The 57,668-nt window shown below is 39.0% G+C and overlaps 2 protein-coding genes and 1 pseudogene across 6 annotated transcripts; all 3 read right to left on the bottom strand.

Moving 5' to 3' along the window:
* Positions 1 to 208: 208 nt before the first annotated feature.
* LOC122641742 lies at positions 209 to 1,246 on the bottom strand (annotated as a pseudogene).
* Positions 1,247 to 3,345: 2,099 nt separating this feature from the next.
* On the bottom strand, positions 3,346 to 43,000 carry LOC122638826 (exocyst complex component SEC5A-like). 4 transcript variants are annotated; one of them, XM_043831684.1, is made up of 22 exons: positions 42,760 to 43,000; positions 42,472 to 42,717; positions 37,886 to 38,037; positions 32,369 to 32,463; positions 29,574 to 29,768; positions 29,226 to 29,353; positions 28,954 to 29,112; positions 23,421 to 23,525; positions 22,761 to 22,835; positions 22,507 to 22,644; positions 22,189 to 22,383; positions 21,043 to 21,183; positions 16,432 to 16,558; positions 16,138 to 16,348; positions 11,599 to 11,714; positions 11,266 to 11,500; positions 8,085 to 8,178; positions 7,409 to 7,486; positions 7,230 to 7,286; positions 5,210 to 5,359; positions 4,424 to 4,639; positions 3,346 to 3,740 (listed from the first exon to the last, which is right to left on the bottom strand). In XM_043831684.1, exons 1-22 carry the CDS (start codon positions 42,898 to 42,900, stop codon positions 3,525 to 3,527), a joined length of 3,270 nt encoding a protein of 1,089 aa, XP_043687619.1. In that variant the 5' UTR covers positions 42,901 to 43,000; the 3' UTR covers positions 3,346 to 3,524. The 4 variants fall into 4 exon arrangements, with proteins under 4 accessions (XP_043687619.1, XP_043687610.1, XP_043687614.1 ...); XM_043831675.1 differs by having other exon boundaries at positions 42,472 to 43,000; XM_043831679.1 differs by having other exon boundaries at positions 22,189 to 22,377; positions 42,472 to 43,000.
* Positions 43,001 to 46,848: 3,848 nt separating this feature from the next.
* On the bottom strand, positions 46,849 to 53,287 carry LOC122638903 (fructose-1,6-bisphosphatase, cytosolic). 2 transcript variants are annotated; one of them, XM_043831760.1, is made up of 12 exons: positions 53,072 to 53,287; positions 52,463 to 52,510; positions 52,251 to 52,325; positions 52,092 to 52,153; positions 51,920 to 51,986; positions 51,684 to 51,797; positions 51,319 to 51,405; positions 51,023 to 51,093; positions 50,877 to 50,942; positions 47,823 to 47,909; positions 47,646 to 47,721; positions 46,849 to 47,117 (listed from the first exon to the last, which is right to left on the bottom strand). In XM_043831760.1, exons 1-12 carry the CDS (start codon positions 53,228 to 53,230, stop codon positions 47,004 to 47,006), a joined length of 1,026 nt encoding a protein of 341 aa, XP_043687695.1. In that variant the 5' UTR covers positions 53,231 to 53,287; the 3' UTR covers positions 46,849 to 47,003. The 2 variants fall into 2 exon arrangements, with proteins under 2 accessions (XP_043687695.1, XP_043687691.1); XM_043831756.1 differs by lacking the exon at positions 46,849 to 47,117 and adding an exon at positions 47,414 to 47,510 and having other exon boundaries at positions 47,584 to 47,721.
* Positions 53,288 to 57,668: the final 4,381 nt, after the last annotated feature.

Genomic DNA, 57,668 nt, shown 5'->3' with positions numbered 1-57,668 from the left:
AAGCAACCCAAGAAATAGTACCTCTCCAAATTTATTCGTTCTAAATCCATATGCAGGAAGAGGGGGGGAGGGGGGGGAAAGCATATTAGAGCGTATAATGCCACTAGATTAAAGAAAAACAAGTTGCAATGCCAGTTTCTTCTTGAAGCAACTCGACCATAAGAAGAAAATTAAAATTTAAGTACATTAGATGGTCAAGGTATGATTATCACATCATTACCAATTTTTCCCTCACTATGGCAGAACAAGCAATACCTGATTGGATGCAGAAAAGCTGAATCACTAATGGCTGAATATTAAGCATGTCCTTTGCTTCTCTCTGCTCTTCCAAGAGATCTTCGCTCATGTATTTACTTAACAATTCTATCTTCTTCTTCTCAACAACCATTCTCTCTATCTCCCTCTCATCAGGAAGAGGCACATGGACAATAAACTCTTGCTCTTTCTTGTGTTCCTTTTCCTTTTCTCTTCTCTCCTCCTCAACAATATCTTCCTCCTCCTCGAATAGAATAGGAGCTGCACTAGCAACTTCGCCACTCTTGACAGCCATCTTTGCTTCCTTCTTAATATTCTCCATCTTCAGCCAGTCCTCAAGAGCTGCAGATCGCATTTTTGTTTCTGCTGGACCTTCAAGCTTCTCAAGGATACCATCCTCATCATCCCGGTAACCATAGTAGCTTGCATCAATTCGTTTGAAGATGTCATACCAAGATCTTCTCTTCTTCAGCTCAGGTGGCTTCTCAAACAGCTCCCTAACACCAGGTAATTTCTTGGCTGCACCAAAATACCTATAGCCAGGACCTCTTCCTCCAGGGTTAGGCACGTCAACAATATCTCCTTCCAAATTTGTCATCTTGGCAGCATGTTTGGTGTAATTTGGACCACCTAACTCTACAATCCGGCGTTCCCAGTGCCATTTTTCCCTGATTAATTTGTTGATTTCATCATTCAAGTCACGAAGTCTGTGCTCACTTAGACCCTCATTCTGGATGTCAGCAACCTTTCGACCAATCTCTCTCATTATCTGTTGCCGCCATTTGTCAGCCTCAGCAAGATCACGACATTCAGAAGCAAGAAAAGGGCGACGTTCTTTTGGTTTCTTTTCTCTTCATTCTTCAATGCTATGAAACGGTTTAGCATTGACTGAGCTTTCTCCTCATTTCGAGCCATGCTTCAACCCTGATAATCCAAATTCTTAAGTTAACAAGAACCCTAAAGCATAAACGATAACCAAATACCCCCATCTAATTGCTTGGATGAATGTGGTACGAAAAATAAAATAAAACTTCTGGAGGGAGGGGATTAAACAACTAATGAAATCAATATTATCTTGACTAATTCAAAACAACTGGACAAGCAGGGCAGGACATATTCAAGCTAGTAGCAAGAAAGGAGTGATGGAACACGTGAAAAATTAATATCATCCTCACTGATTTACGCAATAGGACAAGAAAGCTATTAAGTCCACATCGTTGCAAGCACTGACTCGAGAACCCCATTATTACAAATAAAAAGCAGGACTGAACGACTACTATTTTCTGTTTAAAAGTAATACGCTGTGGCTCTTCCAGCCAGTCATTAGACATGAAAAATACTAAATTCAGTGAGAATTAAAAAAAAGGGGAGAGAGGGGATGAAAGTTACAAAGTAGCAAGGATGAAGCCCTCTTAGATTAGGAGAGTTTCTCTCTTGGTGTCTATCTCTGTCTGTGGGATGCAGCTTAGGCCTGCCCTAGTTCCTAAGAGGTTATGAAGCTTCCCAACTCTTAGTCGAAAGCACAAACCTCTCCTTAATCTAAAATCAAAATCGAAGTGAAATCCAAATAGCTTCAAAAAATCCTCTCTACTATGTAAACCAAAAAGAGAGACAGCTTACCAAGTGTTCGCCGGACAGGAAGAAGAAATGAAATGACGCCGGAGCCGATCTAACGCAGTGGTGAACAGAGGCTTGAGGGCTGTAGAGCCAACTAACGAGAGAGGAGAGAGGGCGAGACCCTTGAATGAGTATGCCGTATGGGTTTCTTTCCCCTGCTTCACTTAATGGTAGTCTGTGCGGTCTACGTATTTTTTTTAGGGAAAAAGTGATAAACCAAAACGATCGCCTCACCAGATGGTTTCAAAAATCGGAATCAGATCGGCAGATCGGCAGCTCGACCGGTTCTAGGGTTTTTGGGATTGAATCAAAATAGGCAAGTTCGATCCTAACCCCCATTTTGAATTTAAAATCCTTGTTCACACTCACGAACTGGGTAGGGGTGGAAAAGTGGAAGATGGGTCCGGCACCCTAGCCTGAATTGGAATTGTTTACCCGAAATTAGCCCGGCCCAGCCTGCCCAGATTGGCTTATTCTGGTCAAAGTTAAGCTTGAATTTTTGGCCCAACATGCATCCTTCTATAAGTAAACTAAGGCTGTGTTCGAAGCCCAGAAAAGAAAAAAACATGATGACACAATGAATGATTTATGTGTCTCTCTCTAATCAAATTTGGAAAAAAATTTAATCTCTTCTTTTATTGGTTTCCAAACATAGTCTAAATGGCGTCAATTGGTTCAGTTTCTGATTATTTGGTTCTATTTTAGTTCAAGATACAAAATGCAAAAACCAAAACTGAAACTAAGAAAACATTTTAAAACCAAAATCGAACTTACTTGGTTGCCAGGGTACAAACCGTATAACACGTACCAGGAATCGAACACCTCGCCTCTCTGCTCTAATAGCATGTTACAACCACTTATCCCACCATGAATTGGCTTAGAGTTGGATCGGGAAAGAGCTAATGTTGAAGAAACTGAACGAGATAATAGGAGTAGCTATACAGGCAATATAGAGTAAAGGGCATTAATAATGGTCTGTCTTGCTCTTGCATACTCAGACATTAATAACGTCTAACGTCCCAGACTAATGGACTGGACTAGAGAGTTACAAAGTTCGAAAAGTAGGAGTGGATTTGAAAATAGTGAGAGTTCAAGGGTACATTTGTACGTATCAGAAATTTGAGGGGAGGCATTTGGAAAAAAAATCCAATAAAGAATAATCCACTTTCGGCCAGATGTAAACAAATCCGAGCAGATAATTTTAATTGGCAACCTGTATTAGGGATGTCTTTATCCTTCATTCAACCATTCTCTTTTTGTTTTGAAACCATCAAAGAATATTGATACATGAGACAACCATCACACGATTACCTTAGAGGGGGCGAGGGATCTTTAAAGGAGAGGCTGCTCTAACAGGCTACTAAACATTAAGTCAAATTAGTTGCATCATTCTACTACTTGAAACAGTCAGAAAATGAGAAAATGAGAGACAGACCAATCACAAAATAAAGAGCTTTATATTAGGATACAACATGCTTGAAAATTTCTCTTCTACGCATCGACAACGCAGTTCCACTGGGAATAACAAGAGCACCGAAAGAATGAGCTAAACCAAAAAATAAAAAAAAATTTAAATAATAACATTAATTATTATTATTACAACATAAAATACATTGGCATAATGAGGAAAAAGATTACTAGAAAATTCCACATCATCTACGCTTATGCAGGGAGTAACTTGGGGATTCAACAGACTCTGCACTGAAACTTCTTGGTGAATCCATCGATCCCCTAAAGGAAGCATAAGCCGCTTTCGCTGGTTCAGGGACTGAGTCCAATGGAATTGACTCTGCAAAGCAGGCTGTGTTGATGCGAGTCCTCTCAAGTTCTGCTTGAAGCAACTCAGAGCTATACTGCTGGGCAAGAGCCTGTGGCAAACATGAATCACATAATTATACTCTGCACACTGCACCATATATATATATATATACCCTTTTAGTATAACACCTTTTTTTTTCCAATGAGAGTAAATCCTATTATTTCACATGCCTACTCAAAAGAAAAAAAATTTGCTGCTGACTTGAAGCAGCCAACCAAGGAAATGGAATAATTCACTTCCCCTTTGGGTTCATAAATACCCTCCTAGGTTTTTGTATTTTCTAAAATATCCTTTAAGATCTCATTTCCTTGGCTGCCAGCCTAGTAGCAGGAACATTCCTGCTACGAGTGTAGCAGCAAAATTTCGTCCTACTCAAAAACTCTGCAGTTTTTAATATTGACATAATGACAAGTCACTTCAAATTATTCTGAAAGCCTTTTTTACCCCTACATTAAATAGCTTTGGGGAATAAGACAAGGGGCAATCAAAAGAAGGTTTAACTTCTCACTTCACCAATTTGGTGACAACAAGATGGGTGTGTTTAAAGAAAACTGTTTGTGTTTATGGTTTGATTTATAACAAAAATAAGAATAATCCAGAGAACTCAGTGAGATGAGATTGATTTCATCTGCCCAGGTGGTTCCCATCTTCCCACCTTAACATTAATATTTCTTAATGTTGAAGTCTCCAGAATCTATAGTAAGGGAGTACAGAAAGGATGAAATTTCTCACTATTAGGTCATCTGGTGACACAGTCATTCCTTGCTGTCTTTCATCTAAAATTGCATCTTCACTCCCACGTGTTGGCCGACGATGATGTCCTGGATTCTCAGAAGACTCGGTCACACTCTCAGAGGCCTTCTCCAACAGAACTCCTTGTAGAGATTTTAGAGACTCACTTGCTTCAGGTGTAAAATAAGGATTCAATATGGTTTCAAAATATTCAAGCTGCAGGCACATTAAAATCACTCTCAGCATCACTTATTATTTAACTAAAAAAGGAAAGAGCAGGAGTAACTCTGTAAAGCACGTTGTCTTGACTATTTCTTTCAAGATTTCTTGGCTAGGGATAATCATACGAGATTCAAGCTTCCCAAGTTTTACCCAGGAATTATAAACATTTTGGAACAATCATACTTTTTCCCCAAATCAATTGGTTAGAGAAGTCCAAAATATTCTCCAGTCAACCAGAAAACAAACTTGCTATCATTAGTTATCTTCATAACAAGAAGTAATATCGCAAGTCAAGAAAAAATCAAAATGCTGGAAAAAGAGCATGTTTTGAACATTCATGGTTGCATTCCCTTTCATTTTCTGAGGCTGCATTACAGTGCTTTCCTCGTGAGGATAATGCAGATAATGCTTTTTGTGAATGGAAATGCACATCAAACTCTCTCTTTCTCTCTCTCTCTCTCTCAGTAGAAACAGACAAAAATCTGAACGATCAGCAGTTGAACTCTCTCTCTAAACATTTTGTTAAGGAAAATACACATCATGCTCATGTTATAGTTCATTCACCTCAAGCATAAGCTGACAGAAACCATTTGCATCTAGAGACTTCAGATCTTTGGATTTGTTTTCATGGAGAAGGCTGAGGAAAGTATCAATCAGACCCTCCACAAGAATACCCAGTGTCTTATCCAATAGGGGCTTAGCACCAGAAAAAACCTACAATGAAGAGATTGTTCCATTGTCAGAGAACCAAATATTAAATAGCTGATTATATGACCATGGCATGGTCACGAGTGTGCAAGCGAGAAAGATGGCAATTCTGTGCTCTATCACAAGTATGCTGAAACATGAGAAAAAAAAAAATAGTAAGTACCATAGCTGATGCAGGAGCAGTCCTCCAAGGTGCCAGTCGCCAAATAGACACCGTTGGGACTCTATCCAGCAAAGAAGGGTGAAAGGTGAAAATTATCACACAAAGTGTAATGTCATTTATTGGGTCTTTGATCCCAATTTTCATTATCAATTATAAGGGCTTCAGGGCCGGCTTAAGCTGGGCCTTTAGCTTATAATAGGAATTTATTACTTGGGCCCATTAGTTGGTTCTCCAGTCATACATGTCAATTTTGGATTGCTAAATTAGATTATGAATATAAGGGGCCATGCTGCTTGGTGCAATTGTAAAAAGTTTGGGCTTCCAGTGTGAAGACACGGGTTAGAGTCTGAAGATGGCCACTTTGCGCAAAACGAGACAAAAGTTGGACTGACTAGTGGACCCCGTGGAAGCAGGACTTGCACTGGTTCATGTGCCTCTAATTCAACTAGGAATTGTTCATTGTCTAATGGGTTTTCTAGGGATATAACGCACATAAAAATACACAAAACCCAACAAATAATAGAAAAAAGCAGAATCAACGTGCACATACAAACACACAAGCAAAACAGCAAAAAAAAAGAGTCAAGATTATTGATATATTAGTAGGAACTCAAAAGGGAAATAAAAAAATCTCCAAACAGATGTAAGGGATAGGTTTGAGTACTTGAAAACCTAGCGAAAGCTCCACAAAACAATAGAAAGATCCAAAAAACCTGAGTACTCATAGGTTCCCAAGGACCTGTTATAGTCTTTAGATCTAGAACAGCAAATAGAATTATAACATTTGGAAACATAATTATACCTCCAACATTCTTGGCTAAGTACAACATGCCCTCTGAATTATATCAAGTAAATACTAAATAAGAGCAATTTAATGAAGGTGTCAGCTAGCTCAAGCTGGTAATGTCATTCGGCTTGTTGTAGACCTGGGATCAAGTTCCGATTTCATCCTCCCCTCTTGTCCCCTCCACCCCCAAAACACCCAAAAGTATAGCTTCTGAGAATTGTTTCAAGTATCAACCAGTAAGTAAACCTTCCCTCTCTTGGCAGAACTTTCAAGCTATGCCAAACCATTTATTTTTTTTACCTGAGTTTTATCATGGTTAGAATCCCACCAACCACACACACACACACACACACACCCCTTCAAAAAAATAAAAACAACTGACTGTGGAAGTGTGAATCTCATTTTTGGATTGGTTATCCTTTGCTTGGTCTAAATTTTAAAACCCAGGCTGTCCTGCTACAGGACTTTCCAGGCAATTTTTCTATCTTTTTTCCTGAAGATCTTTTCAATCTTCTATGGTGTTTTAAGAGGGGGTTGAAAGTACTGTTCATCGGTCTAAGGGTTAATATTAACAATAAGTTAGTATCTCTATGTTTGGTTGGGACTCAGTGCATTTATCTATTTAAATAATAGGGTGCATCCATCTGCAGGCTAAATCGGCTTCTCAGACCATACCTGCATCAAAAGCACGGTGCACCACCCTAGTTTCTTTGTCCAAGCAAATATGTACTTTATAAACACAAAATGATATTGGGCATTGGTTGTGGCCTACATTCTTAGATGAAAACTCCCCGACTTAAGTAGCAGTATAAAGAAATTATAACCACGGTTTCATTTTCCATATAATAGAAAAATATAGAATCATTATGTACAAAAGGAACCAAGTAAACTGCTGAATGAGATTTCAAAGAGTATCTAGAAAGCACCTCTGCATGCACAGCTACAAGAGTGTGCAGTAAATCCACAGCTGCATCTCGCACACCCTGCAAAATATACAGCAACTCAATGAGCATTTTATGAATCAAACTGTATTTGGTATAACAGAACTATGTGAATAAAAGGAGAAGAAAAGATCCAACTAATATGAATTCTGCTAACTCTTTACTTTGACAGCAGGTGCCCCTCCCCATTGAACTCCAGCATCCAATAGGTAGTCTATTGCAGCTGTCCTAATCAAATTTGCCTGGTGACAGCACAAAAAACTGACATGAAAACCACAAAATAGAAAAGCCATTGAGCCCATATAAAATACAGTAGAAAAGAATTTAGCTTTGAGTTTTGGATGTGTTAGAAGGTTGTTCTGCATAATAACCCAAGTAAAAGAGAGATGACTTGGAGCATGAATCCTTGTCCAAGATGTTAGACAACTTAAGCCATGAGCCCCATATCGTTCCTCTGTAGCCCCAACCCCAACCCCCCTCCTCCTTTAAAAAAAAGAGAGGCTGAAACAGGGAAAATAAGAAATTATTATGCTAAAGGGTGGAACAAAACAGTTTTCTGACAAGATTTATAATCAGTGATGTGGTTTTCGAGTTTTTTGCGAGCGGCATAAGTTGTACCCCTATATAAGAAACCCCATAGTTTTCTAAGTCAGACAAACAGCTTCAGCAACTACAACTATTATACTTGAGCAGAAGACACTAAAAAGTTGCCTTCATAGTGGACTTGTATTAGGTAATAAGGTGAAGTCACTCATTGACTGTTGAAATTTCAAATCCTGGATAGTCGCCATTACACATCACTAAGTAATTAACATTCAAAAGCCATTTTAGAGATTATACCTTTGCAAAAGTATACTGTGCCAGGACCTTCTCTTCAAGCGCAGAGAAAGACATTACCAAATCTTGTATATCACTGTCCCCTTCATTTTTATCCCTGTAGAATTCGATACCAAACATAGCTTGATCAGCATGATCAGCATAATCTACCAACAGGAAAGTCATAAAACCTACAACTTGAAGTAACCAAAATGGGACGCACCAACCAGTGAGATAAGAGTGTGAATTAATTCCGAAAACTCTGACTGGGACTGAAACTATCTTTAATTATTGAGGCCCCAGAAATTCCAAATGTCTTTGTTCTTTTAAATGTAAAATTTAATTTTCCGTTTTTACCAATGCTGCACTATTTTTATTTCAGGCATACAAAAAATGTCACTGATAGGGCCTGTGAGCTGTGGTGTGCACAATGAAGTCTAGAATGAGGGAAAAACTTGAAACTGCATGGATTCAGTTTGGGGGAAAGAGAGACCATAATGATATACACTCCAACCATAGTAAATTGGCGAAACATTTTGGTTTCAGCAGGGTACGAAACAAAATAGGAGGACAAATAACATGGGTACAATATTTCAGGGAAATATTTTGTCAAAACTACTAAAATTTGGTATCATTTCGGTCATTTCGATTGAAATGATACATATGAGGTATATAAATACCTCATTTCGAGCCTCTTTGGAATCTTTCGCTCACTTTGCCACCAAAAAGCTTCATTATCTTGCAAAAACTTAGCTCCAGCCTCCTTTTTTGCCCAAAATCCTTCAATGATCAATCCACTGCTGGAATCCGGTGAATCAAGGTTTTAAATGCAATTGTGGAGCATCAAATCAAAATTTGGACATTCTTGAAGCATCTTTTGCCCAATTTTCCTCCAAATTGTAAGTTTGAAGGTAAATTCCTTCCAATTTATTATGTTTTGTTGCTTCAATTGAATGAACAACACTATATAATCATGATACACATCCTAAGTGAAATCATGTGTTTCTGATGATTTGCTATTTGTTGAAATTGGGGATGTTCTTAAACAATTTCCAAAAAATTAGGGTCAAAATCTCGATCGAAGCCACCGAGATACCACGAAAAATTTAGGTTTCAACAAAGGTCGAAATAAAACTAGGTGCGACTTAGTAGGAACATAAGGTTATGACCAAAATTTCGGTTTCAATACAAAGCAATGCATATAAAAGTATTTTTTTGATCAAAATGGGTCAATTTTTTTACCAGTTAATGAATTTCTAGTGGATTCACCTGTTATAGGGCAAAACTCAAAAAAAAAAAAAAACATATTTGGTATATTTTGCCAAATTACCTATATTTCTTGGCGGAACAAAATGTTGGGGACTTCTACAACGTATCTATAACTACAATTTGCTGCATTTGAGCAAGATTTATATAAGATTCATACTTAGAGAGTTAGAGGTATACTCTTTTACCCCAAGAGTTTCGAGCCTTCCCAGCACTCTTTATGGTACTGACATATAGTTGGAGGAATGGTTTTGAAGGGGTATTTTAAACTTGGTTGTACACTTGTACTTGTAACACTTTGACATTGTGTAATTATTATTATTACTATTTTTTTTTTTTGTGCAAGACATTGTAATATTAAATGGTTTTTCTCTATTCTTAATGCATATTTTAGTTGTTTTCACTGAATTTGGTGTCTTCTAATACTAAATTAACTGTAGAATAGGCTAGAAAAAAGAGCACCCCAGTGCATAAGGGTCATGCTACTGCAAGGTCTAGGAGGGGCAAATGTACACAGCCTTACCCTTGCTTCGTGGAGAGGCTGTTCCCATGTTTCAAACCCGTAACCCGATGGTTGCAATAGCGCAACTTAACTGTTGCGCCAAGGCTCACCCACTACAGCGTACACTACCAAGTACCAACCTAGAGTACGAAACCAAACTACCATTTTGGGTGTACTTTATTAAATTCTACTTGTTCCAAAATGTTTAGAAATTCTTAAAGGAAAAATCTGAAATGGACAAACGAAATGGCTTCCTACTTGTTTGGAAAGAGAAAATACAACTTAAAGGAAATATCTGAAATGGCTTCCTACTTGTTTAGAAGTGCTAATTGATGCATGCTTGAATGTTTTGGGGTAGAAAAATAAAGCTGACAGCATTCTTAAACATTAGATGTAAATAATGTTTGTTTAATTGTTTTGAACTGATTCAAAAGTATAAGACAATATAAGCAACTTTATGTATGATGATTATATTATATGTTCCACACCTTGATATATGGTTGATAATTTTATGGTCCCTTATTCCTAAAGCATGTTTCTAATTTTCTATTGCTTTGATTGAATATTGTCTGCTCTAGGCCTACATTATGTGTAGAATAGGTTATATGAGTAAGAGGATATAGTAGGCTATGCTATACACTAGCAAGTAGCAACATAGGGTCCAAAATCAAACTACTACTTTGAGTTCCCCCCCCCCCCCAACTAATGATTCAAGAATGTGTATTTATGCTTAAAGAGGCACTTCCTAAAGTTTCATGCCAAAATTCCAACATTTCAGTCACATTTCGATAAAAATGCACCAAATTTTACCCATATTTCAGTTTCGACAGGGGGCAAAATGAACTACCCTGCTAAAATGTTGAACCTTGACTCCAACAAAGATAAGGTCTTAGAGAGAACAAAAGATGAAACAAGAAAGATGACGCTAAAGTCTAAACTAGCATTAGTGGTTTTCGTGACATTATGGGTAGTGTATAAAGAACAGAGTCTTAGTATGATAACAAAGTTAAGAGAAAATTAAAAATAAATGGATCTGAGGAAGTTGGTAGCCAATTCATCCTTTCAAATGCAAGTATGTGATCAATAAGGCTAATAATAGCCTTGTCGGTTTTCTAGGCCTTTGGCTGGTATTTTTAGAAGGGGGCAAGGAGAAGGATGGAGCTGGATGTGGGATTCCCCAACTTTTGGGGTGGTTCTTCCTGGGCTGGTTGGGGAGGTTTTCTTGCTTTTATTGGGGTGTAAGAGGAAGATGTTCTTTCTTTTGAGGGCTCTCTCACAGTGTTGTGTACTTCACTATTCTTTTTTCCATTTTTTTTCCTTTTTTGTCCTAATTATAGATCTTCAGTTTTTCTATCCAAGAGGAGTGGGAACAAGGCTAATAGTTGGCATCCGACATATTTTTATCTAAACAGGAATAAGGACGAAAGAGCTGATTACCTAGGCTGCAGCCAGATATATGTGTACTTGTTGTACAACTCATGTGAAAGCTCATCTTTGCAGTATCCAATATTACTTAATACTATCAATAGCTTTTGATGAGGATCACAAACAACATTGCCAGGGTGAAGACTACGAGCTTTCGCTTGAGGTTGAAAATATCCATTTTCTACATGTGAAGTTTCTTGATTCAACTTATTGAGAGAGATTTCGCCTCCAATACATTCGAGATGAGCTGAAAAATGTGAACATCACAAAACTTCGTGTTTTAGTAATGGAAGAAGCGCATAATTAAGGTCCAACCAAAAACATACAGTGACTGATCCGTTATACCTGCAAAATCCACAAAACAGTTCAGAAATGCAAGCCTTACAGATTCTTGAATTTCTTGAAGTTGCAGAAACATGTTATCTGATTTCATAGCCTCACTCCTTAGACTCTGGATCATCCTGGCATGAATAAAGAAGAAAACCAAAGTAATGGAGGGAAACTGTTACTTAAAGAATAGTAAAGTAATCCTTCAACTGCATAATAGTCCAGAATGATCCAAAAATTGCAAACTCTAGAAATCAATTCTTCGTTGATGTTCCATTAAAAATGGAAACAAACTCTCAGTCAAAACAAAAGTTTATACCAAGAAAATGCATGAAACATTATTTCTAAATCATGAGGAATACAGACTAGAAGGTGAATAATGTTGTTACCAATAAAAAGAACCAAATATAGAAAATATTAAACCATAAACCAATAAGAAAACAAACTATTAAACGCAGTATTTTACTGTGTCAGGAGAAAAAATTATAAACCTTTCTTAGTTAGATTGCTGGACAATTTGACCCAGACTAGTCAAACAGCTCACTGTTGTTATTTAGTTGAAATTTTTGTCAAAAAAAAAATGCATGGAGGGAACAAGTCAACCAGGTCATGGATCAATGCCCCTGTCCTTTTACAGTTGATGAGCTTGGCTGTGAAATACTGATTAAAAGCCAATTCAAAAGACAACCTGTGTCCAACCACCCAAAAGAGACATAAAAATTCTATTAATTGTTTACTTGAATTGGCTTGACTTATTTCTTTGGCGAAAGTTTTCCAAAAAGTACAGCCATCAATGCCTGTAAATGTCTGCCCCTCTACAGTACGAGGTCGATAATATCCCTGTACTGTTCTCCAATCCCCTATGGAGACCACCCAAACCCCTCGGTCAAGTTTGATGCAGTTAAGATTGTCCGATTGGATCAATTGGGCTTCAAAAGACTTTATTTTGGCCCATGGTTGGGTTCTATAGACCTTAGGCTTCTTATTTTTGGGTTTAATGATGTAATGGGCCTAATTTATAAGCCTATAAAATGGGGATAGTGTTAGTACACGGGATAAGTAGTTGAGTGTTTGAGTTTGATTAGGATACTTAATAGCTAGATAGAATTTTGTTTTGAGTTTATTTGCTTTATTGAGTGTATTAGAGTGATTAGGAGTCCTTTTATGAGTGAAATTAGGAATTTTAGAAGGTCTATATATATGTAATACATCCCCCATCAATTAGAGATGATTTGAATAAAGAACATGAATTTTTTTAAAGAGTTTTGGTGCTGTTGAGTAGTGCGTACGGGATTAGTGTCCCAAATCTGATTTCTTCTCTTCTTTTTTCTTTCTCCCAAGAAGATCGATCGCATCTCTCTTCCCTCCCCTTTCCATCAATCGTATTTCTTCCCTTGACAATGCAGTTGCTTCCTTTATCTCAGATTTGATTACAGATTTAATTATTGAGCCTACTTGCATCTGAGATCCTTTATTTGGATTTTCAGATTGCATGAAAGGGAGAATCCCTTGACCGTGGGTATGGGAAAACTCGGTCCTATTTCTTATATGTTGAATCACATTAATGAATATGTTCCTTCTATTTTGAATCACACTACTGAATATTTCCAGTACCCCGAAAGAAAATAAAGAAAAAACAAAACATATGCCTTTGAGAACTACATATGATGCTAGGGAGACATTATGGTATAAGAGAGGGGCACACTCCATTATTGGAATAAAATAATAAGAGGACATGCTCCTACGGATGTGTACTATCTAATCCTAGACCTCTTTTTTTGGGGGGTAAAAGAAACAAAAAAGATTACAAATATCATATAATTCTAGAACTGGTATATCTTTGCAGCACATACTCTGAGAAATACTAGTAAAGCCATTATGTAATTTCACAGTTATATCTGAAAAAATTGTGATATAGATAACAGCCAAAGTTTACAATATCAAAAAGAGTTGAAGGAACATACACGGTACACCAGGTTATGTGAACCCTAACCCTGATAAATAGTAGGCAAATTAATTGCCAGCAATTGTGGAGTATCACAGACTAAATTTGACGTAGGATTTGAGAATGGTTTCTAAATTCTTTCTCCTTTTAATAATATTCAGTTATTTGTCAATTAAAAAAAATGAAAGAATGATTTAGATAGTATGGCAATATTGACAAAGAGTCCAGAAGGGGGGGGGGGAAACCACTTCACTACACCCAGAAGTTGACTCCAGAGAAAGGAATTTCCATGTCATTGAATGACTGAATACCAAAAGCCCTCAGCTTACAACCTAAATAGCCATAGCTATTACTTGAAAAGCATCAGGTCCCATCCAGTAATCCTCTCTGTCAACCAATCCCACTCAATTTAACAGAGCTTTCACTGTCTCTCCTGTAAAGGTTGAGAGAGAGAAATCATTTAGGTTGACTCGAGCCTTATTGCTATTTTTCCTCAAACCTTAACAGAGAAAGATACTACATAGAAAAACGGAAGAGCTTGATTTGTTATTTTAACAAGGAAATCATATTCCATTCCAAGAATGTGATTACCATGCCTGTTACTGAAAACAAATAAGGGATGTACACAATTTTTTTTAACTGTTCAGTTAAATATGCATCCAAAAGGTATAAAAACACAAAGGAGAGCATGGAAAAGGCACCACCAAAACAAACGTACTTGACAATACCATGACAGAACAATCAAACATTCACCCCTTCACCACCACCCGTCCTTTCCCCAACTTACAATACATCCAAGATAAAACCACAACTCTCATCCCCAGGTGGTAGTCATGAAACCAAGACCTCTAATAGGAAATTCCCAGCTTTCAAGACAAGCCCAAGAGACCAACCCACAGAAAACCCAGATGATATTCAACTAGACCTCCTATAATTGAGGTTCTTGGCTTCTTGCATCTCCTCCTTTTTGACATCAAAAGAAAACCAATTCTGAATTAGTAAGTACCCAGACAACATTCTACAAAAGCTCCCATTCTTCAGTGAATAGAGCAACTGGTCATTGGATAAGCACAAATATCTTTGCCTTAAAAAAGGGCTTAATGAATATGAAAGAGGCCTATGAAAAAGCCTAAATGTTTCTTGCTGCCTCAAAGAAGACTAATTCACGCAGTGTTGATTACACTTCCTGACCATGCGTCCACCTCGCATTCTGTTTCCCACTTGCACGTTTACACTAAGCTCCTGAAACCAGTTCGTATCCCGTCTCCAAATACCAGGCTTCCTCATCTAACTATGAACAAGAGTGTTGGTTGCGCATATAGCACAAATTCGAGTATCAAGTCTGACCACAGCAGACACCAGTACATTTCCCTATCAACCAAACCATCAGATTATTTGCCACTTGTATGATTGATCCCATGCATCAACCTCACATTCAATCTGCCCACTTACACATTTACACTAAGCTCCTGAAACCAGTTCATATCCCGACTCTGGATACCAGGCTTCCTCATCTAACTATGAATAACAAGAAGGTTGATTGCACACGTATCCCAAATTAGGATATCAAGTTTGACCACAGCAGACACTTCCCTATCAATCAAACCATCAGATATTTTGCCACTTGAATGATTGACCCAACATAATCTCTCTCTGGATTCCAAATCCTCTCCTGTCCAAGAAGTCATCTTGAAGTTCAAAATTTTAATTATAAAACAAGCTGAAAGAATGTAGATCATCCACTGATCCTTCAGACTAATCTCCATTCATCAAGCCAATCTGATATAAGGATTGTGGATCAGAGGATTTAAACGTACACCACTCACTACGAAGAGCATACAACTGGAGCTTCCTTGTGACTGGCACCACCAAAGATTAATCGGTCAGACTGTGTTCTCTGTTCATCTCGTCCACATGATAATGGACCAGAATTAATGATATTGTTGCAAGACAATGGCCACATTTTTTCCCTTCAGCGGCAATCCTTATAGAAAAGGCCTCCAACCAAGCACAAGTGTTTAAGAATCACTGGAAAATAACCCCAAACCAAGATATGAACATGATCAGCCCTCCAAGTTAGAAACTTACATCCAAGTTGATAAAAGTACTAACAACAGTATCTTATGACTTTCAGCTTTGTTTTACCTCAGCATGGACCAGCACCCCTTAACCACTAAACTGCATGTATTCACTCCTTTAGGTCTTTTAATGACCAAAACGAGCCTTTAGATATATATATATATATAGATAGATAGATAGATAGATAGATAGATAGACAGAGAACTCAGGCTAGGATGGAACAAACTTTGGATTGAGGTAATGATGGAGAAATGCCTCCCTCTATGCGACACCTTACCAATGCATTTCATTTGGAAGGTTGTAGACCTAGAAGAAAGGCACAACTCTTGGCCTGCATAGTCCTAAGAAGGAAATATCAATGCCTAAAGCTTTTTGGATTAAATTCCATCACAGGAAACTGCATTGCTAATTTTAACCATATGAAAAAAGAAAAGAAACAGCATTGCTAACAGAAAACCCCCAAAACCCAAGAACTTCAATCGCCTAGGATTCAATAATTAATTTATGTGGAATAAAATGCATATAAGACTTACAAACCGATCTGATCCATTGCAGAGCTCATCATTGTGCGGAAAGATAGAGGCAAGAAAGATATTGTGTACGGGGATTTGTTTCTCTCAAGAATCGACACAGGGATCCATGATTCATCTTTTGCTATTTCTTCAGTCGTAGCCCGCATCCACGAGCAGAGCCTTAGTATGTAGATCTTTATGATCTCCGCATGGAGTGTGCGTAAACTTGTAACTGCGATTATCAAAAAGTAATGCATTTAGAATTGAAAAAAATGAGAAGATATCAGATAGCAAATACAAAGTGTTACTAAGTACCAACACTCGGAGGAGCTGACTCTTTTCCTTCAATAGCTTGGCATGCGTTTGATATTTCCTTTATGGCATCAGTCATGTATGGGCGTAGAATATTTGATTCTTCAAGATCACGGAAAGTGCTTTGGACCTGCAGCAGCAGTATCAGGAGTCAGTTCATTTTAGTTCATCAGCACAGTTTATTCATTTATTTCATCAAAGGAAAAAGATTAGATTTTTTTGATAAAAACCAATCTTCCAACCTAATGACAAACAATAGATATAGTGATAGTATAACAAAAATATATGTGTAACATCATATGCTGATGGAGTACACAGCAAACAGAAAATACAAGCTTCTGCAGTTGATAAAAGGGAGAGAACTGAAAACTAAAGAAGGTTGGCAATCAGTCTAATGCAACAGGGTTCCAAAACCTTGTTGTAGCCAGGATGTATAAGAGCTTGCTTGAATACATTCGGGCATGCCCTGCATCCAACACTTACCAGACCCCTCATCCAACAAGCCCAGTCTTCCCAATGGGTCATAGATCAGTTTACTCAAATAGGGGCTCCCTCCATTGCTTGCTTGTTCTGGTGATCGTAGACCACCTGAGGGGCGGAAGGACTTTCTTCTTTGCTTCTTAGCCTCATCCATACTTCAAAGATACTTCGGTAATTTTAAACCCCCTGAGACAAAACATCATATGAAACGTCGAAACCCAAAAAAGACAATGTTTCGACCGACAGAAATTTCGGTCATTTCGTTTCGGAATCTCACTCATTTTGGTCTAAAAAAATGCACCGTTTCATCGAAATTTCAGTCACTTCGTTTTGGTATTTCGGCCTTTTGCACCCTGAAATGGCCAAGCAAAACTCAGAGAAAAAAATACTGTTTCGGCAAAATTCAGTAACTCGGAATTTCAGTCTGCCAAAATGGCCCTCCAAGACGAGTTTTCAAACCATGGTTGTAGGTCGCTATGGGTCCACCAAAGAAAGATATAATAAAGGATCAGAGGCAATTTTCGTAAATATTCTGAGAACAGTTTAGGGTCACTTGGCAAGAAACAGAGGCAGGGACGTAAAGTTAATTAAAATAAAGGGTATGTTTCTGAAACTTAAAACAGAGAAGGGAATAAAATATAAACGGAACAGGTCAGTCCCCACGAAGATTGGTTTCTTCACTTGGCAGTTGCTGAACGGTAGTATTGCTACTGATGACTCAGTTATGCGGGCAGGGGTGCAGATGGCTTCCAAGTGTGTTTGTTATAAGCACCTTAGGCAGGAATCCTCCACTCACGTCCTGGGTATTGGGGCCACGGCTTCAAGGGTTTGGGATTTTTTTGGTCGCCTGTTTGATATTCAAGTTCTTCCCACTCAAGAGGTGAGTGCTAGAATTCTTTTTGGGCAGTCCAAGGGTTCTTCCAATAATGTTATTAAATTTCTTGTTGGGATTATTCCTTCTTTCATCATTTTGGAGCTTTGGAAGAAAAGGAATAATTGGAGGCATGATAATGGTGCACGTTTGGCAAACATGATAATTGGGAAGATTTTGCTTTGGATCCAAGAAGTCCCATTCCCCTCCTTCCCTCCTAGGGTCACCAACATGAAGGATTATTTGGTCTTACAGATTCTGAAGGTTAACCCGCCCTTGTGCAAGTATATTGTCCCTCATCCGGTTTATTGGTGCCCTCCTTTTAATGGGGTTAAAATTAATGTTGATGGGGCTAGTAAAGGTAATCCAGGTTTGAGTGGAGGTGGTGGCATTATCCGAGACCAGAACGATAATTTTCTTATGGCTTTTGCTAACTTCTATGGTGTTTGCTCCAATACCGAAGTAGAGTTGAGGGCTCTCCTGGATGGCTTTCGTATGTGTGCCGACATGGGCTACACGATTTGCCATGTTAATTCGGATTCCAAAACAATTGTTCGGCTTGTCTCTTCGCGAGTGTGCCCGTTATGGAACTGCTGGTATTGGCTCCATGAAGCTATTCAGTTGATTGATAACCTAGAAGCGAATGTGTTTTTTTCATATAGTAACTGCGCTGGTTTCTGGCTAACATGGCCTGCAAGTCAGAACGTAGTACATTATTCCGGTTGCAAAGGGAGCTTCCTGCTGAGCTTTCCCGCATCCTCAAAGAAGATAAGGCTGGTTTACCAGTGTTTCAGTTTTTGTTGGTTTTTCCATGTTGGGGTTTGGGTATGTGGTTTTTTGGAAAGGCTTGAGTTGTGAGAGTATTCAGTTTGTCTCTTTGGGCAGGGGTAAGGCGGGTTATGTCCCCCCCCCCTTGTATTTTGATTATCTTTTTCTATGATTAATAAAGCTTTAGGGGCTTCCCCGGGTCCCAGATAATATTCGGGTTAAAAAAAACGAATTGAGAAGGGTAGGGATTTGGTAATTTTGGTGCAAATAATGATAATTCTGGCCTTATGAATAATAAAATTTATTCATCTTCAACCTCACGACACAAGCAGCAGGCCAGCGGTAAAACAAATCACTTTCGGACAAGAGAAACTCACTCATGTGAAATTTGTTCAGCCTGAAATTTCAGTGCAAGGTTTCTAACCCTCAGCCCTCTTAATACTAACCAGTAGTAGATCCAACAAGATACCAGAAACAAGATAAAGTTTGCTGAAACCAGATAGGGCTGAACAGAGCATTGTCCACCAGTGAATAGGAAAGAAATAATAGAAATAAAAGAAGAACAAGGAATAAACAGGATGAATAAAAGGGAGGGAGTTTAGAAGAGACCAGACCTGAGAATCTAGGTCGAACAGAGGAAAGAAGAACACAGCCATGTATGTGCAGCGCAAGAGGGCTCAAATAAATTCATTCAAAACCAATCTAAGAATCAATAGCTTACATCCCATATATAGGCTTAAACAAAAGTAATCCTAATCATATCCTGAAACCAAAAACTTGAAACTAACTTGAGGATAACTGTGTTGTCAATCCAAGAAGACAACACCATGTTTTACCGTAAGATGATCAATGTTACCAAAGTAATTGAGACGTCTAATACTTGTCAAGATTCTGTCAATAAGATCTCTTCCATTTTAGCCTAGTCATAATAGCCACTCTGCTCCGGGTTTGTTCTAGCATTGCCTTGAGAAAGGATAAACCACCAAGTGATGCACCTAACTAACGCTACAACATATTACACTATAAGCTGAAGTTGATATCAAACCAAGAATATTCCATATTACGGGTCTCTTTGCTATGATTTCAAGAATTATTTCAGAGGGTGATTTCAATTTTGGAAGGTGTTCAGTACGATTTGTGCACCGTATTTCTGTGAAATTGAAATCAATTTCAATAGAAATCCTGAAATAGCTGAGGAGCTATTTCACCTATTTCAGAAGAAATCCATATCAACTATTTCATGCTAAACACTCTAATGAACATGTGCATAAAATGAGGGTAAAAATGTCGTTTGACATTTGTAAGAAAAAAAAAGGCTGTACCCAGTGCACAAGGCCCCCGCGTTTAGCAGGGTCTGGGGAGGGTCAAATGTACGCTGCCTTACCCCTGTTTCCAAGGAGGCTGTTTCCAGGACTTGAACCCATGACCAAGCGTTCAGCAAGTGAGCACTTGACCAACGCGCCAAGAACAACCTTCACATTTGTAATAAGAATGAAACCAAAATATGCCACTCTCTCTCTCACCTTCCCCTTTTCGCAACCCCTACCCACCCTGAAATAATAATAAGGGCTCTCTTTGGTATGATTCAAAGAGAACCCTTATTATATCTTAATTAAATATATATTAATTATATTTGACTAGCCATAAAGCCATTATTATTATCTTTATATTTAACTAAAACATGAGGGAACACGTTCTCTGCCAGGGAGCGTGGCCGCTGCGCAATGGGAGTGTGCACGGAAGCATCAACAAGGGAGGGATTTCCGCTTTCATGGGGTACGGGTGGTCATTTCACCCCATTCTGTGTTTGGGCGCAGGAGCCACGCTATCGGACAGAGTGCTTTGTCCCAAAACATAATACAATTATGGAAAAAGTTCTCTGTGGAGGAGTGCACCGCACATGGGGCGGGCCTGTGCACACATGGCCCTGCATGTGACACGCACTCACGTGGAAACACCATCACGTGGCACCAGGGGAGAATATGCCAGGGAACCCCGTTGCATTTTCTAAAGATTGAACACACGACCTCATGCTTTGATACCATGTTACAACCGCTTATCCCAAAAGCTCGAGCTGTGAAGTAAGGGCAACAACAATGCATGTCAACAGTTAAGAAGACTTCCAGGAAATGCTTTAGGAACCTGTCCCCCCTCCCCCTCCCCTTCTCTTTTAGAAGGAATCAAGTAAACAGTTACACAAAATGAAAACCAAGTTAAACTCAGAAACATTATAATCATAAAAAACTAGAAGCAAAGAAAAGGGGCAGCATAGGCAACTGATGAAAGACAGACACTTTGAAAAAGCATTGGACAAGAAACATTCCTTTGTAGAAGCCTAAACAGAATAGCTTTGGTAGAGCTGGTTACCAAGACAACAGCAACCAAATAACTTGATGATAACCATGTTGAAATTAGTAACTGAACGGAATATCACACTAATTGAATAGTCAAGCCACCTTTCCCAGTAATATAATTGACAGAAGACTGCTAAGTACCTTGACTTCATAGGCCGACATTGTATTGTGTAGCATTCCAGCAACTTCATCAAGAGAATGACTTGAGTACTTCACATCACATTTGTCATCAGGCTTATTGACAGAAGCTTTGACATTCAATTCCGCAGAAGAATGGGATGACTGTAGCAAGGATCACTTATGGATTTCAGATTGGAATTCATCAACATAAATAGAAGTGTAAGATTTAAAAATGTAACTGATCTAGTTAAACAAAACTTCAAAAGGGTAAGATTTCAAAACAAATCTCATATACTTCATAAATGAAGAAAGAACCAGATCTTAACTCATCCAACCAAACAAGAAACGAAGGGAGAAACGATAAATCTTAGTTCTGCTGCGTAAAAGAAGGATAAAAAAAGAAAAAGAAAAGAATATGAAACTAAACAAAAAAACAATAAAAATGATGATTTATGTCCACTATATCATGTGATAGCCATACGGCATGCACCAAACAAGTGTGACAGGTACATTTAGCCAACCAAACCTTTGAGACCAAAGTTTATTCCTTATAATGGTGTTAGAAAAACCATAAGCCCACAAAAACAAACCAGACCTGATGGTATGCAGGAAGATATCACCAGGGACAAGAAAAACAGGGGCCTTGTTTCGCAACCACGAGCATTGATTAGTACAAAAACAAAATATTAAACAATATAAAAGTGCAGTTACTAGATTCTCAATATGTTCCTTGACCTTTCATAACAATTGTTAATGTAGAGGACCTCAAAGACCATGCATTGTTGGATCAAAACAACCTACTTGCAGGTAAAGAAATAGATAAGGCACACACTAGTATGCAACTAATAGTACCACTTGTGTAAATTTAGGGAGTAGCAAATGATACCATATATCTACCAGCTAATTGTTGTATTACTCAGACTGTTTATGGTAAATCCTGGCAAGAATTTAGCTTATTCTACAAGAGTTTTCAATACTTTGGTATTCATTGCATCTCCAAGTAGCAGATTGATAAAATATGCACACACATATATCCATATACCCATACATTCAATTGAATATCCTACAAGCAAGTCCATGACCATATATGAGTACCCCAAAACAGTGGCATTTATACAGTAATTTCAAGTACGCCGAAAGTTCCAACAAAAAAGACAGTCAAGATACCTTCGCAAACTTGCCACTGAATACAGAAAGTGCTACTTTCCAGAAGGCAGGTATATGATAGATAAGCACCATAGTTAACCTGCGGATATACCTTCCTCTTAGACCATCCACTTCTTCACTATTAAGGTCCACCACTTCTGAATCTACTGGCACAGGAGCATCCCCAAGGAGGGAACTGTCGACATCTGACTGATGATAATAGAAGATAAAAGGAATTTTATGCATTTTCTAATAGTTTTTTTGCAAGTTCCAACACATTTTGAAATAAATCCATTGATTTTCTTTGATAAATCAGATCCAGCTTATTGAAGCACATACAGATTTGTTTGAATCTTGCTGGATCTGCCTCCACCTTGCATCAGAGAGTGCTCTCTCATGGATCTCATTATGCAAAGTTTCCATCCTTGCTTCATGATCTAAGGTGCATCTTTCAAGCAACCCTCGAATCCTGTTATTCTGCCAAAGCAAGATGCAGTGATAATAATGATGATTATGACAAGAAGAAGAAGATGCAATACATCGATGGATGAGTGCCCAAAAAACATATTTCATTAGGATGAGCCATCTCTAACCTGAATATTTAGATAATGCCATACAGGGTCAGACTCAGGTTCCAGCTCCAACAACAGTCTCACAGTGTTTTCAAGCTGGGAGAAGTGCAGAACATAAATTAGTTGTCTTGGAAGGGAAAGCATGATAAGCAGCCTCTAGCATATACAGGATTTCCACAGCAATAAACACGAAATGCTAAAGATCAAGTATAAAATTAGTGGATGAACTACAAAGAGAGGACAATACTAAATCAAGTAGAATTCATGCTTCCCACAAAGATGACCTATTGGAGGAAAGATTTACAACCCAATGTGTAATAATACAGCTAAATGTATAACTAAATGCAATTTGTCCTGGCCTATCTCCCCGGCCATCATTTCATTTTTCGTCCAACAAAATATACCCATGGGCGCCAGCAGGCTCAAATACCTATGGTAGGAATATAATGATTAGCATCCATAAATACATCGCCTACACTAGGAAAGCTATATCCTGCTGTTTGGCTGCTTGCCTTTTCTTTTTTCTGTTGTTGTTGGTAAACTATACCTCAGTGTGTAGAATGTCTTATATTGTAACACAGAAGATCAAACTTAGATTCAAGTTCCATGTAAAATGTTTACTCAAGTCGAGAACCGCTAGAGACTAGTGATAAATATGGACTTAGTGAAGAGTGAACATACATCTGCTAGGTCAATTTGTGGATCTTCCATGGATTTGTAAAGCATGCCTTTGAACTCATGCATCAGTTTTTCCACCTCCTCAAGAACACGTTTTAGTATTCCCACCTGAAAGTATATCATAATTATCATGAATACATCATACAATGAGAAAAGTCCACATATGGAGGAGGAGGGTTTTGCTTTCAAGCAACTGTATAACTGCAAATTATGCAAGGCCTAGTATAGTATGGATATCCATAAAGAAACAACCAATTCTTTTATGAACATAATATTTGTTTTTAGATCAAAGAATGTTGGGTCCTAACCAAAAGCTCTCAACTGCAAATAGATGTATATGTAGAACTTGTTCTCATCTAAATTTAAAATATATATATATCAGGGCGAAAAAATCCGACATCTAAGACCCAAAAATGATGGTGCATGATATCAGTAATGATCAGCCTATCTTGAATCTGACATCAACTAAAAGTATCGACTTTCTTTGCTGCCATCTTTATTCTGCTTTTCTCAGTCTGTTGGGGCAGGCAGGGGTTTCTTCTTGGGCTTGAGGGCAATCTTGTAGTGTGGTGTGGGGTACTGATGTGATGATGGTCAGCCTTCTTGGCTTGTTTGACCTTTCTTTGTTTCTGATGTTTTTGGGGAATCGAGCTTGTATCAATGAGACACCAGCCCAGCTTTATTTATAATTGAATGATATCAGGTACAAGTACAATAATGCCCCTAGGGCAACACTAATAAACCCTAATAGACAATTATACCCTTGTACCCATATTACAACACTCCCCCTCAAGTTAGTGCATAGATATCAAGCATGCCCGACTTGCAATAGAAATGAAACCCTTAACACTAAGTCCTTTAGTAAAGCCATCAGCTAATTGTGCATCTGACTGAACAAATGGAACACAAATAACTCCTTGTTCCAGCTTCTCCTTGATAAAGTGACAATCAATCTCAACATGCTTCGTTCGATCGTGCTGGACTGGATTATGTGCAATGTTGATTGTTGATTTACTATCACAGTATAGGTGCATAGGCAGCTCAACTGGGACACATAGATCTTGAAGTAGACCTTGAAGCCAAAGTAGTTCACATATGTCATGGACCATAGCCCGAAATTCAGCTTTTGCACTGGACCGAGCAATTGCAGCTTCCTCTGCCAAGTAACAAGTTTGCCACCAACAAAAGTGTAGTACCCTGAGGTAGATCTTCTATCATCTGGACAGCCGGCCCAATCTGCATCAGTGAAGGCCTCACTATGCAAATGATTGTGAGAAGAGAAGAAAACACCTTTCCTAGGAGCAGATTTCAGGTATCTCATAATTCTATATATTGCCTCTAGGTGTGATGAGTGAGAATCATGCATTTATTGACTCACCACACTAACAGCAAAAGCTGTCTGGTCTAGTGTGGGATAAGGATATTAGTCTTCCAACCAACCTCTAATACCTGCCTTTGTCAACTGGTTCACCATCCTTGTCCTTGAGATGGGAATTAGGTTCTAAAGGTGTATCTGCTAGTTTACAACCCAACATTCCTGTATCTGACAAGAGGTCAAGAGTATACTTCCGTTGAGAGAAGAAGATACCTTGAACTAAATGTGCAACTTCTATGCCAAGGAAATATCTCAACTTACCTTAGTCTTTGATCTCAAACTCTATTCCCAGGTAAGTCTTCAGTTGAGATATCTTATTTACATTGCTCTCAGTAATTACTACATCATCCACATAGACGATCAAGACTGTAATGTGGCCACTTGCCTTCTTAATAAATAAGGTATGATCTGCATTACTCTGTTTATAGCCAATAGACACCATGGCTTTATGAAAGCGTCCAAATCATGCCCTGAGCATATGGCCCTGAGAGACTGCTTCAAACCATAAAAAGCTTTTTTTAACTTACAAACTTTACCATGGGTTTCTTGGGACACAAATCCAAGAGGGATATCCATATATACCTCCTCTTCAAATTCACCATGGAGAAATGCATTCTTGACATCCAGTTGCTAAAGATCCCATAGGTTCACTGCACATGAGAGGATAACTCGAATAGTATTCATTTTGGCTACAAGTGCAAAGGTTTCCTGATAGTCGATCTCATATGTCTAAGTAAATTCTCTGGCAACCAACCTTGCTTTATAGTTGTCTATTGTTCCATCTGCTTTCTATTTAACTGCAAAAACTCACTTGCAACCTACAGGTTTCTTTCCTGGAGGAAGATGTACCAAGTCCCACGTATTATTGTTCCAAAAGCCCTCATCTCTTCATCCATTTCCTCTTTCCACCTTGAATTAGCCAATGCTCCCTGCCAGGCGTTTGGAACTGAAACAGAAGACAGCAAAGAGACAAATGTATAAAAGGAGGGAGAAAGAGAATAATATGAAACGACATTAGAAATGGGATGTTGAGTGCAAGTTTTACGGGGTTTACGAACAACAATTGGTAAGTTAAGACTAGGATCACTAGGAGGAGAAAGACTCACCAGATAGAGTGGGATCTTTTGAAGGACTTGAATCCGGTAAGGCCAGTTGGCTAGGTGCAATGGTGGTGGTCTTGTCATCTTACTTCTTACTTCGATTGCGGATAAAAACCTTCAAAGGAGAAACAATGGGCCGCTCCTCCTCAACCGTGGGTTGTGTTTGTTCTTGTCCTATCATACCCTTTTCAAGTTGCTCCCCCTGAATCGTGGGCTGTCCCTGTTCCTGCCCTGTCATACGTCATACCCTCTTTAAGTTCAAGTGAAGAATCTTCCACCGTAGGTATATCCAGAGGAGCAATTAAGGGCATCTCTTCCCTTGGAGAAGACTCCCCCTGAAGAGGTGCAATAAATGGATAATATGGCGTAGATTCATGAAAAACTACATCCATGGTGATAAACAACTTCTGTGAACGGGGATGATAGTACTTATATCCCTTCTGAGTGGTAGAATAGCCGAGGAAAGTACACCGGGGTCCCTAAGATCAAACTTGCCATGCACATGATTGCAAGCGAAGACCACACAACCAAACACAACTAGTCTGGTGAAAAATTCCATGATCAGACAAATATAACTGGAAAGCACCATCAATATACTCGTTGTCATTATTAGTGCAAAGAATCTTGATCTTGGCGTCAAATTGAGTCCAAACCATCTTATGGAATAACTGAAAACATGGGAACACATTGCTCTTCTGTCGTAAAAGATAAACTCACGTGGTGCAGCTAAAACAATCAATGAAGGTAACAAACCACCGGTAACCAGAAATGGACATACACCGGGCAGGGCCCCACACATCAAAATGTATCACACCAAAAGGAATCAACCTTCTATTATCAGAAATAGGATAGACAGATCTAGTTTGCTTTGCAAAAATGCAAGCATCACAAAAGAAACTATTTGGATTACATTACTTAACTAAATCAAGAAAAAGCTTAGATAAAGTGCCTAGAGGTAGGTGACCCAAACGACGATGCCATCTGTGTCACTCCGATAAAGCAAAAGTAGATGATCCAGGAAGAGATACTACAGTAGTCAAAGTTGATGGAGAGCTCTCAAGCAAGTATAGACCACCAACCATCTTACCATTGCTAATCGTACGTCCTGTTTCCAAGTCCTAAAAAAGACAGTGAGAGGGAAAAAACGTTACTTTGCAATTTAGATCCTGTGTGAGGCTACTAATAGACAAAAGATTAGTAGAAAATTTAGAGACATGGAGAACAAATGAGATGGATAACAATGGATAACACTTGATGGATCCCTTCCCTGAAACAGAGGAGAGGAAACCATTAGCAACACGGACTTTACTGTTACCTGACAATGAGAAATATTGAAAAAAATTGACTAGAAGACCCAGTCATATGATCGGTGGCACCTGAGTCGATTATCCAAGGAACGGATACAACTGAGACACAATGGCCACCGAAAGAAATACCTGAGGGAGCACGAGATGAGTCAGAAAGCACTGGTAGGGAGGTGGCAGGGGCGGCACTGGTAGGGATGTGACAGAGGCGACACTGGCAGATGGCGTTGATGAAGAGGAAGAGTCTAGCCTGGACATCAGGAAAAAGAGATGAATATGTAGGAGCATCATCAAATATGGAATGATAGGCAGCAGCACTGTTGGGTCGACCCTGCCCAAGACTGCGAGAATTCGGAGGACGCCCATGTAGCTTCCAGCATTTGTCTTTGATATGGCCTTCTTTCCCACAATAATCACATTGCACAGGTGCTTTATCAGGGGCAGAGTGATCAGTAGTACCACGAGGAAGAGTCCCATGGGAAAGACCCCCACAAGATGGAGTGTCTGAGCTAGAGAAAAGGGTTGATCGCTCCAGTGTCACACGATGGAGCATAGCAGCAGTGAGTCGACTGTCTTCAGATTGTACCATGGCATAAGCTTGCTCAAAAGATGGGAAAGGGTCACGATTCAGGACATGAGCCCGAATCTGATCAAACTCAATATTTAGGCCAGCAAAAAAGTCATAGACCTGAAGCTTATCTTCCCATTTTCTGAATGCAATGACATTTGTATCACAAGTAGTAGAAAAGCTCTCATAGAAATCTAACTCTTGCCACATATCTCGCAGGGTAGAGTAATATTGAGACAAGGACACCTCCTTTCGTTTGGCCTCATGAATCATTACCAACCTGGGACCTCAGAGTAAGTCTCCTTAGCAACATTCCAGATCTTAGCAGCGGTATCGAGGAGAAGATATCTTCATGCAATGGTAGGATCCATAGAGTTGATGAGATAAGACATTACAAGGCAGTTGTCAATATCCCATTTAGTCTGAGAAGAACTAGCAACAGTAGGCTTGACAGATTCCCTTGTAAGGTAGACAGAAAGACCACGGTAACCAATACCAAGAGAATACAAGCAAGACCACATCAGGTAGTTACTCCCATCTAATTTGATGGAGCTAATAGGGAACGAAGGAAAGTCGTGCTGAATGACTCCTTCCTGTCCAGTGAATGTGGTTGATTGTTGGACATTGTTGCTGATCAATATGGGCACAAGAAGAGATCCTACCACATGTAGAAAATAGCCAAAATCTTCAAATATTGATGATGAGTGATTTAGGGTATAGCAAGAAATAGACCCTTGGTGGGAGAAACTCATCACCAAGGGTGAAGTGAAGGGAACAAAAGAGACGGTGGTCTGTCGGCGAGAAGAGAGGCCGAGAGAAAGGGTGGCGGACATGACTGGCGGTGAGAAAACCCAAAGAGGGAAGACGGAGGTGTGAGAGAGAGAGGATGGCGGTGGTGGTTTTAGGATTTTGGCATTAGGGTTAGGATCCCAATATTGATCCTAGCTCTGATACCATGATGTTTTTGGGGAATTGAGCTTGTGTCAATGAGACACCAACCCAGCTTAATTTATAATTGTATGGTATGAGGTACAAGTACAATAATGCCCCTATGGCAACACTAATAAACCCTAATAGACAATTATAACCTTGTACCCATATTACAACAGTTTCTCTCCCCCTTCTTCTGGTCATTTGAAAATCAAAACAAAAAAAAAGGCCAAAGAAGAACAAAATAATTCATATATACATGGGAAGGCAGAACAATCGACTTTGCTTTCCGGTATTCCCTGACTGCCAAGTCATATTCACCCTTGTTGATGCTCCCACGTATTGAACTTGGCAAATTGAATAGTGTTCGGAATCTCTGGAGCATTCCTTGAACAGACCTGATCTTCTCAGTTTGAACCTACATTTATGATTGATGTCAGAAAGAAGAATAAGAAACGAGGATCATTATATACCCAAACGGCACCAAACAGGTTCACTCTTTGCAAAATAGCCCAACAGGATTTATCCCACCTGTCTCTCAAAAAGAGGCTCAAAAGCACGATGCGCCAGTGAACTGACGCTTTGTATACAGTTAAACAAATGAGCAGTTCCTGCTCCTTCAGGATCTTCTTCTATTCGCTTCAATTTTGATTCAATATCTGCACAAGAATTAAAACCGTCATAACAATACAAAACAAAAGGCATTCAATTGACTAAGATCACTAACCCCACAAAATGCACAAGAAGGAGGCAGCACTGGCAGTACTCAAATGTAAAAAGAACAAAAACGATTGAGTGACAACCAAAGCAAAAACAGCTAGTTTGGCATAACAAGACGTCGACATCAAGAAATCCAGGTCAGATGCAGTAGTAGCGTACCATCAATTGTAGTCTTGCAAGAGACGAAACAGTCAAAATTTTCTTTAACTAATTGTTTTCTCTGCTGAGTACGTCCTATAAGATCACTTTTAACTGTAAGAGCACCAGCCTCCAAGTCTGCTCCACTTGTATCTTGATGTACTCGGGATAGAAATAGCTTTGCATCAAACTTCTCAGAGAAATACATCAATTTTTCTGCCAAAAATTCAAAGATGGATTCACAGCAATGAAAAATAATACTCAGCATTAAAAATAATCAAGGTACATCCAAACATAACCAATAGAATATTTCAGTGTCATAGTTGTCGAGACATAGCCTAGACGCCACCTAGGCGTCCAGGCGCCTTTTTTTGGATGGTTGTTATTGTCGCCTTAGTTTTTTATAACCCCCCCCCCCCCTCTCCAACGCCTTGGGTCGCCTAGCACTTTTGACAACTATGTTCAGGATAATCAATGAGAATACAATGACAGACTATGTAGAATAAACACTGTCAAAATGTAATGAATCAATGCACAACATTTCTAAAAGAAATATTCTCGAGAAAGGAAGTCAAAAACAAAAGAAGCAATCCAGCAATATCAACAATAGAAACTGGTGACTAACAAGTAACAATACCTGTGATAAGAAGAGAATGCTGGGGAATAAAGCATTCATATGAAATCACGCAGATAGAGGGCGGGCCTCGGCACAACGGTAAGGTTGCTCCATTGCGACCTAGTGGTCACGGGTTTGAGACGGAAAACAGCCTCTCCACGAAGTGGAGGTGAAGCTGCGTACATTATGACCCTCCCCAGACCCCACAGTGGCGGGAGCCTCGTGCACTGGGCACAGAGATATAATTCATTTTATTACAATAAGTATTCTATTTAAACTATTCCCTGTTAAAAAATTCCACAACCATTCTCTCCCAATGAATCCACAGTATTACCAGTGACAACTTATATACCTCACCTTTGAACAACTCCCCATGTAGCAATCATCTTTGAACAACTCCCCATGGAGCAATCAAATAATTCAACCTCCAAGCAATATATTCTAAATTTGTGACCCAAGTATAAATAGTTCCAAATTTCTGCATGAAAATCAATCTCATAGAAAAAGGAATCCTACTCCAAAAATTCTATGGAATTTTGGGCGGTGATACTGCTATCAGTTGTCTATTAACCACCAAATATCAATTCAAAAAGGTGCACAATATAGGGCATGAGCAAAACACCTTTCCATACAATTACATCATAAGCTTAACAAAAGTAACTATAATTCTGAGCAACATTTATATTGGAGTTCATATCCAAACTAATTTTTAGATGCATCCTTGAATTCCTTTCTCTCCATTGTGCAATTCATGTTTCAAGTATCCACTATCTTACCATATAATAGAGGGGCTTCTTCTACCTTTACAGATTATGTAATTTCTTCCCTTTCAAATTACTCCACGATAGCAAAAGAACATTTTCTGTGACTTCTTTCCTTGTCATTCACTAAGGGATCTATTTTGTATGTGTGAGAAGGGGGGGAGTTGAGGCCGTAATGGAAATATGTCCTTCACTTGCAATGGCATTGACAACTGCAAGTTGAACTTTCCAACTAAATAAGCCTGAATATCTTTCACCACTGAATGGTATACAAATACGTATCCAGCTTTTCCACACAGATTTTTCCAAAGGGAATACCCCTAGTCTATCGATTACAGCCACCAACACCTTTTGCTATCTCGTAGAGGGTCTTTGGAAGAAAGAACTAGATGTACTTGGAAATATAAGTGCAGAAATATTGGTAACTTATGCATGTTGAATCATTTCTGGTTATTGGACCTCCAGTTCAAAGGAGTGTGAATATGTTAGCCAAGCTGATTTATAAAATCATTGGTGGTAGTTCTAGATTAAGTTTTTTTTTTTTCTAAGTATATAATTCTTTTTAGGCAACAAAAGAAAGTGCATTAGAAGAATCAACAAAAAGAGAGATGCCAAAAGAAAGGCCCAAACAGCCTCAAAAGAAAAGCTCAAAACACTTGAAATGATGCTCCTCACCCCTTAAACCTCCAAGGAAATATTTAGCCTAGAAAGAGTCTGGAACATCACCCCATTACAAAAGTCCAAACCAACACCCGAGAGCACACAGCAAAGGACATGGTCCTCTACACGCCACATCAAATTTTTAACTTTCAACCTCTCTTCAACCAAACAGATGGATCAACAACTCCATAAAACCCTGACTGGGCTCCATAATTGAGGGGGATTCAGCTTTAGTCATCAAATGGTTGTCACAAGGCAGCCCGGTTCCCCGAAGGATACACATCTATAATTAGGAGGGCAAACTACTAGGCAACCAAGGGAATGTCGCATTTTCTTGGAGGTCAAATCAGTGAATTCCCTAGGAAAGTTATGATAAACTTATACCTATTTGAAACAATCTTTTCCAGCTTCTTTGCACAATAAAATTGTGTTATTCAACCCCAAAAAAAAAAAATTCTTGGTCCCTTTGAAAACCATTGGCCAAATTTCCTCCCTCTCAAGATTCCACCCCACACATTAAACTGTAGAACAATGATACAAAATTATGGGCATATCCCCCTTAAGCATCAGTAATCATGAGTTAATAAAAATAAATCACAGTGATCGAGGATGGGGAGAGAAGTGCAAAGTCTATCAGAATATTTTCTCATCATAAAGAAGGAATAAAAGTTTTTTTTTTTTTTAAAAAAAGTCACAAAAGAGATCAATAAATAAATGAAAATATGTAAAAACAAGCTGAATTTGTGCATCAAATAAATCGTACGCAATAAAAACAGTACCACGAGTGCTAGTATCTAAAGAATCCTTATCAAGCTTGGCTGGGGAACTTTCTGAAGTCTCAGTGACCAACCTCAATGACTTGTTATCTATTACCCTGCCAGTAAGAGAAAGTCAAGTAAACAATAAAGAAACAAATGTTAAGGTGAAAATTATGCCACTTAAGCTTCTAGAGAAGCAAATCTCTCTGCAAAACTGGTGATGTACGACTATACAAGCACTTTCAAAGTTCCAGTAACTCAGATTATAGGTTTTCTGAAATGAGATTTTTCCACTTATATTGCATAAAAGAAGGAAAACAAAAGGAATACGTTGACTCACAAAACAAGGAGGTGTATCCAGCTAACCAAACTCACTTAATGTTGTAGAGTCCATGATTTTATTTTTTTTTTATTTTTTTGGCATGAAAAACCCCGCAAGCAGGGCAATATATTAGGCCTCGGAGGGCAAAAAGGAAGTTACAATATTGAGGAGGTCCTCCGGAAAGGAAGACTTCCACAAACCCAAATAAGGGTAACACAACGCCCACTTAGAGATAGCGTGGGCACAAGCATTGTCATCTCTGCCAACAAAAGAGAAAGAGATAGACTCAAAGCATGAAGAGAGAAGCCTTAAATCCATCATAATGATGGAGACTTCAATCGGGGGGGTGGGGGGTCAGGTAAGGGGTCCAGCAGATACTTTACAAGAACTTGATAGTCGGAATGGAGAACAACTCGACGAAGCCCATCATTAACTGCCGCTTGCAACCCCAGACGGATTGCTCTAGCTTCCCCAATTATAGCTGAGCTGGGGAAGTCGTGCTCAGTAGAGACCATGTACAAGCGTCCAAGATCAGTAGTGATAATCGCCCCCATACCCATAGCCCTAGGCCTATCAGATAGGGAGGCGTCAGTAAAGATATGAAAAGCCCCCACCACCAGGCAAGGAGAGGGCTGGGGGATAGAGGGGGTGGCATGGGAGCAAGGGGGATTAAGGATCAATATTGATTCAGCCACACACTTGTTAACAGAAGTCACCCAGGATCGAAAAGCAGGGACACTCTCTTGAAAGGCCATAGCATTCCGACACTTCCATATCTCCCAAAGGATGATTGCATGAGCAGAGAAGCATTCCCTTTGTTCTTTTTTCGATAAGCCAGGAAGGCGGCCCCAATGCACTACCCAATCTGAAACTAACCAACTAGGGTGAGTCGATGCCCGCAGAGAGACACAAGAAGCAAACCACGCTTGAAGAGCTTGGGGGCATTGCAATAGAGCATGCACAACAGTCTCTGAGCCCTCCCCACAGCCCAAGCATAAGTCAGAAGCAACACCGTTCCTACGATAGAGGTTAGCCAATACCCCAACAGCATTAACACACGCTTTCCAAACAAAGGTTTAGATTTTTGGAGGGATACTAGATGACCAAATAATCTTCCAGACAATCTTTGGAATAGAGACAATCCTAGTTCCAGAGGAGGAAGAAGGCGGAGAGAGAGAGACGCTCCCAAACGGTAAGCAAACTTTACAAAGAAGAGCCCCTTAGTGTGGGGGCCCCAGCAAACCCTATCGGGGTAGTCATGAAGGCTGATAGGGATCTTCAGAATCGCTTCCACCTCAAGAGAAGAGAATAAGGACCTAAGCCTGACAATACCCCAGGTTTTATCTGGAGCAATCAACTCAGCAACCCAAATATAAGGATAGAGCAATGGCTGGGCGGATAAGATCCTGGACTCGGGGAGAGAGGGAATCCAGGGGTCACGCCGAATACTAACACTCCTTCCATTCCCCACAATCCAGACCAAGCCTTTTACCAGGAGACCCTGACCTTTTAAGATGCTTTGCCATGCCCAGGAGGGGCGGGACCCAGACTGGGCTTGGAGGAAGTCACCATCCTGAAAGTAAATGCTCCTCAAAAGCCTAGTCCACAGAGAGTCTTGGTTTTGAATCAGTTGCCAGCCCAGCTTTGCTAGCAAAGCTAAATTCTGAGTACGAAAGTCGCGAATCCCAAGCCCACCCTCCAACTTTGGCAAACGGAGACAATCCCAGGCAACCCAATGGATTTTTCTCTCATCCTTCTTCTGCCCCCATAAGAATCTGCAACCATCTTTGTACTTGATGAATTAAAATGAGAAAATGCTAACTAAAATAACTAAGTAACCTCAGAAGTATGATGAACGTAAAACTGCAAATGAAGAACGCAATTCAATTACATTTCCTTGACTACTTGTACAACTGGACTATTTTGCACCATGTTTTCTTTTATTCTCAATCTTCTTTTCCCCTCTTTTTGCATTAAGGGGAGATGGGAGGTTACTGTAGGAGTGGGGTAGGAAGGGGGTTGGTCAGAAATGGGCCCCTCCCCCCCCCCCCCCCAAAAAAAAAAAAGGTAAACCAAGGTGAGCATCCTTCTTTTTTTTTTCCCCATTCTTGTTTTCAAAAAGATGCCAAGGGAAGTTGATGTAGATCAAAGAAGGAAGAAGAGAAGAAAGGACAGCAAGCCTAGCCCATAGAGCAGCCCAGTATGGGCCCTTGTAGTTAAGCTTGGTCCACTTAATGGCCCCGGGTTAGGCCCATTATTTAGTCTTTTACTTAGTCCTTGCATGGAGGATATTCTAGAAGATTTTGAGGAGATTTGCGAGGAAAGGATCAGCTTGGAATATTCTACAGATATTCTTGCTACTAATTGGGATTGTAGATTTTATTTTGTAGCTTCTTATATTGTATTTTCTTACTTATTAAGTTGTCTTAGTCTTTAAGGGTCCCTTTAGTTTAATTTATATTTGGATTAATTTGACTAATTTAAATTTTTTAAGATGTTTGGTATGATTTTTTAATCTTATTTCTGATAAATCAAAAACAAAATCTACAAACAGCTGAAGAGCTATTTGTGATTTGTAAATGTTCATATTGCAAAAATAGTTACCCAAAGAGTGGTGTTTTGGATTTGCACCCTTGATTGGCAGTATACGGTCAAATCCTAATGAATAATTACACATTGTTTAAGTACTAGAGGACATAATAAGCAATGTAAACAAGTAAATCATACAAACATAGAGTCAATGACTCATAATATTAAGTACATAATTTGGATGACATCAATACACTCTTCTAATACAAGTCAAGTGTCTACTAATACTAATTACTGCGCTGTCCAGGATCGATCCCACTCATAGTCTGAGGGACCCAACGTGCATTATCCTCTGACTGTAGGAAATATGAATACCACATCATAGTTTGGGAGAAGAAACAAGTATAGTCCTCCACGGTTGCCAATGTAAATTGCATTATCGACATACTGAAGGTAATCTATCCTAGGATATGGGTCATCAAAGTGTGAAGAACTACCCACAGATCCACTATGATATGACGCCTCTGTGAGCATGTACGGGTACGGCTTGTAGGTTGGGTAGGAGAAGATGTCGTCCACAAAAGATGATCCAATACGTCCCTTTGAGTAGGAGTCGTACTCAAAACTAGGAATGGATGAAGAAGATATATGCTCCCCTACCCTAGTGAACTACCCATATGGATGTGAATGTGATGCACTGTACTCTGATGGTGCTGGAGATGGACTGCTCTTCGCCAAAAGATGGGGTACGTCAATGCCCACTCGATCTGCTATCCTAGTCGCCAATACTCAATCCACCAACACAACTAGATAAGGTATCAATGTCCATAAGATCCCATTTGGAGAATATGGTTTACTTGAAATAGTAGAACAAGCTTCAACGATGTGCTAGGAAGCTTCAAAAGTCAAAATGGGACAAACCAAAGAGGTCTCAGTCGCAATTTCAACCGAGACTGACGAGTTTTAGCCTTTTTATACTTGGGCTTTGTAACATCTTTCCGAAATTTCGACGAGATGTTGCAAATAGTCGAAATTTCAACATCTTGCCGAAATTTCGACCGAAACATTGTCTTTTTTCATTTCGAACTCCCATTACATTTCGGCTCAATCGAAATTTCCAAGATTTTGATGAGATTTTGTCGAGCCTTTGAACTATAATAATAATAACAATAACAAAAATAATCATAATAATTTCTCACCCCCATGAGCATGCAGGAAACTAATTGCTCTTCAACATGCTTATCAATAGAGTTCAAAATGACGGAGATGTTGCAAAAAAATTTGGTTTTGACAAAGGATGAAATGAAACGGAGGTACAATCACAAGGTATGCTGAATTCGGCCAAAAAATTCACAGTTCCGGCTGAATTTTTGGTTTCGACTTGGTTTGGTATCGTTTTGACCATAACGCTACAAAATTGTGCATAAAAAAACATCGTTATTTTGACCCATTCCGTGAGTTCCAAGTGGTTTCGCCTGTTAGAGGGGGGAAAACTCAAAAAATCTTAAATTTGGTAGAATTTGGCCAAATACCTACATTTATTGGTGGAATTGGGGACTATTACAACGCCTTTACAGCGACAATTTGCGGCATTTGAGAAAGACTTGTGCAATATTCAAACTTAATAGAAAAATACCCTTTTACCCCAAAGATTTCGAGCCTTCCTGGAACTTTATGTGGTACTGAATAGAGTTGGAGGAAAGGTTTCGTTGGGGTGTATTATCCTTGGTTGTACACTTGTACTTTATTACTTGTAAGTTGTAACACTTGTACACTTGTACTTATAACACATTGAGATTGTGTGATATTAAACTATTTTTCTTCATTCCTAATGCATATTTTAGTTGTTTTAATCAAATTTTGTATGTTTTAATACTAAATTATTTGTAGAATAGGCTATATATAAGAAAGTATACAGAAGGGTACGATGTACATTACCAACCTAAGGTATGAAACCAAACTACCATTTTGGGTGTGGTTTTTACAATCTAAAGGTTCTAATATGTTTAGAGATGCTTAATTAGGATTTCCTTGAAATTTCGGGCCAAAATATGGCCACTTGACCACTGAAATGGCCAAATGCAATGTCCATCTGAAACATGCAAAGTTACGGTTGAATTTCATTCAAACCCCAAAATCTCAAACCTTGTTTATCAGAGTTCATAATAGACAATCAGTAGCTCAACATTTTAAGGCTTTCACAACGTTCAACCTGGTTAGAAGGGGCATCCGTTAAAAGTTCGAGTTAGTTAAGTGGTTCAATCGGTCTTGTTGCATATCAGATACTGTATTAAGAAACACACAACTTTAGACTAGAATTTGCAAGAAAAGTTTTGGCTTGTTTTTTCACCATCTAAAGGTTCCAATATGTTTAGAGATGCTTAATTAGGGTTTCCCTGAAGTTTCAAGCCAAAATATGGCCATTTGGCCACCAAAATAGCCAGATGAAACATGCAGAGTTTCAGTTGAATTTCAATCGAAACTGAAATCTCGAACCTTGCTTATCAAAGAGTTTATAACAGACAATCAGAAACTCAACATTTTAAGGCTTTCACAATGTTCAAGCTGGTCAGAAGGAGCATCAGTTAAAAGTTGAGCTAGTTAAACAGTTCAATCGTTTCGTTGCATATCAGATACCGTATTAAGAAGCACGCAATGTAAGACTGGAATTAGCAAGAGAAGTTTACCCCAGGCCTAGTGGATCTACACATTCCATGCCTCGAGGGAAGGAATGTACATTGTTAAGCCCTTTTTGACCCAACGCTGAACCTTTCCGGTCCAAGTTTTGAGGTACAGGTACTGTCCTTGTTTCCCGCATTTCACGAACCCTACGGACAAGCTGTCAAAATAGATAAGTGAATCAACAATCAATTTTAAATAGTTATGCAACACAACAGTTGGAAAAGGGAGAGGTGGAAGGTTATGTGCGAAGAGAGCTAAAATAGGGCTGGTTGCAAAATTAGATAAAACATCGTAAGTAAGATCTCTCTCTCTCTCTCTCTCTCTCTCTTACGAATTATATGCCCCTCCCCCTGCTCTTTGTCATTTATATACAGACATCCTTCTATTGTGTATCCTTGATTTATGCAGCCTCAACGATAGTCAATTCTAGAATTTAGCAAAAGGTTATATCTATATTCTAAATCAACTTTTGTGAATGTAATTCATAGATATTCACAATAATCTTGCTATGGTAATTGGGTTCATGAAATAAGATCAATGAACAGTAAGAGCTGCAAGGAAGAAGAGAAAAACAATGCAGATCAGTCCCAAGGTCTGTTTGAACTGATTTCCTGGTGAACGCAAAAGGGTGGAAAGTTCACAAACAAAGACCATTATGCGATTACAATATTGCTGGCCTCCTCAAACTAATCTGGAAAATCTCATCCAAACAGGACTCAATTTAGGTTAATTGGGTTTACTCCTACTTACTCAAATCAGATTCCATCTGGGCTGTTCCCCAGCCAGCGGACCCCTCCTGGGTCTAGTGAAAAATCCTTCTCTTTCGTCCTTTAGCCCTCAGTGCCACTTCCTCTGTAATCGCCGATGGTACCAAGGATGCCGTAAAGGAATCCAACGGGATCCCCAAATCTGCTCCTCTCTTCAATTATCTCCCAAGGATCCTGGTCTTCCCCGATCCCCTTCCCCCCCAGTCTCACCCAGCTTTGGGCCTCTCTCCCTCCCTCCCCCCTCCCCACCCCTCTCATTCGGACAAAGTAACCTGGCTCCCCTCCAACAATGGCATCTTTAGCTCCCGCTCAGCTTGGGATTTTGTTAGACCCCACAGCCCTTCAGTCCCCTGGCACAATCTTGTTTGGTTCAAAGGCCACATTCCTAGACACTCATTTAATGTCTAGAGAACCCTAAACAATTGCTTCTCCACCCAATCCTTCCTCATCCACCGCCACATCCCTGTCTCTCCCTCCTGTATCCTTTGCTGGAATGGGAATGAGGACGTCGACCACCTTTTCTTTTCTTGCCCCCTTACCTCCTCTATTTGGAAAAAGGCTTTGCAGTCCATTTGGCCCCGAAACAGACGCCCCCTACCCTTCGCCCGAGAGTGGCTTTGGCTTGATATGTCCTTTTCTGGCAGCTCTATTTGTGACACAGTTGGCAAGCTTGTGTTCGGTGCTGCTATCTCTCACATCTGGATGGAGCGGAACGTTCGTAGCTGGACTTCCAACTCCCGGTCCACTGACCTGATTTGGAAAGCCGTCTTTTTTATGTTAGCTCTAGGCTCCACATGCTTTCTCATGGTTCTCTTATAGACTCCCCAAGGAACAGGCACATTGTTGTTACCTGGGGCTTAGATTCTTCTCTCTTTAGCTCTCCTAGTCAGGCCCCCTAGGCCTGTGTTTTGTGCTTGTATAGTTCCCCCCACCCCCTTTTCACTCCCCCTGTGTATCCTTCCCCCCCCCCCTTTTTTCTTCCTCCCCTCCCTTTGGGGTTTTGGTAATGAATTTTTTATTCACCAAAAAAAAAATACCATTATGCTATAAGACCAATAAAATCTATCACACACAAAGTTGTCATGGTGCCAGGGCAAGCCATGGCAGTTGCCAAGCGCCAAGGTGCCTAGGCTACTCCTAGACGAGGCCAAGGCACCCAAGGCAAGCACCATATTTTAAGAAAATACTCCAAGTGTCGAGCGTTGCTACTAATTCCCTTCTTCTTTTTTTGGGGGGGGGGGTGAAGGATGTCTTCTTTTCCCCTTTTTCTTGTTTCTCCCGCTTTTCCTCCCTTAGTTTCTTCAACTTTGGACTAAAACTGGTCTGGGCACCTAAATAGATGAGGTTCCCAGTCGCATTGGACATGTGTAGGTACCTAGTCATGCACTCATGCCTTGATGACAATGATCACACGTTACTCCAATATGTAAAGATCCTTTCCCCACCCCACCCCCATTTCCTCATTGGTGTGGTTATCACACCTAACATCAACTATTTTACCAGTATAAACAGCTGCAAAAAATGGTTATGAAACAAAACCTCCCAAAGATGGTTCTAGTTGGGAAACAGCCTCTCCACGAAGCGGGGTTAAGGTTGCGTACATTATGACCATCTCCAAACCCTGCAGTGGCGGGAGCCTCGTGCACTAGGTACACCCTTTTAAACAAAACCTCCCAAAGATGTACATTTTAAATAGAAATGTCTCAATATGATTAACATCCAAACAGAAACTAAAGATTAAGAGAAGACCAACAGAAGTTATGAATAAGAAATTACTCTCTTGGGTTTTCGTAGTCAATAACTACAGAGCATAGTTTAAGATCACGGCGAGATCTCGCTTTTAACTCGATCTCGTAGGATCTCGAGACGAAACACCATGCGATACACAAATATGTCTTTATCTCGCTCAAGATCTCGAGCTATTTCTCGTTTTGGTTCAACTCGGTAGAACCAGGATGCTCATAATATACCATAACTCGACAAGATCTCGACTCGCTCTGGCCTGTCTCGCCTCTATGAAGGGGAAACTCCATCTTTGGGTCATTTTTTTTCATTTCTTTTGGCAAATCACACCTCCAACACCTCATCAAGCTTGATTCATTGAAAATTGAAGCTGCTAATCTCCTCCAAGCTGCATCTCAAGAACCTAAGGTAATTATTCATCTCAAAAACTATATTTTTCATAGAAACATGATCTAAACTTGTAGACTACCAACTTAGGATCCGTAGTCAAAGTAACATTTTGGGTTTGAATTTGTAAAAACTAAGGGTTCCACTCTGTTTAGAAGGCCTAAAATAGGGGGAATGTCAAGTTTCAGTCCACCTCATCAAAGCTTGATTCATTGAAGATTGAAGCTGCTAATCTCCTCCAAGCTGCATCTCAAGAACCTAAGGTAACTATTCATCTCAAAAACTATATTTTTCATAGAAACATGATCTAAACTTGTAGACTACCAACTTAGGGTCCGTAGTCAAAGTAACATTTTGGGTTTGAATCTGTAAAAACTAAGGGTTCCACTATGTTTAGAAGGCCTAAAATAGGGGGGAATGGCAAGTTTCAGCCCCTAACTTGGCCATATGGCCACCGAAACCTACCACCGAGTTCAGGAAAAAAAAATACATGATCTCGCCGAGATCTCGCCAATCGGTTTCGTGGCCTGGCGAAACCAAGACCTAAAACCTTGCTACAGAGACCAAGCCATCTACTACCAGTCCCTCGAGACCAATGACAGTGTTTCAATTTTTTCTCTACTTCATTTAGATATATTGCTTCACTGATCCAGAAAAACAAACTAAGACTTTGGCAAACAACCAAGAACTAATACTTTGCCAAGATAATAAGAAGAAAACTTTTAATTCTCTTCACCCTTTCCATCTTCGAATAAGAGGGGCTAGAATGGAGGCGTGGTGATAGTCAAAATAGTTGCAGAGCTATCTCCTCTCAGATAGAAATATTAAAAGCCAGGTATCTTGTTTTCTAATATATGACCATCAACTGTTATAAGCATTTGGTGTCTTGGGTCTTATAATACAAGCTGCTTAACAGGGGTTATTTGTAAAACAAAATTAAGTTGGAGTTGGACACAAATGAGGTTATTTATATAAATGGAACATAAATTGAGCGGTGAGAGTAGGGTTCTATTTATTATAAGGAATTATTTCAGTAATTTATTCTCTCTTCTCACTGTCGGTCTATCCACCTCCTATGCTTTGTTACTGGTAGTGGTTTCTCTTCTATTGTTAGTGGGTTTTTTTTTCCTTTTTCTCCCCTATTTCCCTTTTCTTCCTTTAATGACAATGTATCTACCTGGACTAGGACTATAATTATAAATTAATCATCATCATTTGATGCCTTATATCTATGTTGTAAGCTTCCTTCATATGTCCTTAATACACCATCCTATGACACTAGTACGAGGCATACAGAAGTCAACTATCTGTATTAGGCGCAATTATCACAGTTGCTACCAGCTCCCGGGTAGAGGCCTTCAATTTAAACATGACTCAATGAGTATTATCTTTATGGTTACAAAATAATGATAAAGCTAGCAAGGTTCTCTTGTGTTGGTCGGAGCACCTACATTATTAAAGTGAACTCCCTAGTGCGAGAATTTTGATATTGAGAACAAGAAAGGGCAACAGTATACTTCCACATTCCACTACAATGCATATGAAGCAATTTCGTCCGCCTCGGGTCCATATCCGTATTAAAAATTCCAGCAACTACATACAAAGAGCTTCTTGCTTTTCATTCTAATACACTTAATATCGTCTTCAGACTTTATCAACTAAAAATTCTGAGAAAAAATCACCACACCACATACCTCGGCCTCGTCAACTTGCTTCCAGCGATACGGTTCGTCACCATCCCACCCCCGATCACTCGCATCATCTCTCCTCTTTCCACCACCGCCAGCAGCACGAATCTTTGCAGCGTTACCAAGGTCCTTAGAGTCATCCTCATCGCCGGATGAGATACTGAGCATCTCGACATCCGAATCATCGTCATCGTCGACAGCTCGACGAGATTTCTGGACCTGAGCAGGATTAGAGCTAGTATTTTTGGGCGGCGCACCTCTTGTCTGATCCTTGGCGAGTTGAGGAGGAGGCGGAGGTCGCTGAATGAGATTAACGACTGGCTTGGAAGCCTTGGAAACCTGGGGTTTTCGGTAATTGAGTTCTCTCTCCGCTTGCTCTTGTAAGGCGATCTGCAGAAGCTCATCTTCGTCAATATCGTCGATTTCGCTCGACATTTTGAATAAACTTCTTTCTGTTGTCTCTGACTTCTCCCTGCTTCAGATCTGATGAATATAAATCGTCCAATCTATGCTTTTTTACCAAGAAGATAGAGGAGGTGGTGTGCAGGGAAGTCTGGGTTTCGGTACTATTAAGGAGGGAACATGAATTTTACCAGAGGAGAAAAGTATGCAATGTGGACACACCCAGGTGAGAGAGTCTCGGATGGTTTGATTGTAATTGATGGATGTGGATGCATCGGAAGTGATTCCAATCTAACTGTCACAGAGGTCAATTCCATGTGAGCTTCGTCCCACTAAAACACAATATTTTTTTCCGGTCGTTGCTGCCGGCCCCCGGCCTTGTCTTGTCATGTTTGTGTCGTGGTCAGTGTGATTGCGCGTCTAGACTTTTCGTATTATGTAGCTATTTAGATTTCCAGATCATAACTTACCAAAATTGATTGCAGATCATATTGGTAATCCTTTCTTTATCCCTACTCAAACTGGTTATGTTAGTGTATTACCAAAAAAAATAAAAACTGGTTATATTAGCATGACCAGAAGAGGATGGAAATTTCTTCTTGCCATATTTGTCATTATTTTTTATAAAAAAAAAAAAATACTGTTTTCCTCAAAGGATGGGTTTGGGTTGACAAACCCCTCTTAAGGTTTTAATAAATTTCAAAAAACCGTCTTGATGTCCATTCTTGTCTTCTCTCGTCATCTCATTCACCAAGGGTGGAAGGAAACTTGGTCCAAAAAAATATATGGGCTAGTGTTCTGTATTCTACAGCGCAGACCACGCCTAGACACATGGACCTGCCATTCAGGGGGCAGATTGGTCTTTATGCCCACCCCCATGTGTCTGGGTGCAGCTTGCACCCCTGGCACAAAAAACATTTGATCAATAAATAAATAAATATATATATATATATATATATATATGTATATTTAATCTAAATATTTGAGGGGGAAAAAGTCCCCATAGGTTTTTTCATGGCTTCTCACATCCAAACCATATGAGTCATGCATTGAATTTTCTCTCCCCTCTTTCTATGTAATGATTGGTGTATGGTGGGAGATTCCCCACACTTGATAGCAGAGATGCAGACGAGGGATCCACCCTCAGATTAAAATCCTCTACAATATCGGCGGGGCAGCAGTGCACATCCGACGATACAGCAGAGACCATGTGTGCCATGTGTGCCACCTGGCCTCTGCTGTGCCGTCGGATGTGCATTGCCACTCCCCCGATACTGCAAAGGATCCTGGTCCATCCACCCTCACCCATATTTGAGTAGTTGTAAATCTGAATTCTGAAATCTATAATCTAAAAGTCTTCTATCCAGTAAAATTGCAACCCATCGAGAACTTATAGTCTTATACTCTTCTTCTATACTATGTCAAAACCTCACCTATACCAACCAACAGCTACATACAACGGCTCTCTCCATCCCTTAGCCCACACACAAACAAAAAAGAAAAAGTAATCAAGGCCATTTGTCCATTCAAACAATGCTGCATCAATTCTATGGATCTTGTCATCTACTGTGACATACCAGCCCACATGATGTAATTACAAGGTCTAAGACCAATGGCAGTATCCCGGACCCAATAATAGTCTAGGCTCCAATTAAATATACCTAGACCATGCTCGCCCTGTGGACATCCTTAGACTAATTATTGTTGAGTCTTTTGTTGCGGAAGATCCATAAAGGGGTTTTGCTCTTCTTTTCTTTTGTACTATCTATTCTTGTCATACTTGTAGCTATTTTTTACAATTCCGTAAACAGCCTCTCTGTGGGTAAGACTGCGTACATTATGACTTTTCTTAGATTTTGTAACAACGAAAACCTCATGCACTACACATGCTTTTTTTATAGATAGGTTATCTTGTTGGCGATTCTTAGATCATTAAAAATCTCATGACATGAAAAAGTTCACTCAAGTCATTTTCCTGATACGTTTTCCTGTGTTTGTGGGAATTTTTATCTGCTGCTGTACACTACAGCGCTGCTGTGCCATCATGCAACGCAATACCGGACATGTGATGCGCACAGCAGCGGCTCTAGTACTAGAACAGATAAAAATCTGTCGGTGGTACATGAGGAATTTTAGCCCCACCACAATCATGTTGCAGCTTTAGCCACCTTTTTCACTTTTTTTTTTTTAATAAAGGAAATCAGATCCGCCAATCCGGCTGATTTCAATCCCGATTCCTCCCAGTCGGGAGCAGTCAATTAACTCTCCGTTGTTAGGGTTCAAGTGGGATCTGACCGATTCCTTTCTGATCAGATCAGAATCAGATGGACCCAATCTTGATCCCAATTCCGAGTTTAATATCCTTTGTTTTAGCTGAAATAATGGTACCATAAAAATATGAAGATATTTGACAGTTTTCTTTGCAGCATTTGCCCAGATTATCATGTCATAGAGATGAGAGGAGAGATCAATCTCCTTGCAAGTTATCAACACTGTTACTTCTGCCTTTTGGAGATAGATACCGATAACTTGTTTCAACTAAGACATATTCACTAAATGTTAGCCTAAAATATCAACTTCTTATGAAAATCAAGCAATCATGCTATAAAAAAAACTCCACTTTGCAATGGATGTGTTAGAGAATGATTCTGGTGACACAGCAAGCATTGAAGATTCTAATGAAGGTGATACTTATCATTACGTCATTTTCAAAGGATGTCATTGTCTCGCACATTTTTCGAGTACACATGTGAAACGACATGGTTTAACCAATATTAGAAGGAATAACGTTTGAAAAGGCAAATAGTAGGATTACAAATTATTTGACCCCTTAAGAGGTATCAATAATAAAATCTCACTTTTCATAGAGGAATTGTGATTATATACTATCTGCTTATCCTTATATGAAACTATAGTTAGTTTTTATATATCCTATCGCTAGAGTAGAGCTTCTTAATACCCACTGTGATCTTAAATCCAGGAAAGGTACCCTGTTGAGGAGCAGTCAGAAAAGTAGATTTAGATGACAATACCTGTCAAAGGGACCTTCACTTGGATTATCAAATTCTCTTAGACTAACTATTTTGATCCATTCTACTATTGATGATTGATAATTTAATTCATTCTTCATGGGTACTAGAAGTAAATGTGTTTGGTAAATCCACTACATTTAATAGAATACAAGGATCATGATGGTATCTCATTTTGATTACATTTTACCATATATGTGACAGGGATAATGCTTTAAATTCTTAGGTAAGTGGACACTGGATTTTTTTAAAATACCTTTACAGACCCTCTTAGACTAACATGTTCTTGATCAGATCCAGTTTTGATCTCCATTGTATTACAAATATTGTAGCAGTTATTAGGTCTGTATCCTTTTTGACATATGGAAGACTTGGTCTGTAAATTTGCAAGTGGAAAAGGAATGGCAAGCTGCTCTTTCTGCCAGCTCTGGCTCAACACCTGTTCACTTAACCCCTCCCTTATTTCCTTTAAACAGACTTGAGACTTTCTCTGATTATGGAGAAAAGTCTAAAGGGCTGACACTTGACTCGAGAGGACAGTGAAGTGTATTCACAGTTTCAATACAAATAGAGCTGGAACCTAGTACATATTTCCACCACTGTATGATGTTTCTATCAATTGCTATAATGCCATCTCTTGTTCCTCTTTCATTCCTTGACCTTGCTGAAATTCTAGTTGAGAAGCAAATGTGATGGTGCCCGGGTTCAAGACTACAATGATCACGGTAACCCCAATCGATGAAATTTAGTCTTTATGAGTCATGAGGAGTTGTCAGTGGATGGATGCACACCCATCTCCATGCATGTTATTTTCTATGCTAGCAAGCCATCAGATTATTTTAAATTAAATCTTTGTTAAAGTAAGTTGTGTGTTAAGTATTAATAACCTATCTCCAAGTATGTATAGCTTCTGCACTAGCAAATCATTAGGTTATTTTTTACTAACAGAAAATGAAACCTGTACCCTGATCCTTTAGTAAGTTGTGATGCAGTGATCAGTACAGAGATCCTAGCCTACGAAGATATGGCTATAGAATGCACATATGAAGAGCCCTCAAAATAAACAAACAACTTATTTCACTACTAAGAGGGAATGGGTTTGCAGAATTATGCTTTCTGCTCTTCAGCAGCATAAAGCGCTTTGACTTCCTCAACATCATCATAGCTCCCAAGGAATATGGGGGATCTCTCATGGATCTTCTGTGGGATCAGGTCAAGTGCCTGCCAATATGCATGGTAATAAGTTAACAGTCTATACCAGAGTTTCATAATTTAAAAAAAAAAAATCTCTATCAAATGCATAAACACCAATCTGAGCATAGAAAATAATAGAACTCTTGGCAAGATATTGTCCTGATGATGCACTTACAGTTGGGTTTAGTCATTTATCTACATTTATTGGCAGATCTCATGATGTTTCTTTGAAAGACTTACAGTGTTTTCAGTTAATGAAGAAGTTCTATTTGGGTTATGTTGGTCGAAGTTTTGGGTAGTCATATTTTTAGTAGCAGCTTGATTTGATTGGTTCAGAGATTTCTATATATTGAGTAATTGAATGTAAGAGTGGAAATAGTTATTAACCATTGAAAATGGTATGAAGGTTTGAGAAATATCATGAGTGATGAGAGACACACACAACCATAACCTTATCCCAACTAAATGGGTCAGCTACAAATTCAGCATTTATACCAGTGATGAGAGCAATACAAATTCAGCATTTATATCATTGAGGGCAGTCAGTCCAAATACCCGTTGTTTGCCAGTAAAAGCTTGACCACCTGCCTTTTCCATCAAGAAAGACATCGGAAAGACTTCATAGAGGACACTGTTCAGTTGAGGTACTATATATCAGGCACAAATCAGCATGCAAGACTGGCCATTGTAAATACATCCTATTGTAAGCCTGTGAGTACTATCTAAACATACCGTAGTTTTCCATTTGGGCTCTTCTTATCAGCAGGGTACAAAAAAATACCTCCATAAAGCAATGTGCGGTGGACATCAGCTACCATGCTGTTAACCATTATAGCGTCATTAGAAACTGAACCTTTTTTAAGGTTAAACATAGTACATATCAAAATAGGAAAACGAGAAGACTGAATTATCTAATGATAGAACGGAATATGTTTCATCATTTTTAAATAGTTAACTTTCAGTTAGATTCTGCACTGATTTTTGGATAATCAACTCAAAAAAATCTTGAATTTGCTCCAGCGTAATGAACTTCTGAACAGGCATCTTTAGCAACAGCAGAATCAGGACAAATGAGACGGTTTTCTTTTAATACTAGCTGCTATATTCAGGCATTCAAGTTTTTTATGCAGATATGTATGTCACTCGTGTGCATTTGTGGGGAAAATATGGTCCTCAATTATATGGTCAATCTTTGATTTGACACATCTGCTTAATTCATTTATAATATTGCCCGAGTTTCTTGGCAAATAGCCTTTGCCAAGAAAAGTGGATATGCACTTTCTGATTTTTCTACTTGTACATTTACACATGCAATACTGGACAATATAAATTAACACAATACAAATAAAATTTTCAAAAAAAAAATGATCAACAATTAAAGAGATGAAACTCCCAGTGACACGAGTAGGGCACAAAACTGAGGCATCAGTCTGACACAATTCTGAAGGTAAGCTCAACAGATCAAACTTTCTCAGTAAGGTCTCGTTCTTCTATAAATGTTCAGATCATTCATAAAGTAGATTACAGAATATGCAAGAAAAAATATTTCACTGATAGAGCACAAAATACAGGTACCACCTAGCCTATGTTGCTTGGTTGATTTCTAATTTTGGTAGGTTCGGAAGGTAGATGTCCTAATATCGTCAAACAAGCAACCACAAACTGATAATTTTGATAAAGCATTCTACGTCAAAAACAAGGTTTCAGATTCCTACATTTACTCAAAGGGGTGAAAAATTGATGGAATGCCTTTGAAGTGGTTAAGAATTATTTGAAAGAAAAGAATCACTTGGGGTCACATTTAAGTATTCCTCTCCTCCAAGTTTTGGAGGACAGGAACACTTAAATGTGACCCCAAGTGATTTCTACAATCCTCTAGCAGTCTTGAATTACAATTGGTCACTTGAAATAGTAAGGATTTCATTTCATGAACAAACGTGTGATATGTGAGATGGCAGAGGAGTATGTGGCCCACTTGTTTATTCATTGTAAGGAATCTAGAGACTTGAGGGACTGCCTATTTGTCCTTTTCGAAGTTGCTTGAGGTGATGCCTTCCGAAGTATTCCCTCTGGGGAAAATGGGTGGAATGTTACAGAATATCATCCCATTTGCAGTAAGCTGTGGACCATTTGGTAAGAAACAGGAGGAATTTTGAAGGAAATAGGAGGGTGATCCAAAGAATTTGCAAAATGATCTACCCAATCATATCCTTGATCGAGGTTCAACAACTGAAGTTTTAGGATGTTTCTTGGAAATGTCTATTTCACTTCTATTTTGTCAATGTGATTCTGATGTGCTTTCGCATTATTGCATATGTATGTGTGCGTGTGTGGGTGTGGGTGACGGTGGGTCTAGGAATTCAAATTTACACAATTATATTGTACATCTCCATCATAGTTTTTTGTTTTTTGATCATACTCAATTAAATCTTCATTTTGTTATTCCTTCCCTCCCCCTCTCCGATCAAAGGAAAAAAGAAAAGGAAGGATGAACCAATGAGCAGTTAGTTTATCAGGTAGATTGATGCAGAATCATCACCAAATAGGGCTTATTTCTTTAGAAATAGGCATAGGGTTGGGTTATATACATGTTGGGCCTTTGTTCCCAAGGGTTTTTCATGTATTAGGCCACTTTAATGAGCCTAAACTAGGGGTACATAGGTTGCATACGGGATTAACCCAATACTTAGTTTATTTTTATGTTTTTTTAATTGAACTGGTTCAAATTGGTTGCATCCAATTGGTTCAATTTAAGTGATCATGTGACTTGGTTAAGTGGTCATGTGACAACTTAAGTGGTCATGTGATGTAAGTTGGGCTGGATTAGGACTCTATAAGTCTAGCCATGTTTTGAGTCTATTTCCTTTAGTATTTTAGTTTCCTAGTCAGTTTAAGTTACCTAATAGGTTAGGGATAGGGTTAGGCCTTTCCTTTTTAGAGTAGAAGTCTATTTTTTAGTCTTTTATATAAGGTTGTAAGGGGGCAAAGCCTTGAAGACGGAATTTTGATTAATGAAAAGCTTTTGTTTGCTGCCATTGCTGCTGCCCTGATCTGTTGAGTGTTGCTCCTTGTGAGTGTGCATCCTTGTGGTTCTATCAAGGTGGAAAGGGACTGGTGGAATCAGGTTGACTCCTTACACCGTGACGGCTGGGAGGATCTTCTTCAATTCGAAGGTGGTTCTATCCTTCACATCTATTCAAGCTGCTGCCAGTGGAATCTCCAGTAAGTTTGACACCCAATTTCTTCTTCATCCTTTCCCCCAATCAATCCCCTTTATTATTTGTTTGAATCCCATAAACCCTAACTCCATTAAACCCTAAATCTTGCTGCCCAACCATATTTAACCATTAGAATTACTTCAAATTCAAACCACAGCCTCTCCTTAACACCCCCTACACTCGACCCAAGCTGCTGCCCATATTTTTCTTTCAAAACCCTAAATTTGACCTAATTTCTAAAACCCAAAATCTGAAACCCTAACCCTAATTTCTGGAATTTTGAATTCTCATCTAAACCCAACCAAATCTAGCTTTCTAAACTCCCCAAAACCTGCCTAGTTTAATCGTATAAACTATATTCCCATTATCCTACCCTAACCCTAGGAATTGACTTAAATCCTAGTGATGTCCATTCGAACCAGCAGCCCCTTTTGTTATTTGATCCTGTTGTTTGGCTCCTAGTAGGTCTCCTACCTATCTAGGACTACATTATAGATATTTCAAACATTGGATTCAATATAGATATATAATAACAACTAGAAGTAGAGAGAGTGCAGCATCCAGGTACCTGCCAACATATCTAAGGGATTTTGGTGATGAACCATCTTTAGGGAACTTGCATTTTTCCACATACCTGGGAATAAAATAGTGGCATAAACTACTAATTTTCATGATAACAGCAAGACGAATAAAGCTAGATTGACAAAAACATACTTTGCAGTTGGTCCATCCCAGTTCTTGGCATTTCCTTCATTCACTGAATAGATTTTTCCTTTCTTTGGGATCTGCACGGGGCAATCTCATCAAATGATAAAATACAAAGTAGACCCAAGACAACACCTAGAAAGAGAAGGTATGAACCTAATAGCATAACTGGGACCTAAAAATAAGAAGCCGCACGAGATTAAAAGCAAATGGCATATATTGAGAGGGGTTCTTTGAACTAGTGGAAAAAGCTAAGGGAATTAAAAGATGTAAAAACTTGTTTCGTGTGGATTGGAAATACTAACCTTGATGTCTGCATGGGTTAATATAAACTCCCCAAGAGAGGGATCAAGTGTGAAACCATTGACGCCACTACCAGTACTCAGCACAAGCTGCAACATAAAAAGATACAGGATGAAGACAAATTGTCACCAAAAGCTGTAACAGCACGCTATGCAGGCTGCAGATCTCATGAAACATTGGTCCTTCTAACAGATAACCAAATTTAGGAATCGTAGATTCATTCTAAAACAGAATGAGAGAAAATCCCTACTGAACTGAGAGGAGAGACATTTTAAGCTCTGTTCGGTTCAGCAGCATAGAGAAAACTGAAGAACTCTCGAAAGTGATTGAAGAGAAAATGAACCCAGTAGAGGTTGATTATATGTACCATGCATGAGCTTCCATACATGCAGTAGCCGGCTGCTATCATATTATTCCCAGATTGCAACACATCCTCTAGAGTTGGTTGAACTTTATCTTTAATCATATAAATCCCAAATATCTAGTTCAAAAGAGGAGAAAGGAGATTCAAACCAATCACTATCAATATGATAAAAACTTTGAAAAATAGCAACTTCAAACAAATTTTAAAGGAATAGCATGCTCCAGGTTAAGAGGTCATACAGTTCCAATGGAAACACCACAGTCGATGTTAGAGGATCCATCCAGCGGATCAAAAACAACGATATACCTGCACTATTAGCAAAAATTCTAATTTTTTTATTAGTAAAAGTCCGTGTCCATCATTCAAGTATTTAACACAGCAACTTGAAAAACAGAGAGCATCAGCAGACACCTTCCATGCATTGATGGTGCCACAAATATTGCCTCCTCATCCTCTTCAGAAACAAGTATACACTGCCATAAAAGGTTCAAAGCTTTAAGCAAAATAAGAAAAAAAAAATCATCAAGCTTCTCTGAGCCACATGAGTTTACCAAATGAAGCACAACTTACAGTACGGCCACTGCTTGTTAAAGCCTTGATGAAAACTTCATTTGAGAGCACATCCAGTTTCTTTTGCTCTTCACCCTGGAATCAAGGCAATAGCATCATCTCAAGAGGATAGCCAACAGAAAACATGGCATTCGTGAAGAGATTGAAAATAGAAGCATCATCGAGATATGAGCATAAAATGGAAAAGTGGTTAAAATCCACAGAAAACTTGCCTGAACGTTGGTCTCTCCCGCAAGTCCGATAAGTTTGGCAAGACCGGCCTGCACAAGTAAACACCTCCATGTAACGGGACAACAAAACACACAAATAAGTTGACAGAAGACAAATAATTGACTCATTCCTTCTCCCCTGTTCTGTGTCCTGTTCCCAGAGGTTAATCACGCACACATACGATCTCCTCACAAATTCCGACATCTTTAATTTCTTCACTACTGTCATTAACGGAGTTATAATTGACAGTTGACCAAGCTCACTAAAAGAATTCCGGTTTCATGCGATTCTCCGGGAAGAAGAAACAAATCAGACCAGACCTGACCAGAATTTTCCGTTCATCCATAGTCTATGTCTTTCACTCGGCTCACTTAAAGACTTAATGGGGCAAAGTTCGATCGTAACCTTGATGGGCGATTGGTGACCACAATCTCAATTTAACGAAATTCTGTCCCCCCCCCCCCCCCATGAATCAGAGAAACGAATTGTATAAAGGAAAACTTAAATCCAAATATCCAAACGTATAGGCTTGAAAAGAGAAATCAAAAACTCGAAATCAGCTCTATCAATTAATATGAAAAAGAAGTCGAAAACTAAAGAACAGGCGAGACCTTGTTGACGGCGGAGCAGACAAACTTGCAACCGAGAACAATGTGACTGAGCAAGATAGTGAAATCACCACGCGACTCTGGGTGCTTGGACTGTTCGTTGAGAACAAAACGAGTGATGGTCATCAAATCCGTTTGGGAAGCTTGCGCTGCGTGATCCATGGCGATTACTTATTTGTCTATCAATCTAAGAAATCAAAGTTCTAAATCCAGCCGCAAAAACTCTTACAGAATGGGGAAAAAAATGGAAGAGAAGGTGGAGATAGGGTTGTGTCGATCCACCAAAAGCTAAAAGAGAACGAGGGAGGTCCTCACTTCGAGGAACCCGGTACTTCTGAGGTTGTTATATATAACTGCAATGACTCAGATAACGGCTGATGTGTGTGTGACAAGAGAGAGAGAGAGAGAGAGAGAGAGAGAGAGAGAGAGAGGGTGAAGAAGGGAGAGGATAGGGCTATCTGATGTCAATGGAAGTTCTCACTGACACGTGTTGGTTCCACGGTGACCAAACCCACGCGTGGTCATCACTTAAGATAACGGTCGCGTCCCTTTCCTGCATCTTAGGCTCTGAGCTTTCTCCTTCCCTCTTTCTCTCTATCCGTCTGCTTTGGCCATTTCCAGTTCTGTTTTTTCCTTCCCCTTTTTAAGGGGAAGTTATCTTGTCCGAGCGAAATGCCGGACTTTCAAAACTATTTTTAGAGGGAAAGATTTCATTATTATAGTCAATAATGCATAAGAATATTCTATTCTTGTAGATTTAATATATTAATTAGGAAGAGAGAGTTTTTCCGGGCAAGAAGGTTCACCAAATAAATATCATTCTAGAGATCACAAATCCAATCAAGGGGTCCGCACTTTAGAAAACTCGGTCCTGTCATTCAAAATTTTTGAATCTAAGGAATGAGATACACACATAAATTAATCATTATGTGATCATAATTTTTTTTTTATTATATTTTTTTCCTTTATAATTTTGGCATTCAAACATAGACCATGGATAAAAATCGTTCTAATAATACCTCATTTTTTTATGAATAAAAAAATCCTAAATCCTATTTACATAAACTTTTTCAATGTACTCTACCATTTTTCAAGCATGTGGAAATTGAATGCAAAAAAGTCATCCTTTTTTTGATGAAAATAATATATTAGCTAGGCATCACCCATCAACATTGATCTTAACCACTCTAGGAAGGGGAGGAGACCAAAGCACATGAATAGTATGAAATGGTGGCATGTTAGGAGGATGAAGCTCACAATACTCTTTAGCCATATGAAGACTTTTATATAAGAGAGATGTTGAAGATGTCCATTATTGTTGAAAGATGGCAGCATTATAAGAAAGCCATATATTCCAAATTATGCAAAAGGATAAAACACATAACCAGTCTTGAAGGTTACGATTCCCCCCAAAATGCCAGGAGATTGCATAGCTAGTCCTGAATATTTGTAATAGAATGGAACGCTTTAAAAATTGACCTCTCTCCACGCAGAAGTTGAAAATTAAGTGCCAAGTGAGAAATATGTGTGTTGAAGTGATGCCATGAGTATTACAAAAAAGGACAACGATGAGATAGATTAAAGCCCCAACTTTAGAGTAGTCCTGAATGAGGAACTCTGTCATGTAACAGCTCCCATAAGAAATGTTTGATCTTGGTTGTGGTATATTTATGCCAGAGTTTCTGCCAAGCTGGATTAATTGTCCTTTGGTCTATTGAGAGGGAAAGTTTGTAAGATGAGGAGATCATCGAGATCTTACCCTTAGCCGAAGGAAACCAAGCATAAGAATCATCCAAATCAAATAAGGAAATAGGTATTGCCAAAATAGTAGAGCAACGTCGTGGGGCTGCCAATATTTGATCATGTGAACTTTCCAAGTACGCGAAATGGAAAGTTCAGGGGTAAGGTGCTTTGGGTACAAAATGTCCTGTGATCCATGGATTTGTCCACGAGTTAACCGATCTCCCATGACCAATGCAAATAAGAAACCCTTGAAGTAGGAGGTCTTTGGCCTTGACAATGGACATCCATCCCCAAGAGAGGGAGTAATGATCAAGAGCATGAAGTTAGTATCTTTGAAATACTTTGACTTTATGAGTCGGGCCCACAGAGGTTGCGAAGGATTAAGCAACTCCCAAGCTTTCTTAACCAAAAGAGCCAAATTCATATCAGAGGAAAGTTTGAAATTAAGGCCTCCCAATTTTTTGATTGATAAATAGTGTTCCAACTGACAGTAGGAACTAAGGTTTATATACATTACCATAAAATAAGTATTTTGTTATTGGAAAATGAGGTGCACGCTGCTTGTTAGGGTTGCAACAGGGTCGAGTTGGGCAGGGCTTTATAGAACCCTAGCCCAACCCTAAGTCCCCTTAGTTGGGCTCAAGCCCGACCCCGAGTCAGGGCCAGAAAAATCTAACTCTGGCCCGCCCTCAAGGTCAAGCTGGGCTGACCCTGATTGGCCCTAATCATGGGGATGGGGAAGGAAATGTATGGGCTACAATGGGTCGGGGAAAAAATTATCAATTTTATGTAAAATAACACTGTAATAAAATGCATTATATCACTTATTGTATTATATATTATATAATAAAATGTGGGTGATGTTTACAGTTTACAATATATATATTATATCCATATATAAATATAGTATAACTTAAAACAGGGCTGGGCCAGGCTTAGCCCGAGGCCTCAAGCCTGGTCGGGCCTCAAGCCTGGCCCGACCCGACCCTGACTCAGAGTCAGAAATTTTCAATCCTGACCCGCCCTCAGGGCCAAATATCTCAGCCCAAGCCCTGTTGAGGCTCAGGGCGGGCCAAGGCGGGTTCGGGTCGACAGGGCCAAACTTGCACCCCTACTGCTTGTTGTGCACGTCCTCTCACACACCCTAACATGCTCTCATCCTTGACCAAATACTCCCCTGTATACGAACCCTTCCCTTTAAAAAAAAATAAAAATTATTGTAGTCACTTTGTTTAAATCCACATCAACATTGTATAAGCCATTATCAAACCATCATTTATTTTTACGACATTGTAATATTTGTTGGTGTTGAGATTTACATGTTGTTTATGCCATCATCTAATCATTCATTGGTTTTCGATCCAATCAACATCGTCACATATTAGGAAAATTAATATTTTATTACATTGTTTGAAAAATTCAATTCTAATGGAATGATAAGGATCAATGAAAAAAAAATGAGAGAGAAAACCCCTATGATTGACATCTATCGATAATTTTTCTAATCGGAAGAATTTGTTGTCATTGAATTAGTGAACTACCAAGTTGTAAGCTAACTTTTTTGCTCATTGTTGTGTCTCCAAATGTTATTTAATGTAGTAGTAAAAAATAATTTTATACAATTGAAAGTAATTTAATTCAGCTTTTAATATATGGAATGATAGATTTGTCCCTATATTAAATAACTTTTGGGAATAAGACAATGATAAAAAAAATAACGTTATCTTGTTGTAACCAAGTTTGATTACAACAAGATTTTCCCATTTCTAATAGACCGAGTTTTTCTCCACCCACGGTGAATGGGATCTTATTCACTGCAGGGCAGGAAGGGGTATCGAGAGGGTCTATTGGGAACATACTAAAACCTTATAGGGATTTCTGAAACCTAGGATGGTGGGTGAACTGTCCTCTATGGGTGGAGGGAAACGTAGTCCTTTCTAATAATATTTAATAAATAAAATGTCTTGGTCCAAAAAAAATAATAATAAATAGAATGTATAAACCATACTACACACGGTAAAATTAAGAAATGGATTTCTTTTTTTTTTTGGGTGAATAGGAAATGGACTTCTTATAATGCACATAGACCCATAATGCATCATATTCTAAGAATACAAACAAAAAACAGCATAAGAGTAAAGTTTCTCTCATTCTTAACCCAAAAAAAACTAAGGTTTTTCTCATAGGACAATAGAAGAGGTGAATTAAGTTCATGCATCTATATTTCTTTGATTCTCATAATATAATTAGATGCAGTAGATTACTTGATTATTAAATATTGAAAAGGGCTACGTATATACGAATTAAATATCGCTGTTTAATAAATAAAAAAAAGATAGGCTTTATTTATGTTGTGTCCGGTATGCATTCTAAGAAATCATGTCAAACACAACCTTTATTTAAAAAATTCCACCATATGATACCAAACACTTTCAAAGAATGGAACACATATGGATTACACATTAACAGAAGTATATCTTTTGATTGGTCCAAATTACTATCCTATACATGGAGGAAGTGATGGTGACAGCGACGACAGTGGAGGTGATGGTGGTGGTAGTGACGACTGTGGAGGTGGTGATGGCGGAGGTGGTGGTTGTGGTGGCGATGGTGGTAGTGGTGGAGGTGGCGGTAGAGAGAGTCAAGTTTGAGAGTTTGGTTTATTGAGTTGGTTTTTGTTATAATTTTTTGTTTATATTTTTCTAAAGCAATTTCGAATTTGTTTTTCAAATAACGAACAAAAATGTTTTTTTTTTTTAACCTAGTTTAGATTTTATTCTAAAAAACATAAAAATTAATTTGAAATCATATACATATTATGTTTCAAACTTTTTAAAAACAGCGAGAAAATTCTCTA

Source organism: Telopea speciosissima, chromosome 1 (assembly GCF_018873765.1).
Source record: "Telopea speciosissima isolate NSW1024214 ecotype Mountain lineage chromosome 1, Tspe_v1, whole genome shotgun sequence".
Lineage (NCBI taxonomy): Eukaryota > Viridiplantae > Streptophyta > Magnoliopsida > Proteales > Proteaceae > Telopea > Telopea speciosissima.
This window is presented reverse-complemented; position numbering and strand designations above follow the sequence as displayed.

Excerpts from the sequence above, each read along its gene's own strand:
- LOC122638903 (XM_043831756.1), bottom strand. The coding sequence starts at position 53,230 with ATGGATCACGCAGCGCAAGCTTCCCAAACGGATTTGATGACCATCACT. Across the intron at positions 52,154-52,250 it reads TAACAAGCAGTGGCCGTACT|TGTATACTTGTTTCTGAAGA; the intron begins GTAAGTTGTGCT and ends CTTTTATGGCAG. Across the intron at positions 51,987-52,091 it reads GCACCATCAATGCATGGAAG|GTATATCGTTGTTTTTGATC; the intron begins GTGTCTGCTGAT and ends CTAATAGTGCAG.
- LOC122638826 (XM_043831675.1), bottom strand. The coding sequence starts at position 42,900 with ATGTCGAGCGAAATCGACGATATTGACGAAGATGAGCTTCTGCAGATC. Across the intron at positions 38,038-42,471 it reads AGCAAGTTGACGAGGCCGAG|CTTGTCCGTAGGGTTCGTGA; the intron begins GTATGTGGTGTG and ends CTATTTTGACAG. Across the intron at positions 23,526-28,953 it reads CGATTGTTCTGCCTTCCCAT|GTGGGAATACTAAAACGTGT; the intron begins GTATATATGAAT and ends ATATACTTTCAG.